This window comes from Prosopis cineraria, unplaced genomic scaffold (assembly GCF_029017545.1).
Source record: "Prosopis cineraria cultivar Desert tree isolate PC_DT_omini unplaced genomic scaffold, ASM2901754v1 PC4, whole genome shotgun sequence".
Classification (NCBI taxonomy): domain Eukaryota; kingdom Viridiplantae; phylum Streptophyta; class Magnoliopsida; order Fabales; family Fabaceae; genus Prosopis; species Prosopis cineraria.
This window is the reverse complement of record NW_026555335.1, coordinates 27,865,317-27,937,405: the sequence shown is the minus strand read 5'-3', so window position 1 is coordinate 27,937,405 and position 72,089 is coordinate 27,865,317. Positions and strand designations below refer to the sequence as shown.

At 30.0% G+C, this 72,089-nt stretch overlaps 2 protein-coding genes and 1 long non-coding RNA gene across 4 annotated transcripts; 2 read left to right on the top strand and 1 right to left on the bottom strand.

Annotated features, from left to right (window-relative positions):
* The first annotated feature begins 37,285 nt into the window (after window positions 1-37,285).
* LOC129308508 (CBL-interacting protein kinase 24) lies at window positions 37,286-48,219 on the top strand. 2 transcript variants are annotated; one of them, XM_054949636.1, is made up of 15 exons: window positions 37,286-37,612; window positions 37,931-38,161; window positions 39,109-39,171; window positions 39,299-39,370; window positions 40,252-40,359; window positions 40,459-40,533; window positions 40,675-40,728; window positions 41,323-41,448; window positions 42,082-42,171; window positions 42,747-42,869; window positions 43,574-43,693; window positions 43,788-43,904; window positions 45,943-45,999; window positions 46,107-46,181; window positions 47,577-48,219. In XM_054949636.1, exons 2-15 carry the CDS (start codon window positions 37,997-37,999, stop codon window positions 47,670-47,672), a joined length of 1,341 nt encoding a protein of 446 aa, XP_054805611.1. In that variant the 5' UTR covers window positions 37,286-37,612; window positions 37,931-37,996; the 3' UTR covers window positions 47,673-48,219. The 2 variants fall into 2 exon arrangements, with proteins under 2 accessions (XP_054805611.1, XP_054805612.1); XM_054949637.1 differs by having other exon boundaries at window positions 37,286-38,161.
* Window positions 48,220-50,544: 2,325 nt separating this feature from the next.
* LOC129308105 (EPIDERMAL PATTERNING FACTOR-like protein 8) lies at window positions 50,545-51,616 on the bottom strand. The gene is made up of 2 exons (XM_054949110.1): window positions 51,484-51,616; window positions 50,545-50,966 (listed from the first exon to the last, which is right to left on the bottom strand). Exons 1-2 carry the CDS (start codon window positions 51,581-51,583, stop codon window positions 50,734-50,736), a joined length of 333 nt encoding a protein of 110 aa, XP_054805085.1. The 5' UTR covers window positions 51,584-51,616; the 3' UTR covers window positions 50,545-50,733.
* A 12,754-nt stretch (window positions 51,617-64,370) lies between these two features.
* LOC129307967 (uncharacterized) lies at window positions 64,371-66,001 on the top strand. Its single transcript, XR_008592519.1, has 3 exons — window positions 64,371-64,415; window positions 65,045-65,113; window positions 65,567-66,001. It is a non-coding gene; the product is annotated as an uncharacterized LOC129307967 (long non-coding RNA).
* The last annotated feature ends 6,088 nt before the right edge of the window (window positions 66,002-72,089 follow it).

Below are 72,089 nucleotides of genomic sequence, written 5' to 3'. Positions count from 1 at the left end.
ATATGAACACAAATGATGATGGCGACGGCAACGATATTTTCTAGGCATTCAATGGTGGGGATAGGCTAGAAAAGGGGATTTGGGATGATTAAGAGTGGTTTCATGGAGAAAGGGAGAGGTTTCATGAGAGAGAAGGGTGTTTTTAGTTTTTCTAAAACAAATGATTTATGAAATCTAAAGGCAGTTGGCAAGTTTTTAAATGAGACTGTTTTGTTGTTCTTTACAAATAACCGCTAAATAGTCTCAAACTATATAATGGTTAATTCTAATGACTACTATACAATCTTTCAATTAAAAAAACTGAGAAATAATTAGACTACTTTGTGGTTACTTAAAGTAACCGCTATATAGTTTATAAAATTACTTAGTAGTTATTTCAAATCATATCATCTATAAGATATAACCTACGCTTCATAATCTTTGCAATTCAAGGATCCAATTGGATGGGAAAGAAATAGCGTGAGATGCAAGATAAGCTGAGAGAAGCGAAGCCAACTTTATAAAATTACAGATGAAAAGAATGAGATATTAGCAGGCAAGAGTGATTTGAGAATTTGAGTTTCACAACTAATTAATTAATTTTTATAATTTAGTCATTATCCAAAGATGATGACGTATTTGTCACCAATAGATAGAATAACTTGGATGCAAATTTATTTAGTAGCTCAATTGCTTGTTTGTTTCGTCTTTGTTTAATTAATTAAACATAATCTTGTCCACATGTTTTATTAAAAACTTACCAATTATATAATTTAAAAACAGATGGTTGATAATTTGTCAACCGAAAGCTAAGGGAAGAAAAAGGCCAAAATCATATTTAAGGGTACATACATAAAACTATATAACATTTCTTTTTTCTTTTTTTTTGGTCCTATCCGCAGGAGAAGTAATTATTTAAAAGTTTAATAAGATTATACATATTTTTCTAACAATATACTATACTAATGAAATATGTGAAAAATATTGAATACATAAAAACAAAATTTCACAAAACATAAAGAAATGTGTGAAAAATATGGGGAAAAAAGATTATACAATGTTTCAAAGGTACTATATACTGTTTTTGATTTATAAATAGTTGAAATTCTTATGCATCTTCTTCCTTAAATAAATGTGATCAATTACACTAACAGCGCAGACCACTTTTAAGGAAAATTTTTAAATTTAGTTTTAATTTTTAATTTTTTTAATTTTTAAATAATTTGAATAAGGTGAACAATGTGGTATCCAATCCTGGCCAATAGTTCAAATAATACAAAGGGCTCTAATAAAAGGCTAATCATTGAGCTCTAATGTGGTGTCAATACCATACCATAGTATTTAAATTTATTAATATATCCACAAAATTCTCCGAACAACTCATCCTAGATCAATGCAGAAAATAATAATATTCCAAAACATGCGCACATATGTCATAAAACAAATCTCATTCTCAACTATTCATTTCAAATAAATCACTTTATACAACCTCACATTCATCGCACTTTATTTTGATTTTCAAGCAACGTAACATAATAGATAATTTTATAACAATTTTCATATCAATATATGTACATTGAGACATGCATAAAATTTACCAAAACAATCTTATAATCTAAAGGCTGGCATACAAAAATAAATCCCCATGGTTACCTCCCGCCTTAGCAAAATTTCAATTGATAGCAAAGCTCTAATAATGTTGAAACCAAATTAAATCTACACAATTGATGAATATATATATATATATGTATGTATGTATGTATGTATGTATGTATGTATTAATGCCAATAATAATACTTGTTCAAATATATATAATTAATTTGAAACTTCCTTCTAAATCCCCAATTCTTCCATACAATTATCATTCTTCAATCCAAAACAACCCACTAGCATCCTCAATTAAAATCTATAACCTCAAAACAATTCAAATTCTCAATTCTCTACACTTAGAGCTTTACCCAAAATATTCACTTTGTAAATTTCAACCTCAAACAACAAACTAAACTGATGAATCTTTAATATAACCTCTAATGAATATAATCAATCCATTAGATTAAAAATAAAGAGCTATCATATTCATAAATCACAATTTTCCCAACTAAAACGTAACTTTAATTCCTCAAATCAACTATTTGAACAAATCTCACTGCTAAAAAAACTATCTATATAGCAATTATTTTCTCTAATATATAACAATTAAAAACTTTTATATATTGAGGTGCTTTATAGTCTTAAAGAAACTATATAGTGGTTATTTAACCACTATATAATTTGGTTTTATATAATAGTTATTTGTTAAAAAAGCCATTATACATTTTGTTCCAGTTTCAAGCCCAACAAATACTATTTCAATCAACTATTTAATAGTTCTCTTAAAATAACTATTAAATAATTGCCCTATATTCAACATTTATTATAACATCCAAAGTTTTCAATTAGGAATTGTTTGAGGGTCACGCTAATGACTGGCATTGGGAGATCGATAAAGGTTAAAAAATTGACTCCTACGTTTATTGGTCCCTTTAAGATTTTAGAGAAGTTAGGACTTGCGGCCTATTGGATTGCCTTGTCATTGAGTTTGTCGGGTGTTCATGATGTGTTTCATGTGAGTCAACTCAAGAAGTATCAACTTGATCCTTCTCATGTTATTGAGTCAAAAGATGTGGAACTTCAAGAAAACTTGACCTATCAAGCTAAAGTCTTTTGAAAAGGTATGACTCTCGGTGATGGGACTTGAGAGACCAAGGCTAAAATGAGGTAGTTATATCCCCAATTATTTCCACAGACATGTGTTTGTGCGATATTCTAAATCTTGAGGGCAAAATCTCTAAGAGGAGGGGAGAATTGGGTAGGTTACATTGGATCGAAATATCGCGTGACAAAAGGAATGTAATACAATTATATGATAAGCTACATCGAATCATTAATCTCCATATGAATTGGGCAATTGTAATGTCTTACTAAAGGTCACTTGTGACTTATGGACTAATAGCATAATTATCCTATTACCAACTTTATATGAGCCTACAAGGTCGTACATAAAAATAGCCTAACTCGAGCTATAATGTCTAAGTTCATTAAATCTAGAATATGTCTAGATTTAATGATAATATAAGGTAAATGAATTATATATATATATATATATTTGAATATTGATTTGATAAATATTTGTATATATATATTTATATGAAATATAAAATTTAAAATATAATTATATATATTTTTAAAATATATATTCATGTTTATATATATATATCTCTCTCTCTCTCTGATGTGTGGTGTGTGCGTGTGTGTGATATGAAATTAAATAAGTATAATATGATATACATATATTTTCAAAACTCTATAAAATTTTCTCCTCTTTATTTACTATTATCTAAATAGTTTTCTATAAAATAAATTTTTCTAAGAAAAATCTTCTATTGTTATCTATAGAATAATAGAATATTTTTATCTCTGATATATTCAATCTTATAATCATAATAAGATATATCTAATTGTTACTTAATTAACATCTTATTACATAATTAGGTTGTTTTTATTCCTTTATACAACTAGTATTTTACTTGAGTGTTATCAGTCCTTATAATGAACTTAGTGTTAACAACAATTAATTCAAACTTTTGTACAGCTTTTACTATTGTTAAAAATTCTTTCCAATTAGAGTGATATCTAGTTTGAGAATCATTAAAATTTTCACTAGCATATCTTATTATTACTTCTTCTTCATTGTCAATGTGATATAAAGCTACTCTCCAATAATTTTCACTAGCATCTGTATATATTATCCATATTACATCATTATTTACTAAAATAGTTAGTTTAGGTAGATTTTGACATAAAGTTTTTATCTGCTTTACTTTTTTTTTATTTTCCTTTGTCCCATATCCATATTATCTTTTCTCCAACTAATTTACTTACTTTGGCTGTTAATTTTGATAAGTTTGGAATATAATTTCTAACCTGATTTACTAATCCTAAAAATGATTGAAGTTTTTTCTCATTTTTTATTTCATCAAATTCTAATATTTTTCTTATTAATATGTTCTTGTAATTCTATTCTATTATTTGTTATATATTGGCCTAAAAATCCTATCATTTCTTTTCTTAATTCAGTTTAATCATTTCTCTTCGATTAAGGTTATAAATTTTTCTAAGTGTTTTTCATGTTCTTCTTTATCTTTCAAGAATATTAAAATATCATCTATATATATTACATCAAAATCTTTTATTGGTAATAATAATTTTGTCACATATTCTTAAAATATACTAGGGCTATTATGAAACCCCATTGGTAATACATTCTATTTACACAATCCTTCAAAAGTACTAAAAACAGTATATTTTTTTCTTTTTTCTTCTAATTTTACTTGAAAGAATCCTAATTTACAATCAAATTGATTGACATTATTTTTTCCCCTTATTAGATTAAATAATAAATCTATTTTAGAAATTGGGTATCTATTTCTGATAGCTAATTCGTTCAACTTTTTATAGTTTATTACTAATCTTAATTTTTCTCTTTTTTCTTCACTATGTTTAACTACAATCATTGTAGATGATCAATATTCAGATCTACTTTTTTTATTAAATCATATTATTTCATTTCATTTATATGCATTACAAATTTTTTTTATCATTTTCTATCCAGGGATAAGGTTTACAATTTATTTCTTTACTATAGTCTCTTAATTTTATTTTTGTTAAAGGTTTATATTTTTTCCAATGTATTAAAGGATTATCACTATAATTTTTTAATAATTTTGGTTCAATTGATTTTATTTCTTTTGCAGTATTTAACATTTTTACTGAATTTATGACTTCATTATTATATAAAAAATTTTTTATTTGGTAAGAATTGTACTTCATACTCTTTTGTTTTCTTTTGAAATTTTTTATTTCTTTACTATAAGGTTTAGTTATTCTTACTCCTCATGCTTGATGGTTACAAGGTGTTGTTAACATTATTGCTTTTTTAAATATATGTAAAGGATAATATTATTCAATAAAATCTATTCCTAATATTAAATCACATGAATTATCATTATATTAATTTAGTTTTTTTATTTTTAACTCATATTCTCCTATTTGTATCATTATATCTCTTGCTTCTAATTCTAAGCAATTAATTTCCTTTCTCACTCCTTGCATTCTTAGTATTTTTTTTCTTTTTCCACAATTCATCTAATAATACATTTGCTTTTGCTGTTGATATATTTGCTCCAGTATCTACTAAAGCATGATATTTTCTTGATCTATACTTTTGATAATTAAACTTTATCAATATGTAATATAATTTTGTCATAATAACTTTATCTTTTGAATAATTATTATTTGATGATTAATATTGATCATAATTCTTTCTTTTTGTATTCTCCATGGTTTTACTTGTTCTAAGAAATCTTTTCCTAAAATTATTTTACATTGGTCATTATTATCATTTATTACCCAAAATTTTACACTTATGACATTTCTATTATTTACCTTTATTGATGAAATTATTCTATTTCCTTCATTGGTTACTTCTAAGTTATTGTTTGTTAAACTTAATTGTATTGTACTTTTTTCTCTTTTTGGGTCTACTAAAGTCATTACATCTATCCAATTTGATTCTTGTTTTACTTTATTAATATATAATTATTATTTTCTCTTGGTGTTTCAGGTCTTAGTGATTCTAAATTTGAAATTATTAATCTTCACTTCTTGATCTTAACAGTAATCTTTCCTCTTCTAATATTCCTCTACTTGTTCTAGGTCTTTGTTCTAAACTTAGACTTCTTCTTGTAGGATGATTTATATTTATATTTAAAGTTAGTGTACTTATCCTTAATGATCTTTGTCCAGTATTGTCATTAGTTATTAATCTTCTTAGATTATTTTTAGTTTCATAATATCCAATAGTATTGTCTAATTCTAACTTTAATTGTTTAGGTATTGTTATTCTAGTTGGATCTAGTTCAATTTCTTATAATACTAGCGTAAAATGTTTATCAATTGTTAATTTTTCTTTATTTCTTTTATAAATTTTATGTTTGTTTGTAAATACTAATCCTATTATAGCTGTTATACTTATTGTTCTTCATCCTGGTAATAATATTATTCCTCCTAATATATTAATAGTGTTTTATTCATATTTTCATTAGCTCTAAATATACAAAAGTTAGTATTTATTGTAAATTTTAATTTTTGATATATTAAATTTTCTGTTAATATTCCTAAAAAAACTGTCTTCAACATTACTTATTATTCTTTCATCAGTTATTAATAATTCTATTGGTAAATTTCTTCCTTCTTGAAAATAAATTTTTACTAATAATTGTACTTCAGCAATATATATTTTTATTACTTCATCTTTAAATGATAATTTATTAATTTCTGCATCTATTAAGGCTTTACTTATTAAAGGTATCCTTAATACTCCTTCTGTTAATGTTGATTCTATAGGGTGTTTCTTTTTTAATACTACACAAGCATTTTTTTTGTTTTTTAGATTTTACAAGTTTTTTTTTACTTTATTCATAAAACTTTCATTTTTAAATTCTACAGGTTTTAAATTTAATTTTGTATCTCTTATCTTCTCATATTATTTTTGATCAAAAGTAATTCTTTTTTGAACTATTCTTTCTACTGCATTTACAACTTCTTTATATTCCTCATATTCATTTTGATTACTACTTTCAGGCTCATCTTCTAATCTATTCATCATATACATATAACTCATTTTTTCTTTAGATTTACTATTTTTAGTTTTAGTTTCAATTTCACTTATTATTTTTAATTTATAAATTTTTTTATCTAAGTTATTTAATTCGTTTTCTATTTCAGATAATTCTTCACTATATCCTATAGGTTTTAAATTTTTTTTATAAGCTTCTTCCATTATTTTTATAATTTTCTTATCTTTTTTACTTGGACAGTTTGGTGATATATATCCTAATTCTCCACAATTACAACATTTACATTTCTTGAGTTTTTTTATTATAATTAATTCTTCTTTTTCATTTTCTTTTAAAAAAATTTCTTGACTTGTATTTTCAATATTTTTTATAATATTTGTCTTTTGGATATTTTCTAAATTTTATTTTTAGTTTTCCTTTCTTTCATATTTTTCTTGTTTACATCCCCATTTTTATTCTATCATTATTTCTTCACATCTTAAAATTGTTTTATTTATTTTATAATATTTCATATTTTTTCATACATTTCTACATTTATTAGCAATGTATTTTCATAAAAATAATTTTTCTTCCTATAGTATCTACTTTATATTTTCAAAAGATAAAGAGGAGCATATGATAAATAGAAAAATTATGATAAATATTTTATTCCTAAATATTCTATTCCTAAAATTATTTTACATTGATTATTATTATCATCTATTACCCAAAATTTTACACTTATGACATATCTATTATTTATTTTTATGATGATATTGTTTATTTCCTTCATTAGTTACTTCTAAGTTATTATTTGTTAAACTTAATTGTATTGTATTGTACTTTTTTCTCTTTCTGGGTCTACTAAAGTCATTACATCTATTCAATTTGGTTCTTGTTTTACTGTTATTAATATATAATTATTTTTTTTGTGTTTTAGGTCTTAATGATTCTAAATTTGAAGCTATTGGTCTTTCACTTCTCAATCTTATCAATAATCTTTCCTCTTCTAATATTCCTCTACTTGTTCTAGGTCTTTATTCTAAACTAAGACTTCTTCTTATAGGATTATTTATATTTATATTTAATATAGGTGTACTAATTCTTAGTGATCTTTATCCTATATTATCATTAGTTATTAATCTTCTTGAATTATTTTCATTTTCACAATATCCTATAGTATTATCTAATTCTAACCTTAATTGTTTAGGTATTATTATTCTAGTTGGGTCTAGTTTTATTTCTTATAATAGAGGCATAAAATGTTTATCTATTGTTAATTTTCCTTTATTTCTTTTATAAATTTTATATTCATTTGTAAATACCAATCCTATCATAACTGTTATACTTATTATTCTTGATCTTGATAATAATTTTATTTCTCTTAATTTATAATATGTTAATAATATTTTATTCATATTTTCGTCTGCTCTAGAAATGCAAAAAGAAGATATTAAGAAAACTATTTAGAAAAATTTACAAACGAACATTGTTGATATCAAGGTTTAGCATATTGGTTTTATCTAATTCCTTTTCTTAAAATAATTCTCTTTTTCCCATAAAATCAGTCATAGTATAAAAGAAAAATGATTTCAAGTAAATATGATGAGAATAGTTGAAGATAATTATATGATTGAAAAAAATAAGAAAACAACATGTGCATGAAAATATAAAACAAACTAGGATAGAAACAAAAATATTAAGAAAAGGACAAGAAATAATGAATAATAATATATGGTTTATACATGCACAAATAGAAAAATTAGAATTAGAAATATTTGATAGAGAAAATGAAACGAATTATGCAAAGAAAAAATAAAAAATAAAATAAAAACTAGAAACACAAATAGAAGGAGAATTAAGAGGAGAAACTGAAATAAATAAAGAAGAATTTGAAGAAGCAAATAGAGCTGCAGAAATAATGTTAGAAAATTATAATTATAAACTCAAAAATAAAATACAACAAAAATCTCAACAAAATATAAAAAAAATATGGCTAAAATAATAGATGAATTAGAAGATGAAATAGAAAAGTCAATTAGAAGAATTAGAAAATGTATTAGAACAATTATTAGAAAATGAAGAACATGGGGAAAGAAAAGAATTGGAAAAAATAAAACAAGAATATAAACATTTGATAAATAATAATTATGATGAAGCTTTTATAAATATACAAAATTTAAAATTAGTAATTCATGAACAACATCCCTATGGAATGCCTCAAGATTTTAGATCACCAAATTTAGATGACCCATCTTATAATAATAGAAATGTAGAGTCAAGTAAAATATCAAAAGAACCAAAAGATGAAAGAATGATGGAACAATATGAGAAAGAAAAAGATTATAAAACTAATTTTATAAAACCAAATAAAATAGATTGTAATAATATATCTTTTTCAGCAACTTTTAATATCCCAAAAAATAATAAATTTGTACCAACACCTTTAGCACAATATGAAAATAAAAAAATATCAAATTCAAAAATATGGCTAGATTTAGATTGTAATTTAGATAATAATAAAATACTAGAAGAATGAGGAAAAGCAACATTAATAACATTAATAAGAAAAAATATAGATATACAAACTACAACTATGTTAATAGAAGCAACATTTTTAGGAAATGTGCAAAATCGATGGAGAAGTAAATCTCAAGAATTTAGAGAAAAATTTAGGAAGCCAGATAAAAATTATAGTAATAGAAGAGAATTATGCTATGATTATAGAAAAATATCAAAAAATTTTATTAAATGAATTTAAAATAATAGCAAAAGACATATATGAAATAAGTAAACAAAAAGATGCAATAAAAATATTACATGAAATATAATTATGTTCATTAAAATCAGAATATTTAAATGCTTTTATATGTGAATATAAAAAAATTACTATAAAGCAAGATTAGGAGACTTAAAAGGAGAAAGATTTTATTTAGATTTATTTTATAGAAAACTAACAAAATTATTATCAGATATAATATTAGAAAATTATTATAATACTTACCAAGATAATATAGGATATTATGAAAATAAAAATAATTCAAGAAGATTAATAACTAATGATAATATAGGACAAAGATCACTAAGAATTAGTACACCCACATTAAATATAAATATAAATAATCTTACAAGAAGAAGTCTAAGTTTAGAACAAAAACCTAGAACAAGTAGAGGAATATTAGAAGAGGAACAATTATTGTTAAGATCGAGAAGTGAAAGACCAATAACTTTAAATTTAGAATCACTAAGACTTGAAACACCAAAAGAAAATAATAATTATATATTAATAGAAACAAAACAAGAATCAAATTGAATAGTTGTAATGACTTTAGTAGACCCAGAAAGAGAAAAAATATAATACAATTAAGTTTAATAAATAATAACTTAGAAGTAACTAATAAAGGAAATAGAACAATATCATCAATAAAAATAAATAATAGAGAAGTCATAGGTGTAAAATTTTGGATAATAGATGATTAGGAATAGACTTTTTAGAACAAGTAAAACCATGGAGAATAAAAAAAAGAAAGAAATTATAATAATATTAATCATCAAATAATAGTTATTTAAAAGATAAGGTTATTATGACAAAATTATATTACATATTGATAAATTTAATTATCAAAAGTATAGATCAAGAAAATATCATGTCTTAGTAGATATAAGAGCAAATATATCAATAATAAAAGTAAATGTATTACCAGATAAACTATGAAAAAAAGAAAAGTAAAATGCTAAGAATGCAAGGAGTAGGAAAAGAGATAAATTGTATAGAATTAGAAGCAAGAGATATTATGGTACAAATAGAAGAATATGAATTGAAAATAAGAAAAATTAAATCAATATAATGATAATTCATGTGATATAATATTAGAAATAGATTTTATAGAACAATATTATCCTTTACATATATTTGAAAAAACAATAATTTTAACAACACCTTGTAATCACCAAGCATAGGGAATAAGAGTAACTAAGCCTTATAATAGAAGAGATGAAAAATTTCAAAAGAAAATAAAAGAGTATGAAGTACAATTTCTGCTAAATAAAAAACCTTTATATAATAATGAAGTCATAAATTCAGTAAAAAAGTTAAACACTGCAAAATAAATAAAATCAATTGAACAAAGATGATTAGAAAATTATAGTGATAATTATTTAATACATTGGGAAGAATTTAAACCTCTAGCAAAAATAGAATTAAGAGACTATAGTAACGAAATAAACTATAAACCTTATCTATAGACTGAAAATGATAAAAAAGAATTTGTAATGCATATTAATGAAATGAAACAATATGATCTAATAAGAGAAAGTAGATTTGAATATTCATCACCTATAGTAATTGAAGTAAAATACAATAAAAAAAAAGAGAAAAATCAAGATTAGTCGTAAACTATAAAAAGTTGAATGAATTAGTAATAAGAAATAGGTACCCAATCCCAAAAATAGATTTACTATTTAATTTAATAAGAAAAGAAAATATATTCAGTAAATTTGATTGTAAATTAGGATTCTTTCAAATAAAATTAGAAGAAGAAAGTAAAAAATTATATTGCCTTTAGTACTTTTGAAGGATTTTATGAAGGGAGTGTATTACAAATAAGATTTCATAATAGCCCTAGTATGTTTCAAGAATACATGACAATTATTATTATCAATAAAAGATTTTGCTGTCATATATATAGATGATATCTTAATATTTTTAAAAGATAAAGAGGAGCATGAAGAACACTTAGAAAAATTTATAACCTTGATATAAGAGAAAGAATTAAATATATCACCAAAGAAAGCTGAATTAAGAAAAGAAAGGATAGGATTTTTAGGCCAATATATAACAAATAATAAAATAGAATTACAAGAACATATTAGTAAGAAAATATTAGAATTTGATGAAATAAAAAATAAAAAAAAACTTCAATCATTTCTAGGATTAGTAAATCAAGCTAGAAATTATATCCCAAACTTATCAAAACTAATAGCAAAAGTAAGTAAATTAGCTAGAGAAAAGACAATATGGATATAGGATAAGAATAAAGAAAAAATAGTAAATAAAATAAAAATTTTATGTCAAAATCTACCCAAATTAACTATTTTAGTAAATAATGATGTAATATAAATAATACATATAGATGTTAGTAAAAATTATTGGGAAGCAACTTTATATCACATCAATAATAAAGAAGAAGAAATAATAACAAGATATGCTAGTGAAAAATTTAATGATTCTCAAACTAGATATCATTTTAATTGGAAAGAATTTTTACCAATAGTAAAAGTTATACAAAAGTTTAAATTATTTATTATTAACACTAGGTTCATTATAAGGACTAATAACACTCAAGTAAAACACTGGTTGAATAAAGGAATAAAAATAACTCAATTATGTAATAAGATGTTAATTAAGTGGCAATCAGATATGTCTTATTATAATTATGAGATTAAATATATCAGAGGTAAAAATAATTTTGTTGCTGACTATTTGTCCAGATGGAGCCAAATATAAAGGAGACAAGTATGATGATAAGTAGTGGTGGTGGTGGTTCACCAAAATGACCAATAATGACCCCACTAGACCAAGTAATTATGAAGGTAAATATTCTAGAAATGAATATGAGCCTGATGGCTGGACAATTAAATACAAGTATTTAATCATTATTTGAAACAGTAGCTCATCTTAGAAATTAAGTGAATATTTTGACAAGTAGAGGCCTTAAAAAAATCTAAGGGATCATTATCTCAATCCATTTAAAGACAAGTAATACAAGTAACTAAGTCATCTACTTAGACAGTTGATTTTCTATTTCAGCCTCATAGTCCAAATAGATCTAGTCTAATAATTTCATTTACCAAAATAGTAAAAGAAGCCTATAAATCAAAAGCCCAAATAGTAACTAAAACACCTCAGAATAGTCCATCTACTTCTACCTCTTCTAGGAGAAGAAGTCCAAGCCCAATAATCTCACCTTCCTTTAGAACCCTAGAACAATATAATTACTTCAAACTCCTCATTAATAAGACCAACTATTTTCTCCTTCCAAACACCAATAACATTAAATATATTTTTCATTATTCCTTCAATAAGGTCATTGTTTATCCAAACACTAATCCTGAACTTGTAAAAATCCTTTTTAGTTATGGCCTTATCCATTCAATATATCTATCTAATGACGTGTCAGAAATATCCAGACTTCCAGATTCCATCAAAGATGTTGCCAAACATTATTTTAGAATAGTAACCCAATATAGAGTCTTTATCCGGTGTTACTCAATAATAACTGAAATAACTCTAGACAAATTTTATCCTCCAACTAATCTAATTAAATTTGGGATAACAAGAAGACCTTTTGAGTATGACTAAGATGAAAAAGAAGATATTATGAGTAATGAAGACCTCAGATATAAGATCTCTACTATAAGAGCATAGGAAATGAACATTATTTTCCAAGAGCTAAATAGGACAACAACTACAGATGAAGCTTAGTAGACATATTTCACTGGACCAACAACATGTATTTTCTTAGTAAGAAGAAATAGCATAAATTAAAGAAGTTTTAATGATTGGTATGAAAGACTAAGGAATAATCAAATGGAAAATGATAAAGGGACAAAAAAGAAAATATGCCAAGTATTATCAGAACATGCAATTCACAAATGTAAGTATTGTAAAGAAAGAAGACAAGCTGATAAAGACTATAAGGAACCTTTCTATCAACATGAATATTTTGGATTAACACTACCAGTATATAAAGATAAGAAGCTGGAAAAAAAGTAGATGACAAGACAAAAGTAGTTGCCAACTCTTGAAGAAAAATAAGGTGGTAGACAAAGGAAAAGATAAAGTTAACAAGCAGCCGAAAAGCATTTTGTCTCTTGTAATCATTGTAATTTTTTGTTTACTTTTACATTTAGTCAAAAAGTAGGTTTATTTTCCTGTATCATTAGGGTTAATTTTTATTAAGAATTAACCATGGTCATGTAACTAAGATTGGTATGCCAACTCTATATAAAGCCTTGTAATCTCAGAGGCACTCATAAGCTCAACTTCTGCTCTTTGCCTCTCTCTCTTGTAATCTTGAGTTCAGACCTCTTTGATTACTTTTCTATCAATAAAAGTATTTATTTCAATTATTTCAACTTTGCAAGTATTTAAGAGTAATAGATATGGCTGAGTAATTTCTTTTTGGGATTAAGGGGGTTTGTTCTCTAATCCTTAACAAATTTTTAATTTTTGCAATGATCTTATAAGGGGGATTACTAGTTATGTGTTGCTATAGATACGCTTCCAGTAGGAAATGAAAGAAGGCTATGCTGGGCTGGTTAAAAGGAAGTGGTTCTATAAAAGGTTTATAGCTAGGATTAAGAGACTTCCGGCTTGTTAATTTCAGTATGAAAGAGGACTAAGAACCTTTCATGTTTTGTTATGACCCAAATCAATTTCGATCAAACCCTATAGCAATACATAGCCAGCTATTCTAGTACTTTTAGCTTCATCTTCTAATCTATTAATCATATACATATAACTCATTTCTTCTTTAGATTCACTATTTTTAGTTTTAGTTTCACTTATTATTTTTAATTTATAAATTACTGTATCTGATTTATTTAATTCATTTTCTATTTTAGATAATTTTTTATCATATCTTATAAGTTCTAAACTTTCTTTATAAGCTTCTTCCATTATTTTTATAATTTTTTTATCTTTTTTACTTCGACAGTTTGGTGATATATATCTTAGTTCTCCATAATTATAACATTTACATTTTTTAGATTTTTTATTATAATTAATTCTTCTTTTTCCTTTTCTTTTAAATAATTTTGTGTTGTTTGTATTTTCTATATTTTTTATAATATTTGTATTTTGGATATATTTTGAAATTATATATATATTTTTGAAATATATATTCATGTTTATATATATGTATATATATTTGTATGTATGTATGTATATGATATATGAAATTAAATAAGTATAATATGATATACATATATTTTCAAAATATATGTATATATATATATATTCATGTATATATATAATATAATATGTATCTATGATATATATTATATTATATTATATTATATTGTGTCAGTTTTAAATTTAATTTTATGTACTATATTAAATTTAATAACTAACATGATATGAAAGAATATCATATCAGTTATATAATTTAAATTTATGAGATAAATTTGAATTAAATATGATATCATAGATTAAAATTATGAGATAAATTTAATTAAAATTTCATGGGCTCTTCAAGTGGAAGGTGAAAACTCTAATCTATATACTATATATAGATATGGACGTGCTTCATAAAAGGAGTGAGACAGTTAAAAAAGTTTGATGGCCAAACACTTTAAGAGTCATGAAATACCCTAGAGAAAGAAAAACTAACATTCAAAGAAAAACGAACATTGGGAGCATTAGCATGCTATTCGAATTAGAGAGTTGTTTGTATAGATACCGGTAGAGGGAGCAAATCTATGTTGTTAGCTCCTAAGATTCAAACTTTTGAAGAGAACACATGTGAGAATTTGAAATTAAAAATGTAACATTTCTATCCACCTTGACTTAAATGACTTCGTTTAGTTCACATCGAGATAGGGATTTAAAATTTTAATCTTCCACTGCACCTGCCTATCCAACACAAGATATATAGTTGATCAATAAATGCACCTCATAAAATGATAGTAAAGGCTCATGGTTGCCTTCCTATGGGTGACAACATCTTTCACAATCTATTTATTGATGTTTTCCTAAGTATTGATAGTGTCATAAACCATTAGCTCAAAAGTAATCGCCATGCCCTCGATGTTAGCCGCATAAGTCTCAACATCTCTCTGTTCTTGTTAGGGGGTGCTTGAGATTTAGAGGGGCTATAAGGGTAACCTTTGACTTAAGCTTTAGAGCAAAAGTTAGTGTTGTCTTTGGGAAGGGTACAGGGGCCTTAAGGGCAGGTGCAGGGGTATTCTTTAAGGGAGAGGGGGTATATGTTGCGTGACATAATCCTTAGTCCCTTTAAAAGCCTTCATCTTCTTATCATTTCCCTTATTATCCCTAAAGGGCTTTTTTAGAGGAAGCTTCTCAACAAGCTTCAATTACATTATGCCAGTAATCAATCTAAATACAAGAGAAAGTATGATGTTAAGAAAAGTTTAATTGATATACCTTTGGCTTCAGCTTCAGTTGTGGAACCTGTATTAGATGATCAGGCTAAGTAAAAAAGCTACCCAGTGCTACTTCAACAATTTTATCATCTGGTACAGACATAGGCAGGTGGTAGTTGGGCTCATCTACAATTAACAGTTGAACCTTTAATGGTCAGCAAGGAGGGGCGTGTTGTGAATCACATTACTCCCTACAATGTTGAGCATGTGTCCAATTGTGACAACACGCTGGTGTTGGATGTTAGCCAGGAATTCAACCTTAACCTCACCTTAAACAAAAGGAGAAAAACATTATATCATGTGAGAAGAGTAAGAAATAAATAAAACATTATAATAAGGTATTTAGCAACATTATCTCGAGCAGTTTTGGAGAAGGGATGCCCATGCATCTTTCTTTTGCACTTAGGCTAAGCTCTCCTATGAGATCTCCCCACAAATGCCCCTTGATCAACATATCAATATATTTATTTTGTTGATCCATAATTGCTTGGGTCTTGTGCAATCTTACCTATAGAAAATTCACCTCTTCACAATTATTATTATTTCTAGGCTTCTTTAGAAAAGTCATGAAGTACTCCTTCTTAATAAATTTTAATCCTACATCCCAAGCATGAACAAGGTGGTCTACATTTCCTAAAGCCTTCTCCATACCTCCTCATCGAGAGGAATAATGCTTGAATCAACCTAAGGTGGGCAGCTTGTGAATTACACAATAAAGGAAAGAAAGTAAAGAAAATATTATTTTCATCACATTAATACAATTATAATTAATACTCATAAGTTTATCAACAACCTCCTTCATTTAGGGGTCCTACATATTTCCTTGATCATATTACGCTAGAATCACCTATATTTAATAGTTATATTACTTTATATTTAATGACTATTGACCATCATACATAAGTCTATCATTTATTAGGGGACTTATATTTGACAGTTATTTAACATTCATATATTGTTGAATATACTTGATGGTTATTGACAATTATCAAGTATAATGTGCCAAAAGTTATGGTTTATAGATTGAGTACTAGCATATTTGATGATTATACTCAATAGTTACCAAATATGCTATGTCATATTTGACAATTAATTGCATAACCATCAAATATAAAAATATGTTGTTTATATATATTTGAAAGTTATGCAAGTAACCATAAAGCATGGTTAGGCAATCCCTGCATATAAACAAAAATATATATACCAGCTACTAGAAACAACAATATAAGTGACAATTGCTCATTTCAAAGTTCCATTATACCATTTATTTTGCTATAACAACAAAGTTTCATTTCAAAAGTATGACAACAATACAACAAAGTTCAATGATTCTTATGTAAATTGTAACAGCCTATTTTCTTGTACAAAATTTAAGTGCAAAATCATTACAACTTCAAATGTGAATTAATACTACTCCTTCATAACAATATTGATTTGAGCAGCCTCGTATTCTTCACAATATGAGTTTATGTAGTATTGTAATATAACACAATAGAGTTAGTTGAGTAAAATTCAGTATCATATATATGATCGGTCAATATATCAAAAAGGCAAATAAATATACTTAAAAGTAAAGGAATATAAGGAATTCTATAGAGAGCAAACATTATTCCCTAAAAACTGAGTGATGAGAGTAAACACAATATTCAGTGAAAGGAATCATTATGGCATTGTACTCTTATTAAGCTTTTTATCATGGCACTAGTCAACATAGGGTGGAGACATGATTTGGACAACAATGCATGGATTGATTTGTTATCCTCTATACTAGTGACATAAGCTTGGTCTCCTATTACTATCTTCTTTAAGATTTATGATTATCTCCTCTGATATATCATCATTTTGCATTTCTATTAGAGCCAATCTTTGTGATTCCTTAGCCTCATGCCTTCTTAGGTTTCTCTTGATTTATGCCTTTGAATCTGGGACAATTTCCTATTTCAATCCTTTGCTACTTGTAATATAAGATGGAGACCTTTTTCAATCCTATCATTTCACATCCAACTCATTGCATCTAACTCTATCCACCACTAAAGAAGTGGGACGCAAAATGGTTCGAGCATTTTACATTTCTATTACCCCATATCACTTCTTTAGGTAATTTTCTTATTCAGCTTAACTAGGATTCAACTAATGCATGAACATCAATGTTGATAAAAGAAGAAAAAATGAATCTTCACTTATACAAACATGGAAGATGAAAACTTAAAAAAAAATCAAATTCCTAAGTTAGGAAATTATTGGGGCAAGTAAACTCCTTTTTAAAAAAAACCTAAAGTAAGCCCAAAAAAGAATTTTGAATATTCAAAATAAGATAATTTCTCAAAAGCTCATTCTTATATTTGAAGTGCATATTATTTGAAAAAAATTTTCTCCAATTTTAAGTATCAATAGGAATTTGTCTCATGGTTCAAGTAGCACGCATCAACATGCTACATCATGGAGAGATGCATTGCAAACTTATCATGCATCAAACATTGTCATTGTAAAGTCCCCCAATTAATTTAGACTTTACCAATCCTTACATACACTAACACACAATAAAAATACAATATCAGAGTAGTAGCCCTTTTATTTTTTTCAAATGCAGGATCCTAACTTCGTAAAAAGTTTTTTTAAATAAGAGGGCTAATAGGAGTGCCAACATAATTTCATGACTTCAAGAAACACTATTTTTTTGAGAAAGGGCCAACCGTACCACTGCTCGGGCCAAGTAATCTTTTTCATGTATGGGTGGTCTCATAGGTCTGTCATGACTAAGTCAATCTCTACACTCTGGATCATCAGAATTCTTTTCCTAAGTCCGTCCTGATAACATCAAGCTCTGTGCTCTGGATCATCAGGACTTCTTAGCCTTATACAAAGTAGGACCACAATCCCCTATCTTAGTCTTGGGTAACCTCGTGGATCATTCAATATCTCAAGTCCATCATAGCAGAGTCAAGCTCTATGCTCTAGATCATCAAGATTCTTCTCCTAGGTCCGTCCTGGTAGAGTCAAGCTTTACACTCTCAATCTAGTGTTAATCATGTACAAAGAAAATGTGACCAATGACTCAATGCCAATTAGGACAATTAAAGTAAAAAAGCATCAATGCTTGAGTCACATGCTGTCACATATTATCCCTTTCTAATACATTAAACATGATTTTAATCATGTCTCATTGCACTTGACAAATTTTTGGTAACGAAACAACTTAAAATCATCATATCCTAAGTCTTGTGCCATCTCTTTATATTATTTTAAAAAAAAAATACTTCAAACCTATGTAGAACCAATAATTTAAAAGAAAATTGGCAACATAACGGCATAAAATGAATTTTTCCAAGAATAATAATGCCCTATTTTCCACAACAAAAACATAGCAATAACATAGCACCATTTTCAAAGAAGAAAGTCAAAGACAACAATCCAATATCATCATAATTTGAGACAAATAGAAAAAACATCATCATAATTCAAAAACCAAGAGCTAATAACTTAAAGAACAACCCAATATAAAAAAAAAAGAAATTAAAAAACTCCATAGAGCATAGCATTATGTTCTATCAGGTACACTAACACTATCTGAGCATATACATTGTGATATTAGGATGTTAGGTTATATTAGTTCATTCTATCAATAAATTAAACACATAGATAAACAAAATTTAATAAAAATAAGGTTCAACTTAATAAATATATAATTTTTATATATAAAACAGAAAAACAGAGGAGCAGCACAATAGAGAAAGACGATGCATATATAACATATATATTTAAAGAATGAAACAAAACAGAGTAAAAATAATAATGGAGGAAGATTAGGGATAAAAATCACCAACCTAAGACTCAAAGATTGAAGAAGAAGAAGAAGAAGACAAACACCTAAAAACCATCAACAATGAAAATACAAGAAAATTGGCGAAAAATCAAATTTCAAAAGCAATGGGAGTGGTTTCATAGGAAATGGGAGAGTTTCTCGGGAGGAAGATAAAGTTTGATATTTTCTAAAATCTATTGTCTGTGAATATTTTGAAATCTGAAAGGATTTTAAATAATACTATTTAGCTATTATTTAGAAATAACTATTAAATAGTCTCTAGGTTAAAAAAATACTATATAATGGTTACTAGATGTAACTACTATATAGTTTCAATAACTATTTAGTGGTTATTTCAAAATAACTACCAAATAGTTTATTGGGGGAAAATTAAAAAAGATAGAGACTATATATTAAGTTTTCATGTTAACTGCTATACAGACCTAGAGATTATATAGTAGTTATCATATATAATCATTGTATAGCCCATGGAACCAAATTCTATCTCCTCTATATAACGGTTATTGAAATAACCACTATATAGAAGGCACCATATATAGTCCTTTTTCTTCGTAGTGTCTAAATCATATAAACTTTTATTTCAATATCATTAGCTCTTTTAAAAGCTAAATAGTCAATATAAATACCTAAAAATTCAAAATCCATCAAACTCAAATGTTTTCTTTGTCAAGAATTCAAAAACCAAATAGAAGAAGATAATTAAAAAAATGTTTAGGACACATGCCTAATCTTAAAAATTTGTCAAATCACTTATAAAATATCTTATTATAAAATCCAACCTTCAAAGTTCCCCTCCCTCTTAGTCGCTCCACTAGCGCACTATGTTTCACTTGTTATTTTACATGGCAAGTGGAAGCCAAAAGGATGGAAAAGAGTTTCAAATGGAAGGAGGGAACGGGATATCATTATTCATTGTCATATGGTGGGTAGTAGTACTTCCCATAAATCCACCATTCATTTTCATTTTTTTTAATTTTTTAATCATTGCTAATAGTTGATTTGATTTATATTTCCTTCATATAATTTCCTCCACTTCTATAATATAGTATTTTGGCCTTACAAATTCATAAATACTCTTTCATAATTCTTTCTACAATTTTATTTTTAAATATAACTCAAGTCTTTAAAATTTAAGTCCTTTTGAGTAAAATATATGTACTCAAGAAATTTCATGATAATTTTCAATTATCATAAAATAATATCATTAAATTCAAATCAATGCTAATAAGTTTTTTTACTACCTTCAATTTTTTTACTTCATCTTCATAAAAATAATAAATGATGCTTTAAGAATATAATTAGAGTCAATTTGTTTTGAGTAGGATTTTTCCTGATTCCATATTCTATTTCATTAAATCACAATCCTATATGCATTTTCAAACAACATGATTCAATTACCCTAAACCTTAATTTACTTAATAAGTCATATCCTAATATTACTTTAATTATAATCATAAAAATTGGGATGTTAAAGCCACAACATAAGTTGTAACAAAAACTTCACTGAGAAAAAAAATAGATTTCAAAAAATGATAATAAAACCTCATAAAATCTTTATGTTCATATATCAAACTCGTAATAAAGTTCATTACTCAAAAAAATTTGGCCTTCATATTTTCCAATTATCCTAAAGAAGGTCATTTGATAGGTTCTACCAATAAATCTATACATTCTTTAATTGTTGTCATACCTTGTTAGCCGCTAAAAAGTTTCCATATAAAGGTTCTTCCTCTTGTATCAACAATATTGATAAATCATTCACTTGCTACCTCATTTAATCATATCTATCAAATTTCATCATCAATGTATATCTAGCCACTTTCAAATTCTTTTGCGAAAATTCACTATGAAATTATATTCATAATCACAACTTGCATTCCATGGTTTCTTACAATATTTCTATCCTATCCCCAATCATTATTCTTAGACTTTGATATCAATACCTATCATTATTGTTCCAAAAATCTAAAAAATATTTATCAACTTGCTTTCCATAACTTGAGCAAAGCATTTGGAAAATTTTTTCCCCAAAGTTCAATTAAAGTTCTAAATAAAAAGGTGTATAATAAAACTTATATTAAAAAACTTTCAAAACCATTTACGCATTCTGTTTCATATTGATCACTTTCCACTATCTTTAAAAAAAAAAGATAAATGTTTGTTGTAGTTAGTAAGTTTCTTGATGCATTTCCAGTAGAGATATATGGGTTATTGCTTAAGAGGGAAGTGGAATTTTTGATTGACTTGGTACTAACAGCTAAACCTATCTCTAAGGCTCCGTACTTGATGTCACCATTTGAGTTGACATAGCTCAAGAACTAAATTGAGGATTTGCTTGCAAAGGACTTTATTTACTTTGAGTGTTTCACATTGGGATTCATCGGTGTTGTTTATGAAGAAGAAAGACAACAGTTTGAGGTTGTGCATTAACTACCAATAACTTAATAAGTTAACTATAATGAACAAGTATCCCTTTCCTAGAATTGATGACATGTTAGACCAGTTAGTAGAGCTTTAGTGTTCTTGAAGATTGATTTAAGATCAAAGTACCATCAGTTAAGACTTGATAGTGAAATTAGAAGATGCCTCAAACACTGCATTTTGTACACTATAATGTTTCCAATTAATCTATTTACTTAACCAAATTAAACACGTTACCATGTTAGTTAAGCATTGTTTGGAAATATTATTCACATGACTTGGGTTTGAAAATATTGCTAGGGATATCTTGTTTAGTTTATTTGAACACTATGTGGCATGCCCTCATTGAACCCAATGAGTGGCCTGTAACTTGAACTATCTTACCTTTGGTTGAGTGAGCTAGGTATCAAGCTTAGACTTTGTTCTTAGAGTAAGGAGGTTATAATGTGTAGTCATACATTTTTGTTTAGATTGATCAAATATCAATTGTTTGGAAACATATTTTGTATGCCCACTTAGCAATCATATTATTAGTTGTATCACATGCATCATTACATGTTAGTCTTGGTTACTAGGATCTTTATATCTCATTCTCCATCATTAACAATTTTTTAGGGAAGAGTCTAGCCAAAGAAGCCCAAGAGGCCTAGAATTGGTGTACCGACACCAACTTATAGTGTTGTTTTGGTTATGTATATTTTTCCAACCATAGGGCATGTTTTATGTAAATGAGTATCTGACTCCCTATGTTTGATCAAACTTGTATATGTTAGCTATAAGACTTGTTTTTGACTCTCATGGGCTTATTTAACATGATTTGTTTATGGTTTGAGCATGAACATGCTTTATGACAACTTATGTGAGATATTTGATTTTTAAATGGGTTGGGTAGCTATAACTCAACTATAGAAGTTTTAAATTGTATGAATAGAGGCATGGATCTTAAATGTTGTTTGAAATTAACTAAATGGGTTTTTGGCTTTTAGTTGTAGTCTGAGAAATTAAATTATTTAAAAAGTGTGGTTTGGACCCATTACAAGTTTTAATAGATAAAATCCTCATATAGAGGAATATCTATACCAAACCATAGCCATTAGCTATATTATTTGGATACTTGTTCTAAAAGTTGTACTCATTAGAAGTTATTCATTTTGGTATTTTTGCTGATACTGTCATGTACACTATGAGGCACGTACCATTAGCCATAGTGGATGGTCTCTTCCAAAAAATGGAGTCTCTATGTTATTCGTCATAGCTCATATAACATTAGCCATGGCGGATGGCTCGAATTTCTTAAAAATGCCCCTATTTTGTGAATTATTTTCATAATGGTCTTTTTGGATACTTTCACCCTTCTGAACTTATTTTAAGACAATTTAACCTCAAGAACCATGATTCACTATTAATTATGATTTATAACATTACCTTGAATTTTAAATACTTGTTTTGATAATATACCATTTGGTACGCATTTAATTAACATAGTTTCTTCCTAAATTACTATGTTAGGTCTTAATTATTATGTTTAGTATTTTTTACTATGGTGGTTGACTTTGAAAACATATTTTTATTTATGAAAAACATTTTTCTACCATTGTAAATCTTTATAAAGTTGTTTTAATTATTACCTATCATTATAAACTTTTTTCTATCATGGTAGAGTTTTAAAATTATAATTCTTGTTCTTTGTACCATAATAAACTTTTTATTATCATGATAAGGTTTTGAGAAAAGTACTTTAATTCATTCTACCATTGTAGACATGATTCTATGATACTATTTAAAAAAGTTAAATTTCTCAAATAAATGACTTCTTTGATGAAATAAATGGGTTTAAAACTTAAGGGTGCTCATTACTACAAAAAAGGAATAAATAATGGTTCTTTTAAACTATAAATGATAGTTAATACGCGTCATTTATATGGCTGACATTTAAAGTCCACCAATAAATGACGGTTATAAAACCATCATTTAAAATAAAATTTTTATAGAAGCACAAGCGATATGAGAATATAAATGATAGGTAAATAAGTTACCTGTCATTTAAATCCAGAATAAATGACAGGTAAAATACTTACCTATTATTTAAAGTATACTTTAAATGATCGGTAAGTAAGTTACCCATCATTTATTATATAGTTTTTTTTAATATGGGAGCTATTTTTATATCAGCCCCCCTGCAAAAAGAAATTAAAATAGTAACAGCCAACCATTCCAGATTTGAATATCAATGAAATTTATTGTATTCAATTTCAAATTTAATCAATAAACAAATGTAATTATATAAAGTAAACTATTGCTAAAAATAAATTACCTATTAAAAATATAAACTTCCTAGCTACTTCAAGATAGTTCTATTGATCTTTTTTGTATGAGGTCTACGCTTAAAAAATGTATTAACACCATTCTTCAATTACCTCATTTATTTCTGCATCCCTAAATTCTTCAACATAAGAATTGTCATAATACTGCAATATATAAATGATCCACCATATATTAATTTTAATGCATTAAATATTTTTGTAATTTAAAAGTTAATATTGTTGACATATCATCTCAAGAATTATGCTCTCATTATGGATAATGATGTCTTTCATGAACCTCATGATGCAATAGCCACAATCCAAGCTATTTTTCTTTTGTCTTGGACACTAAAAATTAAAAAATCGATGAATATGTATTAATGCACTAAATTTCAATTTAATAAATAATTTCAATTACCTTAATTATATTTCAAGTATAAGCCGCATTAAAATTTGTAAAAGACTTTAGAATTAATTGTTTTGTGTTAGTGCAGTATAAGACAATCGCCCTAATGAAATAGTAAAAAATCTGTTAGTATGTAATTTAAATAATTAAATAAATATGTGAAATACCTTATGCACTTACTTATTAATCAACTCCAATAAAATTTGTCTCCTTCCTAGTTTCCCTCTAAAAGAATCGAGATAATATATCTTTGGAGTGTTGCCGAATGGTTTGACGGCGATCAACATCCAATGATCCCTAATAGTATTAACAAGTGTTGTAAAATTATAATTAATCCATTAAATTAAAAATAAAAATATTATTAAGATAAGTGAGAATTACGTTACTCTTAACAGTATGGTATTATGTATAATGTTCCTTTTCGAGCCCTTGCTTTGAAATTTTCATTTAATGCCTTTACTTATTCTAAAATTTTGTCGCTTTTAATTAAGGCATGTGCACCCACTTCATAAGGACTAACGAAGACGAACTTCATTTGTAAATCAAAAAGGACAACAAATTTGTCATACAAGCACCTATTATAAATACAAGAAATGGATTAGTTTATATTTAAAATATTAACTATTCAAATATGAAAAAAAAACTACCATATGTACATATCATGTTGAAGCACTTCATCAACAACATCAAGTGAAAGCATATCATATCAGTCTTCGTCATATATACTAGCCTCGAACAGAATTTGCAGGATTGGAGGATTAGACCTATGAATCGTTGCATATGCTTGGAGTAAATTTTTGTGTTGGCTTGGCAATTGAGGCTCTTATTCAGGCATAGCTTTATGGGAGATTGCCTTTTTAGAGGAGAGCCTAAATTAGGATATCATCTTTTTTTATTGTGCATCTTTGCTAGTTTTTTTTGGACTTGGCATCTTAACTTGACTAGCTTTCAATCCAACAAAACTATCCATTGCCTCTCCAACAATCCTTACATCCTCGGTGGGAATAGGTAACGGGTAGTTGAAATCCTTCAGCACATCAATAGCAACACATACGTAAGATACAGGGAGTGGCATATTATGTAGCATGTCTCCTAGCAAATTAAACACCCGACCGATAGCAACCACATGGCTATTTTCCAATAATTCACATAGGCTCTTACCCTAAAGTAAATAATATGCTATATTAAAGTTATGAAAAATAGAAATAGTGAAACATAAGTGAAATAAATTAATAATATTTTACTTCAGGGAGATTTTTAACAGGCTACATGACACTGTAACTACCTTTCCTGCTAGGACTAATATGAAACTCTACCTCCTGCTTCTCCTTATCCTTTAGCAAAGCTTCAATCATATTCCGTTGCCTAGATAGCTCCTCTTTTAGGGTGGCAATCTTAGCCCTTGCACCCACATCCTTTGTTGACCTTGCCTTCTTCTGTGACCCAAATATTTGTTTTTTTCAAAACACTGAAGCCATATCCCCTAACTCGACCAGGGTTTTTAGGATTACCCAATGCCTTGCCTAAGACATCATCATTAGGCATGCCACTTTTATCATTCTCGACTTGTGTAATAAATAGTAAGAAAGTTAAATTAGTTGATTGAGTATAAAAAAATGTTAAGTTAATTTACTTACACACTTGTAAGTAAGCTAATAGAACACATTTGTTACCCACTTTTATTTATCAATTAGGACCCTTTTGTTAATGATTTATTACCTTCAAGTACACACATTGCATTAGATTTAGAATTTTGCTTAAGTTTCTAGGTTCAATGCATTAGGAGTATTTTGGTCTAAAAATTAAACTTTTGAGAAAATATACACGAAAAATTGACAAAGTCCATTTTATGTCAAGTTGATGAGTGGTGAAATTATATTTTTAAAATTATTTTTAGTTTGGGAATAACTAAATAAAAAGTCAACACTTTCTTAAGTGTCTTAGTTTGACCTAGTTTTCGGTTCGCCTTTATGTGAAAATTTTTATATAATTTTGTGCAGCCTGAAACTTAGTTAATTTAATAAATTATCCCTTTTAATTATGAATTTAATTCTGAACATTAATTATATTTTATTATATCACATGCCATTTAATTTAATTATGTGATTTATGTGACATAGGTGGCATGTGACTTGTGCATCAATTAGGCAATTAAAGTCAACACTCCTTGAGGTCAATGGCTGAGCATTTGCACATGATTTATACTATTTTTGGGATATTAAATCAGTTTAAATGATGTGGATGACACATGAGAAATTACACACACATTGGAATCATCTACAAACTAATAGGAGGTTGCCACCTTGCAAGTGTGACAAGGCTCCCATTTCTATTTTAATTTATTTTCTTATTTTTTTAATTAAGCCTTCAACTGATGGGAAATAAGGAGGAGCATGCCATTTTACCCCCTCAAATTAGATCAAACACTCATCTCATTCATCTTCTACATTTTCTTTCTCTTGTTCTTGGTGTTCTTCATTTTCTCCTCCTTCTCTCTACAATACAGCATGTCCAGCCACCATTTCTCCCTCTTTTCACCATCAAATCTACCCAATTCTTCCACCATTCTTCTCCTCTCTCAAGGCCAAACGAACCCCAAGCAACTAGAAGGAGATTTAAAGCTTAATCCATCAAGAAGTATGAAGCATGTGCCACTGCCTAGTTGTGTTCATGGAAGAAGCAAAGTGCTCTTGATGTTTTCTAGCTAGAGTCTCCATGGAATCCTAGGTGAAAGTTGATGGAAGTAGAGTTTTAAAGTCTTTACTTGGCTAAGCTCAACTATTTCTTCATCTTGTTTCCTTTAGTTACATGGTCGGTTGTGATTTGTAATGTTGAAATAAGATTGTTGAATTGAATTTCATGACCTATGTGCTGCTAGAATTTCGTCTACTCTATGAATTTGCATGATAATATGTGATTTCAATGGGTGAATGTCTTGTATTAGCCTAGCATGTAATTGTGTGGTGAATACTTGATGAGTTACTTAAGTTTTCATAGTTTTGAACTTAGGTACAGCTTTGGGCAGTGACATTTAGGAACGAATTTTAACTAGACACTTGGTTAATTTTAAAGCTAAATTAGTAAGGTTACTTAGGGGGCTTGTAATAGCACTTAGGAAATTGAATTAGTGAAACTAGGATACTTAAGATGGTTGTTTTAAGTAAATGCATTTTTTAGCCAGGGAAGAGAAGTTGAGTGAGCTACCATAATTAATTAGAAGTTAGGATTCTTCCATTAGCAACACCCTAGGGTTCTTACTTAAATTGAGAAGCCACTTCTTTCAAAATTAGGATTAATTTTCTAGCTTAATTCACTAGATAATTAGGTTAGCAATTAGTTAATCAACTTCAAATTTTAGGTAATTTATTTTACTAGATAACTTTTAAATTAGACTTAAAATTATTCTTTGGGAGATGACTTAGGGTTGACCCAATATTGCATTAAGGTTAATTTTAATTTAATTTTGAGGATAAGCGACTAATTCCTTTATCATAAGCTCCTGAACACGTTCATCAACAATGTTTCCTTTTTTATTGGTTCAGCTTTCTATGAAGAGTATGTGATGTGAAAATGAGCTTGCCCTTAAACCCTCTCACTTTATCTATGAATTTAAGTAAATTTGAATGTGAGTATAATACATATATCCATGAAATAAGGTAAAATAATATAGTATAAATATTATCTTACCATTTGTTGCTCAATTCTTACATATCCTATGCACCCCTTATTGTAAGGGTATGGATCTTTCTCATACAACTCTTTCTTTTTGTGACTCAACTGTTGTGCAAAACACATAGAATCATATCAATAAAATTAAATATATCGACAATAATAACAAATTAATTCATCTCATTGTTTTTACTTGAAATTATCCCTCGAGATGTTGAACAACAAATTCATCCTATTGTTCTTGTGAAACTAATAGCCTTATCAAGTCAGGGACCTCAGTACTAATGTTTCCTCCTAATTTTTTAATGTATTTCATTCCCATGAAATATTGAAATGTCTGTATTACCTTTCTAGCTTGTTAGATGACAAATTTCATTCGACTAGCATCAATTGCAAACGCTAACTGTAAATCAAGACATTTAATTAGATTTTCGGTCAAGTAATTTCAATTAACTATAATGATGTGAGTAAAGTATTTTACCTCTACTTGCTCCTAAATATAATTTTCGTAGCTGGTCTAACATCGTTCCGCTGCCTAATTGTAATCGGCACATTTGCTTTTGCCACAACCCTTATGTAGCTGATGAATTTATTTCTGTTGGTCTTGATAGGTTGACCTTTGAAATTTCATTCAACTTTATATTTCTGTCTAACAACCCTTCTTCTTCTATTCACCTCAATCATCAATGTCAATCCTCTTGTTATTTTGATTTGCTTCTTGCTGAATTTGCTGGTCATTCATCCTAATGCTAGGATCAGCACTGCTAGGTCCACTAAGACTAGCACTCCTTTGAGAAGCCATTTACCTATAAAAGTAGAAAAACAAAATAAATAATAAATAACAATATACAAAATAAAGCACATAATAAATAATTTACAGGTTTAATGTAACATTATAAAACAAATATAGCACATAATACATAATAATAAATTTTTTAAATCACATAAAACAAGTAACCTATAAGTTTATATTGTTTTTTTCCTTTTTCTTGTACGTTCCTTATTTTTGCTCGAATGCTTCTACCTCTTTTCTTTGAAATCCAAATATCTTTATTGTGATCATTTCTCATATAAAAGGCTTCATCCTCAATGAAGTAACTTTCAAATCATATCCCCATAAATGGATCATCTTCAACTGTAGAATCATTCATATCTTCGTTTATTTTACAACTCAATAAAATGATAGACCAATTTACTTTAGCCAGATCAGGAACAAAGAACACTTGTTGAGCTTGTGAAGTCAAAATAAAAGGCTAATCTTTATAGCCTTCTCTATTAAGATCCACCATTAAGAACCCCAAGTCATCAACTTTAAGATTATTTTTACGATCAACCCACTTACAACCAAAAATTGAAACTTGAAATTTGATGTAATATAACTCCCAAATGTGCTCAATTACCCCAAAGTATGACATTTTTGCATACAAGGGATTTTTCTCTTTAGTTCTAGATATATGCATTGCTTGGGCTATAAGAGTTATACCACTATTTTGCATTGTGTTCCAATCATCTTGCTCTTTAGTATAAAATGTGTATCCATTAATGAGATAGCCAGTGAAGAAAAGAACTTGTTTATTTGGACCTCTTGCCAACCATTTTAATTTTTCAAAAACTGAATAAAGATCGACAGTCAACTTCTCAAGAATATGCTGTTTCAACCAAACTATAAAACTCTTATTATGCTTGTTTGCATACCAAATTTTCAATCTATTAGGGTTATCCAGCTTAAGCTCGGCCATGTGCATCTCTACATACTCCTCAACCTCTACAGAGTTGTGTAGTATATATAAATATGCTTGTTCCCATTGTAAGTTAGAGATTGTAACTACTTTATTGCCCATAATTCCTTCTCCATCAGTTCTATCATCATGCTGAGAAGTCGAAAGACCAATATGGTTGACATTTGATAAGTTTGATAAGTACTCAGTACAAAATTCAACTGCCTCCTCACAAATGTATCGTTCAACTATACAACCTTCAAGTCGACTTTAATTTTTCACATATCCTTTTAGTATCTTCATGTAATGCTCAAATGGATACATCCATATCAAGAAAACTAGGCCACACATTTGTATCTCTCTAACTAAATGAATAGTGAGGTGTATTATTATATCGAAGAATGCAAGCAAAAAATACATTTCAAGTTCACACATCATTAACACAATTTGGCTTTGCAATCTTGGCAATTTTGTTAGGTCAATCACTTTACTACATATAGACCTGAAGAAGAAACACAATTTTGTGATTGTGGCTTGAACCGTATCAAGTAAAATAGAATGTTTAGCCATTGGAATAAAATTTTCCATCAACACATGACAATCATGCAATTTTAACACCCTTCAACTTCAAATCCTTCAATGACACAAGGCCCTTAATATTTGAAGAGTACCTCTCTCAAACTTTAACAGTAGTAAGCAACTCACAAAAAGTCTTCTTTTCTTTTCTAGATAGTGTATGGGCCGCTACACGAAAAAATGTGCGACTTTCCTTCTCTTGCAGAGCCAACTCTTCCCTTATCCCCCTAGAAATCATATCAAGTCTTGCCTTGATGCCATCTTTAGTCTTTCCTGGAATATGAAGTAACGTATCAATCAAACTATTGCACACATTTTTCTCAATGTACATGACATCAAGAAAATGTCTCACATATAAGGATTGCCAATATGGTAGGTTAAAAAAATACTTTTTCTTCCACCCACATGTCCCAAGATACTTTGCAAAAGGTTTGCCAAACTTGATATTCAAATTCTTCACCTTATCAAAATGTTGCTTAGCTATTAATGGCAAAGGTTCTTTACTTTCTTCTGCATTCATATTGAAAGCTTTTTTTAGGCATCGATAATAATGATCAGGATATAACTATCTACGATATTCAAGATAGACATTCTTCATCCCATATTCTAATCTCACTGAATGTGTGCCCTGTTCACAAATAGGATATCTGAGTTTTTCTTTGATACTATACCTTGACAAATTACCATATGTTGGAAAATCATTGATTGTGCCAAACAACAGTGCTCTTAAATTGAACTTTTCCTCTCTATGTCCATCATATACCTCAACACTGTGCTCCCACGACAATTTTAAATCTTCAATTAAAAGAGCCAAATATATGTCTATGTCATTTTCTAGCTGTTTTGGCCTCAAAATTAGAATGAATAGCATCATATATTTTCGCTTCATACATAACCATGGAGGTAAGTTGTAAATTACCAAAATAACTGGCCATGTATTGTGACTGCTACTTTAAAGCCCGTGTGGATTCATTCCATTAGTAGATAATACGAGGTGAAGGTTTCTATCTTTTGCTTCAAAGTCAAGGTAATCGAAATTAATTTTTTCCATTATGAAGAGTCAGCTAGATGTCAAAGCTTCCCATCTTTGATTTGTTCATCTGTATGCCATGTCAAATTTTTTACATCCTCTATACTACTGTACAGCCATCTAAATCTAGGTACAATGGGAAAGTACCATAATGCCTTCTTTGGACTTTTCCTGTTCTCTTTGTAGCGCAAGGCATTACATTTTAGACAATGCATTAATGATGTGTACTCATGCAATCATTAGGAAAGGCTTGTATTTTCTCATAAGTCATGCCAATTGAGCGTAGCATTTGTTTTACCTTATACATAGTCTTTGGAAGCTCGTTGTTCACAGGTAAAAGTTGTTTTATAAGTGTAATATTTTTGTAAAGCTCTTATCACTCCATCCATTGCTCACTTTCAAGTTGTACAATTTCAACACCATTGACAACTTTGTGAATGCGGTGCAACTAGCATATAAAGGCTTCTCTGCATCACTTTTCAACATCTCTAACATTTTAGGACAATCCCAAAGTTCCCTTTCAATTCCATTGGCCATCTCTTCAAGACAATCACCCTTATAAGTATCTGTGTTATAATCATCTAATTCAAAGCTTCCTTTATACTCCAAATTACTAGTATACTCATCCTCTCTAGTCTCTCCATGTTTATGCCAACACTTGTAATTTTCATCAATTCCATAGCACACTAAATGGTCTTCCAACTTAGATGCACCAATTTGCTTCAAAAGACCACATCTTACATAAAGGTATACTATTCTTCTAAGTAGAGCTAAGAAAACGGGCTAGCTCGGCCCTGTAAGGTAGGCCCTTGAAGGGCTCGGACCTAAAAGGGCCAGCCCTTTTAAGCTTGAGTTCCTTTTAAGACCCTGATATATAAAGCCCGACCCTCGACATAACGAGCTCAGGGCCAGCCCTGTGGGCTTCAAGCCCTTTTAACTATTTTTATTTTTTTTTCAAATTTGTTAATCAAACAAAAAATTACTTCATTCCAATATAATACTTAATCCAGAAAGGTATAAAAAAACTAACTAAATAACATTTAAATGAACTAAAAATACAAATGAAATGATAGTAAGGCAATAAGCAATGGATCGACTAAGCCAACAAACACCTAATCAAACTTGGATGAGATTGAGCCTTGAAGGACTGAGATATAGGACTAGGAGATCAAGGAAAACAAAGAGCATGGACACAATATGTGCATCAAATAGATCTTAGCTCATGAGTCACGAATGCACAAGCATGATAAGTGATAGGAGGACTTGGGAGATCAATGATAACGAGCGTCAACTAGTTAAGCATTGTTGAGATTTGGTTCTTGAGAGGGAGAATTATCGGAGTGAGCAACATAGACGAATAAAGAGTGAGCAAAAATAGGAGCAAGGATGACTTGTGAGTTACAATGACAGGGACGGGGACGGCGATGCGATGACATGCTGAAGAGCAAGGACAACTTGTATTGGCAAAAAAAAGAGAAGCATATTGAAGAAAGAAGAGTAAATGTTGAATTGAATGAATCATTATCATGAATCTAGATGAATTAGGGGACTTAAGGTTGTATTTTTTATTTAGAAAATAGCAATCAAGGATTTCTATATGAAATTTATATCAATTAAGAATCAGTTATTGTCAAAACCTACATGAAAAACAAGCTACAATGAACTGTTATTAATTTAAAATAAGTTGTTATTAAAACCTAAATGAATACTTATTGATAAACGCTAACCCGAATCTACAAGTATCCACTCAAATTTTAACAACAAATAATCCTTGACTGATATAATTTTTGATCAATAATTCTTCATTGCTATTTTCCTTTTTTTGGCCTTCCATCCTTAATAGATATGGGCTGACATGCGATGTGAAGTAAAATTTAATTTAATTTATTTTTAAATATAAAAAGAGTGAAAGTTATGAGGATTAATTAAAAAAAATGCACATGCGGGTTTGAACGGGCTGGCCATCGGCCTTACAGGGCTAGCCCGTTTAAGCCTTAAATTACACAGGCTTAAACGGGCTCACCCGTGTAAGCCCGATTTATCATTTTGGAGTTATATTGACAAGCTCGGCCTTATTGTTATAAGGGCTTAAACGGGCTAACCCGACGGGCTCGGCCCGTTTTCCTGGCTTTACTTCTAAGGTCTTTTATATGCTTAAGAGCAAACCTCATAAACTCTTTCACACCATTCAAATATTCTTTTCTTAATCAGTTGGCATACATCCATTCTTTATCCATAACTTTTTAATCTAAAAGACAATTCATTTAAGGAAATGTGATCAGTGACTCATGAATATGGAGAGGAAAGGAATGATAAAAAGATTATTAATAAAAAAGTTGACTACTCTATATATAATATAGAGTAATTAATAAATCATGAGTCACAATGCATGAGCATTCACATATTCCTTCAATCGCAAAAAAAAAATCCAACAGTATAACAACATAAAGAAAGTATTTCTCGAGCTAAAACCCTCTTTTCAGTCATGGCATCTCACTCAACAAACTAATTTTAACCATATACAATCACAACACCAACAAAATTTTCACACAATAGCATTTTCAAATTAGCTCTAATCATTATAAAAATATATCTAAAATTCGTTCAAAAATCATAGAAAAAAGAAAAACACTATAAACATCATTTTGAATCAATGTTTTCTATCTCATTGATCATTGTAAAGTTACACATATCCTATATTAGCAATCCTAAGCTAAAAACAAATCATTCTTTACCAAATATAAAAATATCAATAAAATAGCAATAATTTTTAGAAAAACCGCATGTCAGTTTCGGTCACTAAAATGAACTCCAATTGTAATAAAAATTGGTACGCTCGTACATTTCAATATATAGTTTTGAACGATAAAACTACTCTGATCAAATAAGGCACAGAATTTAAATTAAAAATTATTGAAATAAATTAGTCAAAATTCATAGAAAAATACAATCATCATAAATATCCCATTTTGATCACTAATTTTCATCTTCATAATCATCCTAAGGCTAAGTATATCATCTACTACTATTCTTAAGTTAATAAAACATCAAACATCAACAATTTTCGACATCCCACAATATCAAAATGGGTAACAAATGAGGAGAAATTTAAACAACAAAAATTAACTAATAAAACAATTCATAACATTAAATAAATCAATCTCATAATCTAGAAATCTAAAGATATTAGAAGAAAATGAAGAAATATCATAGAAATCACACCCACATACCTTGGAGAAGAGATGATGAAACACAAAAAGGAAGCAAATGAGAAGGGCAATGGACGGCATAGGTGGTAGCACTTTCATGTCAAAGAGGACTAAGGTGGTTGATGGCAACAATGGAAGAAGATTGAGAGATTTCTACCGATTTCGTGTGCAAGTGGAGAAGAGAGAATACACGAAAAGATGAATGGGTGAGAATGAAAAATGAGACTGAAAACTAAATAAAAAAGGGAATAAATGATGAGTATTTTAATATCTGTCATTTATTCATATATATATATATATATATGATGGATGTTTTAAACACCCGTCATATATCTCGAGCACTTTAAATAATGGGTGCTTGAAACACTCGTCATTTAAAGTTTATTTTTTTTTCATTTAAAAAATGAAACATTGGGCCGAAATAAATGATGAGGTTTTTAAAAAACTGTCATTTAAAGTCTGACATTTATTTTCTGACCATCATCCACCTCTTTTATATATGATGTATTTTTATTTAATTATTATTTTTTGTGACGTCTTGTATTTATATTTTTGTAATAGTGGTTACAGGCCCAGCAACTGCCATTCCCGTGCCCCCACTGATCATCAACAATCAACAAACAGCCTCAACATTCCATTATATTACAGTAACAAAATTGTAATAGCCTCATCAAATATACCCAATATATTAAATACTGCACCCACCTTAAAAAATCATTCTCATTACAAGAATAATTGTCGGATGAATTAAATCCACCATCCATATATATTCACCAAATAATCCTACATTCACGACATCACTGATCAGGACATCTCGATATAACTGAATCACAAAAAGGACGCCACTTGAAAGCGAGATATTAACAAACAAAATGGGATGAAAACACTGGTGTGGCTACTTCACCTAGCCAACCGAGCAAACCGAAAGATAACAAAAACTAGAGCTATCCACAGAAGTCGACTAACTTCAGCACAAAAAAATGGAATCCTGTAAATTGACGACAAAGAGTGAAAACAATTGAAGACACCAAATGCAATTCTAGAGGGTTCCAAAGATGAAGGTGCAAATTAAGAATTCATTTCCGAAATTAAAAATCTACTCCGGCACCAGCTAACGTCCGCAAGAAAGACTAGAAGAACCTAACAAGACATGCAGAAACAATGGGCCGAAGAAGTAAAAAGTAGCCCAATACAGAACACACCTTGATGAAAACCAAAGCCCATAGGAAATTTACAATGACTTACGCACCCATACAGTCCAATGAAAAAGTGACAAGTAAGTAATGGGACTCACTTCAAAAGACCTCATGTCAAGGGAGATTAATTTGGTGAACAGTATAATAGCAAAAAGTTGATGGAATTTAAGTCATTTAACTCCGGTTTGAATTTCAATTGAATATAGTTGATTATAAATTAATTAATATAATTAATTTTAATTATAATTAATTATATTATAATATAATATATTTATATATTAAAATTGATTTCAATTGTGCAAGCTATCATAAAAAATATTTCTTTTCAAAATTAAATTATTGATAATATTAATAAATTTATTAAACTTTATTTAACACAATTATAAATTATTGATAAATTATTTATTATTATCATGGTAAAATGAGAACCACAAGCAGGTATGAATAGATTAACCCAAAAAAAAATCAATTTTAACATATTTAATCATGTCATTATTATGCTGTTTGGCTAATTTGTTTTAAAGATCGATTAAACACCAAAAAAAGTCGATTCTAGACGCAAACCGAACAGGCGCCAAGATATTTTTTCCAGACTAAAGCTTTGTTGCTTTCCTTTCTGGACTAGGACATATTCTTTACCTTTTTCTCTCTTTTTGCCTTTTACTTTGTGATCTTTTATGTTTGTAATTACCTTTATATAAAAAAAAGAAAAAAGAAAAAAAAGATGATCCCGCCTGTGGTGGAGTAATCTGAAACGCAGACGGACAATGGGTTATAGGATCCGCCGTTAAATGTGCCGACTTTCTAGCAGGTGACGCTCACTCCACTGACTTCAGTTTGGAGTTGGCGAGGCACGTGCCAATAGGTTGTGAACAAATATGTTGGGATCATATAGGCAATCTACGCCTAATGTTTAGCTGTTTTCGGCTTTAGTTTCTGGTCTTTTCTCCTTTTGCGTTTTACCTCAGAGTTTTCTTTCTTTTGTGTTTTACCCCAAACTGTTGCTTGCCTTTGTATAGGGGAAAAAAAAAAAAAAATAGTGTTTTAAAACACAATGAAACCTGTAATCCGCACGTGTTCTTTCTTCGTCAATTGAGGCTGTAAGTCTATTCATTATTCATGACTACGTCTGGAGCGGCTAACTCGTGACGTACAATTACAAATAAGCAGCCACGGACGAGAAAACAAAAGTCTTCTTTTCTTCGTCTCTCTATCTCTCGCCGATCACACCGTCTCGTCGGGACGACGCTACTTATTTTCCTCAATTTCCCTCGCCGGAGCTCCGGAAAACTGGAGCTTGCTTTTTCTTCCTGTCTCCCATTACTATCGGTTTTGATTGTTTCTAGAATATTCTCTTTCGCTTCCGCCCCACCTTTTTTTTTGTCTTCATACTCCCATTTTGCTATTCAATATTATCTCGACTCAACTTCCGTTTGTTAGTTCGGAGTTTGACAACTCAAGGTATCGGTCAACTCTTCCCTCAAGGCGTGTAACTCTTGTTTTCTACTTTCTTTTGGTTGCGCGGCCATTCGTTTGATGGGTGTTTAGGGTATCGTGTTTCTTGATTCCGAGGAAGAGGTTACTGAATTTTTAATATAATTCGTGATCGACTGCTTTTCCCGGACGATCATTCTGTTCATATGATCTTCAATACGTGGAAATGACTGCTCCTCGTTCTCTACATTTATCAGGAATTAAACAGAATTCGTTTTCAGTTTATGGGTTCTAAAGTTCAGTTCTTGCGCGTGGGGTATTTAACGGCCCAATTGGTGCTTTCAGGCCATCTCTGAATAAGAAGTTTGACAAGAAGTCTGGTTTTTCTCGATAAATGAGCTCTGGAAAACCATGAAGAAGGTGAGGAGAAAGGTTGGCAAGTATGAAGTGGGTCGTACCATCGGCGAAGGTACCTTTGCCAAAGTTAAATTTGCAAGAAACACAGAGACAGGGGAGAGTGCGGCTATTAAAGTGATGTCTAAGAGCACCATTCTTGAGCACAGAATGGTTGAACAGGTGTTATTTTCTTTTTCGTTTTCTTTAATTCTCTTCTCTGGCAGCATCTCATGTTTCAGCTTCCAAGCATATCATGTATAACTGTTGAGTTTTAAATCTGTAGTTCTCTTCGTAAAAAGAAATCTTTGATGTGCATTTTTTTTATCTAATATTCTTTTTCCTCTTTATGAATCATGTGTGTGTGAACAGAACACTTGAAACTTTCTTAGAATAGGTATATTCAGCTTTCACATAATCATGGTCTGTGTTGTTGTTTATGCAAATTTATAGGTTGTTATTGTTATATGTTGAATAGTTGGCTAAGTCACATGCATGATGTCAAAGCTTTTGTAAACTTGCTGAATTTGGTTCATAACACTATTTTTTGCCACCAAGGTGAAAACTGGAGAAACGAATTAGTAATTTGTTACAGAACCATTTGATGGTGGATTGGCTAAGCTAAGTGACAAGGGATAGAATGTCCTTTAGGTTTAATGTGAGGCCTCATCTAAAACAGAAACATTTCTCACCCTAATATGGAGGTTCTTTTTTAACTGAATCCAATAGTTTATCTTACAAAATCTTGATTCTTTAGTGTATTCTAGAGTACTATTACAAACATGAAGTTATTAGTTAACAAAGGTATGGTTGCATGTTTACAATTCCATGTTGCATATGGAGAACTCTAATGACATCTAAACTAAAGGTGCTTTTGTATGCACTGTGATCCTAATCTCCCTTCCTGGCATATGACTATGCTACAATAACTATGCCTGCTTTCCTCCTGTCAGCTCAGAAAAGTTCTTTCCCTATGATAATGTTGTTTTAATGTATTTCATGTGATATCAGCAATCAAAGGCTTGCTTTATGTGCAGAACAACACATGTACTACAGAACATTGATGCATGTTGGTGTTGAATTTGAGTCTACTTTTCATATTAACTATTGTAACTTGGATGCTGTTACAGATTAAAAGAGAGATATCCATTATGAAAATTGTTAGGCATCCCAATATAGTCAGGTTGCATGAGGTATGTGTTGGCACATCGTGATATATGCATCAGTTATTTTTTCCCAATTTTCTTTTTTTCTTAATTTTATTCTTTTTTTGGATGAAATTAAATTTATTCATTCACTAACATTGTTTTTGAATTTCAGGTTTTAGCTAGCCAGACTAAGATATACATAATTCTTGAGTTTGTCATGGGAGGAGAACTATATGATAAAATTGTAAGACCAGTTTTTTTGTTTCTTTTTTTTTCATTTCTTGTACCATAGATTATTTAAGGTTGATTCTTCTTTGATTTTATTAGCGTTGTTAAAGGTGCTTGCCTTTGCGCCTTAGGTGCTGAGGCAAGGTGCAGAACAGCCTCATTGTTGAGGCGATGGTTTCATTTAGGCTCTTTACTTTTCTCAAGAAAAGGTGAGCGCCTTTTGGCGCATAGTTGCAGTTTCATATTAAAGTAGAGAAGATGCCATTTTCTAGCTTTGGAGATTGATGTTAACAGAGGATTTAGTCGATGAAGCTTCTGTCAACATGTCAATGTGTGAATTTGTCCAAATGGACTTTGGGTATTGAAGAAGACGATTGATTTTCTTGATATGAAAAAGGAAAGATTTAAATTTAAAATAAGAAAGGAAAATTAGATAATAGGAAAGATTTAAATTTAAAACAAATAGTATTGATCATTTGGGCAATTTACAATTTTTTGTAATAGCTTATGATTTAGATGACTGCTACTTTTATCTATGTGTTCTTCATGCGACACAATTTTTCTGACTATTTTGTATAAAGGTTAGGTAAATTTACATTCAATCATTTTATTTATTATTTGTTGTCTATACATTTCGTATTTTCACATGGTAGTGCCTTGCTTCACTCAGGTATGTGCCTTTTTAGAACCTTGTGCCTAAGGTGTTTTACAAGCCTTTCACCTTGAGTGTGCCTTTACCTTTAACAATGCTCATTATACTCAAGTCTGACCATTTTAAGTTTGTAGCATGAAGTGATGACTTTCTAATTGTGATGAGATTAAGTTTATTCATGAAGATATATATATATATATATATATATCATTTTTCATGTTTCTATATCTTTTCTGGCTGATTAGGTTCAGCAGGGGAAACTTTCAGAAAATGAATCTAGGCGCTACTTTCAACAGCTCATAGATGCTGTCGCTCATTGTCATAGTAAGGGTGTATACCATAGAGACTTAAAGGTAAAATAAATGTATGGTATTAATTTTCATTTTCATTTAGTTTTTGTTTAGCATACCATGTTTTAATCCTGATTAAGTCTGTAATCTGTCCTGTTATAGCCTGAAAATCTACTTCTTGATGCTTTTGGGAATCTGAAGGTTTCTGATTTTGGACTAAGTGCCTTGACTAAGCAGGTAAGAACATTCCTATTGATATAGAGGAGGAGAAAAATAAAATGTTTGTATTTTAGTGGGCTTTAATTTACAAGAAAAATTCACTTTCATCATCCTACACTCCCTAATATTGCCCTTTCTCCCTTTTGTGTTCTCTTTCAGGTCCCTGGCCTTCTCCATACTACATGTGGAACCCCAAATTATGTCGCCCCAGAGGTAAAATGATCACACGATTATGAATCATAATACCTTAGTAATTGCTGCATTAATATTTTCCTTGTATAGTGGTTGAGCCAGTTGCTGGATTTGATTAACGAGTCTCATTGTCAACTTCAGTTTTTAATAACTGACAACACTTATGATGTGATAATTCATGTTATTTCATTGAATTGCTGGTGATGACATGGATCAAGATATGATGAAAAAAATCCTGATATACTTTGTTGAACCTTTATCCAAAGAGAAGAGTCATGATGGGTGTTGGACAAACTGGTGGAAAAGGATTGAATTTGAAGGCAAAGCTTCTGAGGAAGTTGAGCATATGTCTTCACCTTGGTTTTCTGCTATGTGAAATTGGGCCCGTTTCATTATTTAGATGTATAATGTTTCACATGGTAATTCATGTGCATATGCTGTGATGGCATTTATGTATTTATGAGCTGCACTGTAATGGGTCGAATTTGGTAGCACTTTTGTCTGTGACAGGTTGTGTGTGTATTTTTGGATGTTTGATTCTCTTGTCAATCAGAATCATAATCATATAAGCCTATCTTGCGTGACACATTGTCTGACCAAAATTTTGTCCTGTAGGTTCTTAGCAATCTAGGTTATGATGGTGCAGCAGCTGATGTCTGGTCATGTGGAGTCATCCTCTTTGTCCTTATGGCTGGATATCTTCCTTTTGAGGAGCCAAATCTACCAGCTTTGTTCGAAAGGGTATTTTACTTTTCCAAATTCTAATCTAGAGATAAATAGATAACAGATCTAGGAAGAAGATAGCAGAAGTGAGCAGACTACTCGATATTGCAATTGGTTGTCAATTCAAGGCATCAAGCTATGAATAACTGAGTTTAACTATCATGTGGCCTATTATTAATTTTTCCATTCTGAACTGGATCCTATTATAATATTATAGTAATAATATGAAAATCAATATATATAAATAAGAAATAAAAATAATAAAATGTTACCATATAATTTAATGGGTAAATGAAAGAAAATTTGAATGGTAAAAAAGAAGAGGGGAAAAAAAAAGCTAAGTCTACACAAAGTTCATGCAGAAAAAAACAAATTGCCCAAACTGATGAAGCAAGCTTCGGAAATGGTAATCATTCTGATCATGTCAATTGTTACTTGTCATTTACATAATGTGATATTAAGATGCATGGTTCTTAATTTCTTGCTTATCTTCTAATGACATGGATCTCATCTTCTTGTGCTTATAGGCCAAGAGGTTCTTTTGTTTAAAGACCATGTAGGCCTAATGTTTATTTATGGTAAAAATATTACTGCCGCAGATTCATAGTTCATTATCAACTTTTTTTTTTTTATTTTCCTTTAACGGTGCAGATCAATGCCGCAGCATTTAAATGCCCATTCTGGTTTTCCGCTGGGGCAGAGACATTATTACATAAAATACTGGATCCAAATCCTAAAACAGTAAGTAGTCCAATTCACCTTATGATTGACGGGTGTATACATAATAAACACTCAAATGTGCATGCATCATAGTATGCTGTTAATAATGATGACAATACTTTCTTTAGTTTTTTGCAAAAAAGTGAGTGAGACCCTAATTATCTAGATAATAGTGACCATGCATTCATATTGCTGTCAGTTGTTGCTGCCTATGTTGTTCATAGGTAAAACCTAATGATTGAAGATAATTTCCTCCTTTTTTCCTTTTTTCCACTTTTGTTTTTGGGTGGGGTGGGGTTAACGTTGCAAATAGTCAAATAAGCAGGAAAATTTCATCTCTTGAGCCCATTGGTCCAGATGCTTGACTGTACTTTGCCCATGCTGGTTGCGTATTTATAAAAATGAGTTTTGCATAGAGTGGAATAATTACTATGTTCTGCTTGTATCTATTTATTCTGTCTTTAAAAAAAAAAAAATGTGACTCTAATTTCCAATTGTAATTATCAATTCTTTATTGCTTATTTATTCCTGATAGTTGTTACAGGCTTAGCAATTCAATCTGTTTTTTCTCTGAGCTGTTTTTGGCATAAATGCAGCGCATTCGAATTGAAGAAATAAGAAGAGATCCATGGTTCGTTAGAAGTTATGTTCCTGTTAAACTCGGGAGAGATGAGGAAGTGAATTTGGATGATGTTCAGGCTGTTTTTGATGACATTAAGGTTTATGATTTCTCTTTGGATGTTGAATTGTTGATTTGTGTAAATAAGAAGTAACAATGCATCTTTACAATGTAATTATTTTATCATGAATGTATTGCATCTAGATGAAGCAATCTTCTACAAAATACCAAAAAAATGACTACAGATATGTAATGTGTCAGTTATCCTAAGGTGGATATGTGGAGATATTCTAACTGTTGTAAATATTTTCTACTTATTTGGCTTTTGTTAGTCATTATTATTTTTCCCATCTTGATGCATAAATACCCAGTTGTACTACAATATTCAGTTTGACTGAGAAATTTATTTTTCTCTCAAATATTCCCACAGGATATGATATTGAAACTGTGTATTTGAATTATCTAATTCCATGTTACATTTACAGTAGTCTTCTGTCTTATTTAAATGAGTAAATGAGTAATTATGTGTGTAAATAAGAAATTGAGAAAATAAGAACGTGAAAGATATGCGTCTGAATTACTGAATTAGTCTTCTGTCTTATTTAAATGAGTAATTATGCATGTCAAGCTGAATAAAACATGTATTACTGTAGATTCAGGAAATAGGCATAGATGAATGCTTATTGAACTTTCAATTGTAATATTAAGCAAGAAAAATAGTGCATGAATGATATAACTAGATGCAGACTTTATATACAATGGTCTTAGATTGCTTGGCTATTTTGTTCATTCATTTTTTGACAGGACAAGTATGTAGCTGAAAATTCGGAAACTACTGAGGGAGGTCCTTTGACAATGAATGCATTTGAGATGATAACCTTATCACAAGGATTGAATCTATCGGCCCTATTTGATAGGCGTCAGGTTAAGCAGTGTATTATTAGTTTTCATAGTGTCTCTGTTTTTCAAGGTTTTTTGTTTCCCTAATACAGAAGATATTCTTTTGCTTTCCCAACAGGACTATGTAAAGCGGCAAACTCGTTTTGTATCTCGTCAACCTGCCAAAGTTATAATTGCGTCAGTTGGAGCTCTTGCAGAATCAATGGGCCTCAAGGTCCACTGTCGCAGTTACAAGGTACCTTTCTGCATGCCTTTCTTTCTGTCAGATTTAGTTGGATGATGCGAGTGCTTGAGGAGATTAAAGCTGATAGGAAGGTGTAGAGAAACAAAGAAAACTCATTGGGGTTTCTAGTTTACTTGGCAAGACACTCTGTGTCTGTTCATTATTCTAAATGCATTTGTAGCACAAGCCCAAGATCAGTAATTATTATTAATACGCTTAAATTTAAGCCAGCCATCATATTAATTATGCTAATTACTTCGCCTCAAGCTGAAAGCTGTTCAAACTCAATTTGTTTCCGCCAAAACCCAATTGTAATCAAATATGAGCATGCTCAACTTTGTAGCCTTAAAACATAGACAGAACACCGCAACTCATGATTGACCAAAGATTGGTGCTTGGGGTGCTACTCGAAGGGTTCACAAGAAAGTTTTGTGGTAATTGGAAATAGGTCAAAAGTAGGAATTAGGAGGAAAGTGGATGCTGAGGCTGAAAAGGGAAGTAAAGAAGAGAAAACGGAGGGGTGGGGAAGGAGGGCTAGAGTGGAGCTCCTACCAGATTAGCTGGACTTCTGACCATGAATGCGGAAACTATAGAACTCCTTTTGAGGTTCTAATATCATGTCCAGAAGCAGATAGAACTCTATGGGAGTCACTGACTTACTTAGCCTGGAACTTGACGCATAATTATAGTTGTAAGTTAGGTTACGTACAAGGGGTAGTTTTTCACCAAAAAAAGGCCTAGAGGGTGGTTCATATGGTGCAAGCCCAACATCAAGAAGCATTATCCCACTAAGTGAGGTTGACTATATAGATTGCACAATGCTATTGTATTCTATCATCAACCAAGCTTTTGAGAATATTGTTAACTAAGAGGTCTTGTTCAACAACTTTCATAAGTGTTTTCTTTAATCTTTCTCTACCTTTTGTTACATAGCTCAAGATTATCCACTCACTCTCCTCACTAATGTTTCCCACAGCCTGCACTATATATGTGCAAACCATCTCAAATGATTTTTTACCATTTTCTCCTTGATAAATGTCAAGCCCACTTTTTTTCATATATGTTCATTTTATATTTTATTTTTTCGTGTATACTCATACATCCATCTCAACTTTCTTATCTCTACTACTCTAACTTTATGCTCCTACTGTCCTTTTAAAGCCCAACACTCACTACTATATAATATTCACTAATCCTAAAAGTTCTTGATACATAGCCATTACACTCATCTGACTGATGCTGTGATTTCCGTCTCTAGTTCCACTTAAAAATCTATGTTACCATCTTTGTAACTTCAAATGTTTACTTTTACCTAATCACTCATGGATGGAGAGAAAAATAAATATACGGATAATTTCTCTCTTTGTTCTTTTGGTGAAGTGCCTGAATAGGAAGTAGTAATTGACTCATAGATGGATGGAGATTTAACGTATTGGGAAAGAAATTTTAGGGAATATCTAGCCAATGTAGGACATAGATTGAAAAGGTGGAGGAAACAAGAGGGAAATCATAAAGACAGTGTTCAGGAAGAGGTTTTGAGAACATGCAAGCAATTAAATTCAAAAACTACCTGTAGAAATATAATACCATTTGCCTGTATACATTATCACAAAATATAAGAAAACAGAAAATAAATAAATGGTAAAAATACAATTAAAAAGTTGTAAAAATAAAAGAAAAGTAATTTGAAATAATATTTTTTAGTCCTAGTCCAAATAAAATATTACTTGTTCCTTAATGTATCTTTAACTCATAATTCGAGGCCTCAATTGTATCAATAGGATCTAGTACCCTGTCAGTATCTAGAGTATAACTATGATTGTTGCTTCATCTTAGTTACATCGGAATCTCAAGTAAGGTATATATAGTTAAGTGGATTACTCAAACTGAACAATAGAAGACTTATGGGGTGGGGCTTAGGCCTGCTACACTTGTTCACACTTAATACTCAAACGAGTAATTTACGAATAGTATCTTTCCTAATCCCTTCTCATTCTTTATCTTTGTTGGATGATTTTCTGTAGATTCCCTAATGATATTTTTCTCACAGATGAGACTTGAAGGAGCATCTGCAAATAAGGCTGGACAATTTGCTGTTGTTTTGGAGGTACCTTGATTCTACATTTGATGGTCTTGCAGTATTATCATCTTCTGTATGAAGGTTGATTTGTGTAATAGTCATATTGTAAATCATCTGTATATTTTGCGAGGCAGGTCTTTGAAGTTGCACCCTCACTTTTCATGGTTGACGTTCGAAAGGCTGCTGGAGATACTCTTGAATATCACAAGGTTAACTTTCGCATCTTATATTTGCATTTCAATGGCCCAAAAATTATTCCAGATCTGCGTTGAGAATTAGTCAAGGGAAATGGAAATTTTCCAAAATGGAAATGTATCATGCACTCGCTAGCTTTCTGTGTTGTCAATCTACTATATTAGTTATAGGATTAAATTACACAAAACTCCCCTAAACTTTTAAGTCTGTGCAGGTAACCATCAACCATTAATTATCTGCCTCCTTAAACTTTATTTTTATGTACATACAACCCCTCAAAAGTTGAGTTATTTGCAACTAACCACCCAAACTTTAAGCAATGTGCAAATGAGTAATGAACAAAACTAATTGTAGGGGAATCATTTGCATAAATATAAGTTTATGGGGGTTCATTGTCAAGTTTCTAAGGTTAGAAAGGTTACTTGTATGTAACAAAGTTTAGGGGGGGTTATGTATGGTTTAGCCTATTTATAGTGCAGCTTGGCTTAGTAGCTTAAATCTCTCGGATGAATCAGACTTTAGCATCGTATCAAATCCTCCATGACCATGTGGTCAGAAATTCAATTGCAATATTCCCCCGATATAAAGGTCCTATGGTTTTCTGAACTTGAGTATAAATGGTTTTCATGTTTGGGGCATGTTATTGATATTAATAAAAGTCAAACCTATCATTGTGGGTTCGCTCCCTAACATGAGATTTTGCCCTAGTGTTTTTCAGTTTTGACACCAGCAAAACAATAAATTAGGAATGTGTCTAGATCTATTGAGTCGAACCCTCCATTTCTCTGCCTGAGCTAATCCAGCAGGATCATTGGACATAAAATATTTGGCATAGCATCTATTAAAGAGAAAATAGTAGAAAATCGTTTAGGATGGTTTAAATAGGTACAAAGAAAGCTGTTGGAGGTGCCAGTGAAGAGAGTGAAACAGATTTAATAAAATGTAAGATCTGCGGGGGCAGGGCAAAATAAAAGGAACTCCATGTTTTGCTTATCATACGTTCTAATCTTATCCCTGATCTGACTCGCATGATTCATATTTCAGCTGTAAAATGACTAAATATATGTGACTCGCATGATTCATATTTCAGCTGTAAAATGACTATATATATATGTGCTTTAACTGGCATGCAATATTATGTACAAATTATGTTATCTCACCCATTAGTAAGCTACTGCATAAAGATGTGCAAGCATTGTCTCCAACATTAAGATTCCATGTATGTATTTATATATATTATTATTTCTAAATTCATTTGGCACACATCCATACTTATTTTTATGTATCGTGCTTGTATATCGGATAGTAACAAAAACAACAAGAACAAGCATCTCATTAAGTGGGATCAGCCACATGAATTGTATGATGTCATTTGTGTTTGATAGTAACGTTTGTTTGTATTCCTACAGTTTTACAAGAATCTTTGTGAAAAACTATCAGACATTATTTGGAAACCAGCCGTGTCGGTGCCAAATTCTGGTTTGCTTAGACAAATGACTTGCTAATCCAGCTTTGTGGGTGTTGATTAAATCGTACATACAAGGGCACTAAAAGCTGCATGATAGGGGCATGTTTTCCAGCCATCACAATGCAGTGTAAATTGTGTATATGAAATCCGGATTGCGTGGATTGGCCTCGTTGTCAGGTTGCAGTTTGCTTATAGATTGCCCATTGTGTGGGAATATGCCTGCAAGTAGATGTATGTAGAATGAATAGCTCAAATTATAGTAATATAATAGTAATAATAATAATCTCTTTTGATGTGAGCCTGCAGAGAATATCTGCGGTTGAGACCTCGACTCCTGTTGACTAGTTGTATCCTCTTGAAAACTAATAACACGGAGCTTTCCAGTTTTATATCCTGGAGTGTTTTCAAGAGTTCAGTGAGTCCACATATGATTGGAAGCCCATATATTTTTAGGAAAGATCTAATTTGGGGTTCTCGATCTGTCTAGTCTTGCGTGGGTAGGATAAATCAACTTGATTTTTTTCTAGTTTGGCTTCAAGACTTGGGACATCGTAAGTTCAATGTTCAATGTCTCATTTTGAATATCTCCCATATTTTTATAATGCAAATATATTAAACTATCAATAGCATATGATTCAAATGTAAGATCATTGATATTTGTTTACACACTAAAATGCTGAGATGTATGTAACCTATCAAGTCAATATATATATATATATTTTTATTGGAGCGAAGCCTCTCGTTCATATATGGCGGCGAACTCTATTGCTTTCTTTGTTTGAATCATATGAACTTGGCGATTTGGGGGCTGCGTTATATGCTGTTTTCCTTTCCTTTCTTTTTTGGCTTTTAGTTTATCTCTAGTAGTTGACCATATCTAGTTCATAGTTCATTCTTTCCATATTTCTTATTTGCTAGAGGTAGACGAAAGGTATTGCGTGCATCAAAACCTCAAGGTAATTATCATAATTTATGTGAGTATTATTTTATTTCACAAATTGACCAAAAAAACTCAAGAAAGGATAAAACTCATCGTCCTCTGTGTTCTTTTTCATCAGTACATTCATCAGTCTCTAGGCTGCTTCAACAATATCGTGGATAAGTTGAAGAGAGACAATTCTATTAAGCTCTAGAGGTTCATCAGTTCGTTTGGGATGAGGGCTACGAGTGAGATTGCTTGCTTTGAGTGAAAAAGAGATCCACAATAAACGGGGAATCCAGAATGATCAATTTCACACACAATCCTCCCCTTCACAAATCCTCAATTTACATGGGGTTGGATCTGGCAGAAGGAGTTATTGCCTCAGTGTAATGAATTAAAGTTTAATCCCCATTGAGATGTGTGTTTAACATTTAGTATTCGACCATACTTAAAATAGAATTTTCTCCAATAAAGATTTATCAGCAATCAAAAAATTCTCAATTTGGACAAGAGGGAAAACACCTCCCAGCTAGAATTGTGGATGTCCATATATAGCTTCTTGATGCGAAGTAGAGATAAATGAGAGCGTAAAACAGTGATTCCTACTTTTTTTTTTGTAGTACTAAACTGCCTAGTATCTTGAGACATTTTGGGTTCATTGTCGGGTCCAAACTAATTTGGACTCCTGCATTGGAGACCTTACAATGGTTACAGATAACAATGGGGTGGCTTTCTTGAAGCTGTTTTAATTATTGCGTCTGTCACTTTTTAAGGTTCAAATTCTTACTTTAAAAAATGCCAGTCATAGCGCTTTCCACTGAGCACTTATTGATAGTGATTCCTACTTTTGTAGAGTCCACGTGTCTGCAAGCTCATGAGATATCCACTGTTCTATATTTGGTTTCCCCTACTTTATTATGATGAAACGCCTCAGAGGATTCAAATTCGTCATTTTGAAGAAGAGCATGTGATACAATGCAAGATTAATATATTTCATAATATATAATTGAAGCCATCCGTTTTAATTGAAGTGGGAAGAGAGGGCCAGGAGAAAAAGAACCACTGCTTCCTCCTTTGATTTTATTTAGGGAAAATTAATCTTGTGGCTTTTATAGTTGACTCAATTATAATTCAATTATTTAATTTTAACTTATTATAACTCAATCCTTGAAGTATTGACTCAGTTATAAATTAATTTTTAAACTTTACTTTTTACAATTTAATCCCCGAAATTTTAATCTTTTAAATATTAGTTATTATATTTTAAAAAATAAAATAATAAAAATTAAAAATATTTTAAAATTTATTCCTAATATTCTTATATTATTAACCCTTTTAATCTTTATAAATATTACAAATATTAAAAGTTTAAAATATTTTTAATATTTATAATTTTATTTTTTAAAATATAGGAACCAAACAAACTTTATTAATTTGGTTTAAAAATTTAATAAGTTTACAATGTTACCGTTATTAAATATATGTTTACTTTAAAAATAAAATATTTTAATATTTAATAATCTTCTCAATATTTACTAAGAACAAATGATACAGATGAACACAATAATCATTGAAATGCTTTATAAATAATATCAAAACAAATATTCTTTATACCCTATAAATAATATTAGAAAAGTATATTTACGTCAGTGTTCTCAAATCTTTTTTTCAATCAATAATCACTTGAGATTAATATTCAACTCAAAGAATTTAATTAAGATGCGGTTTCAACTCATATTTTTTCGTTGCTAAGCACAGCTCGTGACTCTGGAAAATATATCTCACCTTGTTGTTACACATCGATTACCTCCATGAACGTTTCCGAGCAATCCCAATATTGAATTTAAACTCTCTATACAGGTCAAGGGCTCCGCAGATTCTCTTAAGAATAAATTTGGTAATAAACAAATAAAACAGAGAAAACGGCCCATGAAAATGGAGACCCCAAAAGAAGAGAACATGAAAGTAAACTGGGATGGATTGACATCAGATAAACTTAGCGATCTTACTCATGTTTACTACAAGTTACTTCGATACCTACTACGTAACACATCATCACTTAAACTAATTTCTCACGCATAATGATTACAATATATAATATATGGGCACTACATATACATAAATTAATTAAAAAACCAAACCTATCAGTGAGTATTATTTGATTAATTATTGGGTTTCATGGTTGGAAGAACTTATTACCACATTTGCATTTCCAAGAGAGAAGATAGTATCCTTCATCACCTCCCTGACCACCTGAATCCTTATTGCTATGAACATCATTTCTTCTGTGTGGATAAATGATAACCAAAGCGGCCTTACAAGGCTTGCAGGTAAAGCATTTGTTGAAGCAACTTGGAGGCTTTGAACCCATTACCATCTTCTTCTGCTTCCTCTGATCTTTTAATGCAACTGATGATGATGATGACCATCATTAATTTTCACAAGTATACGTATAAAAGAGAGACGCTACAAGGTTAATCTAAGACTTCCCATTTTGCTAATAATTAATAATGCTACAGACAAATATCTGGGCACACTAACAGTTTGTATAGTTTTACGGTTTTACCCACTGTTTTACAAACTGAACCAGGGAAAGAAGCACTGGTTTATATAAGCTTCATTATAGTTTGACTGTTTTCAGTTTCAAATGAGACATAATGATTCAATAAATATATTTTTAATTTTATATGTAAACAATTTATATAAAGAAGAAAAAGGCTAACTGATGTTTATCAATTTTGATTGGTTTTTACTGATTTTTAACTGATTTTCATGCATGGTTGGAATCATTTAATTTCCATCTACTTTAATTTGTACTATTTGAACCCAAATCTAATTCATCAGTGCACTATATATAATACTGATAGAACTACTAGCTATCTAGTTTAATTAGATATTATTAATTCTGAGAACAATATGCTTTTACCTGAATTACATGGAAAGAATGCGAGACTGAGAGAAATGACGAGAATGAGCGTGACTGAAGTTCTTAGTAGCTCGATGGAATATGCTTTTGGCGAACCCATGAACCTACAATAGAAGAAGAAACATGAATTGAAAGCTTGGCCCATCGAAGAGACTGATGAGATATATATATATGTATGTATGTATGGGAATTGTCAATGAGTTGATACATGCGGATGCGGGGGTTGTGTGTGTGTGTGTGTGTGTGTCATCAAAATTCAAGGGAAAGATATGGGTTTTGAAGTTTGTGGGAGATGAGTTTTCATGTGAATGACAAAAGTCACAGTTTCTTTTTCATTATCTTTTGCTGGTTGAAATGACTACCCTTAGATGGCTTTTGAAATAATTGAAGTACTATGCCACTTCTGATTTTTTGTCACCATTCAAGGAGTGGTTAAAATCTTTTTGTTCGTTTGCCTTTGTCTCTGCTTCACAATAGTATGCTTCTAAATTTTCAAGCCAGCATAAGAAATCAAAACCTATGATAGTCAACTCATCAATGAACGGGAAGCATAATGTATAATTATGAAAGGAAAATAAAGCTGTACTTAATTAGTGTGAGTCCGTTTGGTGATAGAATATATAAAAAATGAGTAGCACGTTTCATGGCTTACTTATGAACAGTACACTTTATTTTTACTTTTATTTTTTACAAATGTGTAGATTCTTAAAACTGTCATAAGTACTTTATAAGATGAGAACTGAGAAGTATTCAAAAATACAATTATACTATTCGGAGTAGTATAAGTAATAACAGAATTAATAAATTACAAGTCTTGACAGTTTTATTGGTAATTAATTCACCCAACACTCAGTGCGTGATTATTAATTACTTTTGCTTTTGAATGTCATGGGCATTTTTATATTTTCACTCATTTTCTTAGATCCTTTGATATTTAAAATATGTTTTGAAAATTAAAAGCCATTTATAAAACTAATAATAAATCATTTTAACACATGTTTAATTCACTCATATTAGTTAAACAAAACATATAACATTTAATTTTTTGTTATATATGTTATGTACTTATGGTATATCGAGTTCGTTTTCATGATCACACTATCATGGCGGAGTCCTTTATTTAAATTTTAATTTCAAAGAAAGGATTAAGGTGAGTCTCAAATTAATATCATCATCTTACTTGATAATTAAAAGAAAGATGATCAGTTACTTATCTATGATCATGTGTTTCAAAAGAAGTTCCTTGTAGTTTAGTGGCATTGGCGCCCTCTTCTCATGAGGAAGTTGTGGGCTTGATCCTTAGGTGTGAAAAAATGTGATAAGTGTGTAATCTTAACCACAGGGTAAGAGTGTAAATATGGGTGGGTAGGTGTGGATATTATAAGTAATTGTCCAAAAATAATAATAATAATAACACTCATTGAATGAAAAGAAACGAAAATACACACATGCCGTGCAATGGCGGAGCACATTGTAGTAAAGACAAATGTACTACCTCACTTTAAGAAATATTATAAATAATATAAATAAATTTTGTAATTTTATACCCCTTACTCTTAATATTTTATACCTTTCAGACTAAATAAAAATATTTAAATTTAAAAAATTATTAGATATAAAATAATTTAATGATTTACATAAAATATGAAGAGTATGTTTATATAAAAGATCATATTAGCCTATTCAAAACAAGTTTCGAAACAAAAATGATAACCAATATATTAATTATGTTATTATAAATTTAATTTAGTCATCATATAGTGTAATTATTATTATTTTTATTAAATTATCTCACATTCCCTGACTGTGTCCTGACCGTCATTGCCTGCGTGAATTGATTTAGCGTAGCATACCCATCATGATTTGGATGCTGAATTTGGTGTATGTTTGCATGTTTGTCCATTTAGAGGCTCCCAAATATGTTCACTAGGAAACAACAATACTTTGCTTCTCACAAATGAAGCTTTTTTGGGATTTATCGTGTCAAAGTATTGTATCCAATCAGAAAAGAAAAGACATGCTGGATCTTAGCTTAGATCTTTGATCTGTGCATGACTTTTTGTGATGGCATGTTTATTCAAAGAAACCAAAAAAAAAAAAAAAAAGCAATGGTGGCTGATCGCCGCTCGGCGATTGTGAATCTGAAATGATGACGGCTATGTGGTGGTAGGGAGACCAACTTTACAAATAGTCAAAAATAGCTGTGGGGGCAACAACAAATGAATAAGGCGGCCAGAGTTGTCAAGACTTTGGAGACTTTACAAAGAAAATATGAGAGTGAGATGCTACATCAAAATTTTAGTTAACGGGAAAATGACAAGAGTTGAATGGCAAAAATATAATAATCAGCAACTTTTTTTTTTAAGACTATTCAATATTCTTAAATGAATAAAGATATAGCAATATTTATAATTTTTTTTAATTTTTAATATCTTTAAGTTACAATAAGTAGAAAGGTATCCATTAAATTATATAGTTAAGTTTAGTTCTAACAATTTAAGCCTATTCGTACTAGTCCAAATTTCATGAATTGTTAAATATTATTTTTTTATTTTTTTCTTTTTAGTCAATTTAATTTTTATCTAATTTTAATTTAGTTATATTAATATAAAAAATTGAGTTTTCAAATTAAGCCCATTCTAGTTTAAGCTTGACTCAAATTTATTTAGGCTAACTCTATCGACCTTAATCCAAATTATTAACTTTAACCTTTTGCAATTTCTTAAAATAACTCAACGTTAATCATAAAGTTTTAAAAAAAGAATTTGAATAAAAAAATGTTGATCTATAATATAAAATGAATTAGTATACATGCATAATTGTTAACTTTAAAATACTAAGAGTTTCTATAGAAAAAGTTGATGGGTATCACTTTATGTTTGGTTCTTTTTTTTTTTTTAACACTTAATTTTAACAGGCGTTAGTCAAATATATTTAAGAAAATAATATTAGTGATAACATTCATTAATGATGAGTTTATGGGTATCCCTTTATATATATTATTAGTGGTAATCATGTTTTCTGAAGGGAAAAGGAATAACAAGAGATGTAAATTATTAACTGCTATTTGGTTGGAGGGGGAGAGTTTGGAAAATGTTTAAAAAATTAATTAGTGTGATTATAAAATTTTAATATAAGAAAAATCTTTTAGGCTCATTTCTATATATATTTTTGGGTTAAAAAGTAAAAATATTCAAAAAAAATTTTCAGGAATACCCAGTATCTTAAATTGAACAAAGGTACAAGAATATATATAAATTTGTTACAATGAGTACAACAATCTCTATTATATTAAATTTGGCTAACATTATTAAAAAAAACAAAAAGAAGCAAACATAAAGTGTACAAATGCTCATGAACTTTTTCTTCATGAGTTTGTGATATTTTAAAATTAACAATTGTGCATGAGTATTTATTAATTTTGTAAAATAGGCTTATCATTCCTAATTTATTAAGTTCCATTATTAGAACTTTACAATATTAGAATTGATAATTTATGTCAAGCCTAATAAACTAATTAAAATAGGCTCAAAAAATTTTAGGATTGGATTTAAAAGTTTAGAAAATTTCATTTACTTTAGTCTAATTCAAGCAGCTTGAATAAGCTCAAAGAAATCTTAAGTTAAGTCTAACCTTAAATGGACTTAGCTTAAATACTTGAATTCTTTTTATTAATAAAATAAAATTAAAATTAGATAAAAATTAAAAATCATAATTTTAATTTTAAGATTAAAATTGAAATTGACTAAAAAAGAAAATATAAAATAAAATAATATTTAACAATTTTGACATTCAGGCAACCCATATAAGTACAAAAGCCTGAGTTGTTAGGATTTAGTTTGATTATATGACCTTTTTTATAAAGTTAATAGGTATTTATATATCATTATCGATTTAAGAGTAGAAGAAGCTTCTAAAAAATTTTGAATATATTTTTACACCTTATGTTTGTTTTCTTTTTTTAATCATTTAACATTGATGAATATTAGTTAAATTTAATAGAATGGAGATTATTACACTTAATATAACAATTTTATACATATTCTTATACTTCTATTCACTTAAAATTATTGGGTGTTTTTGAAAAAAAAATTGTTTGGTATCTTCATGTTTTAACTATATATATATATATATAATTGATTTAGAATCTCTCATCCGCTGCTCTCTATTACTCTCCAACCAAACGCCGAACAGCCTTGAGGCGTTACTGAGGAAGATAGAGATAATTAGACTAGAGATGATGAGGAGGAGTGGGTGAATAAATATGGAGATTGAAAGATGACTGAGAGAGAAGTGAAAAGTCAAAAGTTGCAGCGAGAGAAGGGGTTGATAGTTGGCGACTTTAAAGAGTGGAGACAAACAAGTCACTCAAATGGAAAAGACCAATGAGCAGAATTAAGCTGCACCCTCATACTTACATGTTTGCCTTTTCTCGTCCGGACATATTTTCTCACCTCACAAAAGTCTTTCGGTCGTATCCCCTCTTTGGATTAGATCCCACGTGAATCCAATCCCTTCCACCACATACGCGTTTTCTTTTATATGGGAAAACTCAAATAATAATAACACATCTCTCCCTGCATTGGCTCAAATAATAATAACACATCTCTCCCTGCATTGGATCATTACCCAAAAGATTTAAATCTCTTCTCCTATGTAGTCATCATGACGAGTAGACAGATAATAGTATAGTTTTCTTCCCGAAAAACATGACTATTTCTCCCCCATTCTTAAATTATAAAAATTTTAATTAAAATTATTATACATATAAATAAAAATCATCAAATACATTTTACAACTTTTTAAGTTATAAAAATATAAATTTTTAAAAATATACGTTATTTAATATTCTATTTATAAAAAATATTAAAGAAAGAAAATGTAATGGGAAGAAAAATATTGGAAAAGTATAATTAACAAAACCTTAATTTTATCAAAGTAACTTATATTTTAAAATTTTGAATCTCTCATAAAGGTAATGTCCCGTTTGATTACTAAAAATAAATAGAATGAAATAGATTAAAAAAATTAATATAAAAATAAACTAAATCACCATTCTCTTTCATAGTAAGTATGATAAAATTTATTAATATATGCTACAAATGTAAGAATGATTACACATTCAAACAATCTCATGAATCATAATTATTAACTCTATGAACTAAATCAACCCTCTCACTTATGAATGTAGTTCACCATCTCTTTTGATCATCTCATTTTTATCTTAAAAGTCAAACTTTTCTTTTTTTTTAAGGTATTTCCGTGGCTCTCATTATGTTTTACTATCAAGACTCTTTTTCACTCTATAAAAGCATGTCCACTCTCTATATTATACATAGATTATGGTTTTTGTCTTCCTTTTAAATTTTCAAAAATAATCATAATTATTTTGAAAATCATATATTGAGCTAGGAAAAATAAAATTTAATTTATGTCATAAATTAAATTTATAATATCATATCTTATTTGAATTGATCTTATAAATTTAAATTATAGAACTAATATGATATCTTATAAATTAAATTTCATATCATATTAGTTATTAAATTTAATCTATCATATCAAACTAAATTTAAAACTAACACAATATAATATAATATATATATTTATCATATAAATATCCAAATACATATGTATATATATATATTTATAATTAATATTCAAATACATACATACATACATATATATATATATATATATATATTTATAATTAAGTCACCCTAAATAAAGCATTACATTCATTAAATCTAGACACATTTTCTAATTCAATGAACTTAGACATTATAGCTTGAGTTAGGCTGTTCTTGTGTGCGATCCTATAGGCCCATATGAAGTTGACAGTAGACTAATAACACTACTTGCCCACAAGTCATAAGTGGTCTCTAACAAGACATCGTGACTACATAATTCACATAGGAATTAATGATTCGGTGTAACCTATCATATAATCATATCACATCCCTTTTGTCACATGATATTTCAATCAAGTATGAGACATAGAATTGTCATTCTTCTTTACCTAACTATTACTTTCTCGATCTTTGAGTGGCCTGACTATTGCAATGAAAAAACCCTTTCCATTGTAGTATGGCCATATATTTTCTAAATTTTACTCATCGAGGGGTCCAATAATATCTCTTAATTAATGTGAGAAACAAATTCTATCTTGACCACTCATATTCCTCTGTATAAATATCACTAAACTTAATCATAATTTTTATAATCACCCTGTTAAAGGTAATTCTTGACTAGGTCAAAGTTCAGTGGTCAACATTTAGGAATCCATAATGATTTCAGGTTAAAGAGCTTAGTGACATGGTTATATATGAGATAAGCTTATAACTTATACCATATAGTTTTCTTATAGCGGGTCAGTCCAAGTGTTAGATAGGGAGGCGCAGTGGAAGATTAAAATTTTAAAGTCCCTATCCTTATATGGACCGAACGAACTCATTTAAGTCAAGGTAGATAGAAGAGTTACCTTTTTAATTTTTTAAAGTTGGCACATGTTTGAATCTCAGGAGCTGACAATGTAGATCTGCTCCCTCTACTGATATCCACATAAACAGCTCTCTAACAGAAATAGCGTGCTAGCGCTCTCAGCATCTATTCTTCTTTGAACATTAATTTTTCTTTCTATAGGGTGTTTCGTGGCTCTCAGAGTGTTTTTGCCATTAGAACTTTTCTAACTCTCTCTCTCTTCATAAAGACGTCCCTATCTGTATATAGAATATAGATAAGAGTTTTTATCTTCCACTTAAAAGCTCACGAAAATTTAATTAAAATTATCTCATATATTTAATTCATAATATCATATCTAATTTGAACTTATCTTATAAATTTAAATTATAAAACTGACATGATATTCTCTCTTATCATGTTAGTTATTAAATTTAATCTATCATATAAAATTAAATTTAAAACTAACATAATATAATATAATATAATATAATATATATCACATATATATTATATTATATATATACAAATATATATATACATATATATTTCAAAAATATATATATATATATTATATTATCTATATTTAATTTTATATATCATATATATATCATATATACACACACACACACATAATTATATTTTGAATTTTACATTTCATATAAATATATATAAATATTTATCAAATAAATATTTATATATATATATAATTCATTCACTCTATATTACATTCATTGAATCTAGATATATTTCAGATTCAACAACTTGGACATTATAACTCGAGTTGGGTCGTTCTTGTGTGCGACTCTGTAGGCCCATATGAAATTGGTGGTGGGCTAATTACACTATTAGCCCACAAGTTACAAATGGCCTCTAGCAAGACATTACAACTATCCAATTCACATGGGGATCGATGATCCAATGTAACCTATCATGCAACCATATTACATTCCTTTTGTCATGCGATATTTCAGTCAAGTATGAGACATGAATTTGTCATTCTCCTTTACCTGAAAATTACTTTCTCAATCTTTGAGTAGACTGACAGTAGCAATGGAAAAACCCTTTCTATTGTAGTATGGCCATACATTTTCTCAGTCGTACTTATCAAGGGGCCTAATAATATCTCTCACTTAATGTGAGGAACAAGTTCCATCTTAACCTCACATATTCTTCTGCATGAATATCACTAAACTCAATCATAGCCTTTATGATCACCCGGTCAAAGTTCAGTGGTCATCATGTAGGAATCCATGATGATCTCAGGTCAAAGGGCTTAGTGATATAGTTACATATGAGATAAGCTTGTGACTTATAGCATGCAGCTTTCTCATAGCGGGTCAATCCAGCACCTTGTACTTTTTCAAGTGCCTATGACTTTAATTTGTATTTCTATAATTAATCAAAGTCATACCAGTCTTGTTTCATCTATGATCCCTCAAAGATAATTGACCAAGAATATTTAGGACAATCACTATAGTTTGTCTAGGGATACAATTATCATATTGAACATGCAATTGTTATAATAACAAAAGAGAAATTCATTAAATAATAATGTGCATAGTACAATGATTGGCCCTAAGGCACAATTTCTAACATACTCCCACTTGCCCTAGGTACACTCATTAATTTGTCTAATTCCCATTGTCCTGACATGACATTCATGCTTCACCTATGCAAGAGGCTTTGGAAGAGGATTAGTAATATTGTCTTCTCATGCTACTTTGCATATTTTTATATTACCTCTATCATTGATCTCTCTGATAAGGTGAAAATGCCTGAATATATGCTTGATCTTTTGGTATGACCTTAGCTCCTTGCTCTATGCAATTGCACCACTATTATCACAGAATAAGTTTATTAGATCTGAGATGCTAGGCACCATTCCTAGTTCAGCAATAAACTTCCTAATCCAAACAGCTTCCTTAACTACATTTGATGCTGTTATATACTCAGCTTCTGTTGTAGAATCAGCTGCTGTGCTCTGTGTTGAGCTCTTCCAACTCACTGCCCCACCATTTAAGGTGAACACGTATCCTGATTGTGATTTAAGGTCATCCTGGTCAGTTTGGAAGCTTACATCTGTGTAACCTATTACAACTAGCTTGTCATCCAATCCGCCATATACCAAGAATAAATCCTTAGTCCTTCTTAAGTACTTTAGGATATTCTTGATAGTAGTCCAATGATCCTCTCCTAGATCTGCTTGGTATATGCTGGTTATACTTAAGGCAAATGAAACATCCAGTCGAGTGCATAACATGGCATACATGATAGATTCAATTGTCGAGGCATATATAAACCTTATTCATGCAATCTCGTTGATTTTGTGTACTAGGATACTAGCCTTTGCTGAGATGAATGCCATAAGACATAGGGATGAAACCCCTTTTTGAATCCTATATACTAAACCTATGCAATATCTTGTCTATGTATGTGCTTTGACTTAGGCCTATCAGCATTTTGAATCTATCTCTATAGATCTTAATCCCAAGGATGTAAGTGGCTTCACCTAAATCCTTTATAGAGAAAGATTTTCCTAACCAAGACTTGACATTCTGCAAGGTAGGAATGTCATTCCCAATGAGTAGGATATCATCTATATATAGCACTAGAAATATAACTATGCTGCTATTAATCCTTTTATAAACACAAGGTTCATCAATATTTTGAATGAATCCAAACTCTTTGATTACTTCATCAAAATGTTGATTTTAGCTCTGAAATGCTTGCTTCAATCCATAAATGGATCTTTGAAGCTTGCACACCTTTCCAGAGTCCTCTGGACACATAAAACCTTCAGGTTGTGTCATGTACACTTCCTCAAGTAGACATCCATTAAGAAATGGTGTTTTAACATCCATCTGCCATATTTTATAGTCATAATATACTGCAATGGTAAGGAAGATTCTAATTGATTTGGCCATTGTGATGGGTGAAAAGGTTTCATCATAGTCTACACCATGAGTTTGGGTAAATTCTTTTGCAACCAATCGTGCCTTGAAGACATTTACTTTTCCATCCATGTTAGTTTTCTCCTTAAAAACCCACTTGCACCCAATGGTTTTTATTCCTTTAGGTGGATCGATTAAGGTCTATACATGGATTGCATTTCAGACTTCATGGCATTTAGCCATTTCTTAGAATTTGGTCCCACTATGGCTTCTTGAAAGGTGGTTGGTTCATTGTGTTCAATGAGCAACACATCACAACATTCATTAATCAGAAATCCATATCTCTGAGGATGATACTGTGTCCTATCAGACCTTCGTGGGCCTTATGTTATTTGAGTAGGCTCATTTACTTCTTGTGAGTCTTCTCGATTTTCCATTTGTGACTCTGTGCTATTTTAGTTCTTAAATTTCCTTAAAATGTATCTTGCTCCCACTGGTTCTTTTAGAGATAAATTCTCTTTCTAGAAAGATACCATTTCAAATTACAAACACTTTGTTATCGGTGGGATTGTAGACACAGTATCCCTTTATTTCTTTAGGATACCCCACAAAAAGGCACTTTATGAATTTGGGTGCTAACTTGTCTGAGGCTTGTTTCTTAACATAAACCTCACTTTCCTAAATCTTGAGAAAAGACAAACTAGGTTTCTTCCCAATCTATATCTGATATGTTGTTTTCTTAGTTGCCTTAGATGGAACACGGTTTTGTGTGAACGCAGCTGTTTCTAATGCATAGCCCCAAAAGGATGGTGGAAGATCTACTTGACTCATCATGGATCGAACCATATCTAATAGTGTCTGATTTCTCCGCTCAGAAACACCATTCCATTGTGGTGTTGTTAGAGGAGTTAATTGTGAGACTATCCCACAACTCCTTAGATGATCAATGGATTCTTGGCTCAAATATTCACCTCCTCGATCAGATCAAAGAGTTTTAATAGTCTTGCCAAGTTGATTTTGTACTTCATTTTGGAATACTTTGAACATTTCAAAAGATTCAGATTTGTATTTCATTAGGTAGATGTATCCATATCTACTATAGTCATCAATAAAGGTTAATAAAGTACAGATAACCCTCTTTGGCAGTTGTACTCATTGGTCCACATACATCTGTGTGTATAAGTCCCAATAAGTCATTAGACCTCTCACTATGCCCAGTAAAAGTTGCTTTTGTCATCTTTCCTAATAAACAAGATTCACAAGTGTCATAAGATTCAAAATCAAATGAGTTGAGAAGTTCATCTTGATAGAGCTTAAAAATGCGTTTCTCATTTATATGGCCGAGATAATAATGCCATAGGTAGGTTGGATTCAAATCGTTCGATTTGATCCTTTTGGTAATTACGTTATAGATGTCTTCATTACTAGGATGTTCCAGATTTAAAAGATAATAACTAAAATGCAAATCACCATTAGCATAAAAAATGTCATTTTGATAAATAGAACATTTACCATTCCCAGTAATGGAAGTAAAACTTTCCTTATCCAAATAAGAAAGAGAAACAATGTCGCTACTCAAAGCAGGAATATAATAGTAATTGTTCAAAACTAACAAAAGCCTACTGGGAAAAAGTAATTCATAAGTGCCTACAGCTAAAGCAACAACTCTTGCTCTATTTTTAACTTGTAGGTCCACTCCGTCCTTCATCAACTTTCTACTGTTTCTAAGACGTTACACATTTGTACAAATATGAGAACCATATATAGTATCTAATACCCATGCAGCAGAAGTAAAAAGGTGAATGTCTATAACATAAATACCTAAAGGAGTAGCCCCACTATCCTTCTTCTTTTTTAGATCTTCCAAGTAGAGCTTGTAGTTCCTCTTCTAATGACCCAGTTCATTGTAAAAGAAGCAAACTCCTTCCTTTGAAGGCTTTGCCTTCTTGGATGGAGGCTTAGTTTCAAGCTTTTTTGACTCTTTGGTCTTACCATCTGAGCCTTTACCCTGTCCTTTTCCCTTACCTTTGCCTTTCTTTTTCATATCCTTTCCTTTCTGAACTATTAAAACAATGCTAGGCTTTTTCTTAATATTTTGCTCAGCAGTTTTAAGCATCCTATACAGTTCAGAAATGGATTTCTCCATGTCATTCATGTTATAGTTCATAACAAACTGGTCATAACTTTTCGGGAGTGAGTTCAAGATCAAATCTGTAGCCAACTCCTAGCTTAAGGGAAATCCAAGCCTCTCAAGGTGATCAATATAGCTCTTCATCTTTAAAACATGAGTGCTAACTGATACACCCTCAGCCATCTTGTAGGAGTATAAGGCCTTTGTGGTCTCATACCTCTCTTGCCTTGCCTGTTGCTGGAACATTTCCTTGAGATGTACAATCATCTCATAAGCCTCTATGTGTTCCAAATCTCTTTGAAGTTCTGGAACCATGGTATCTAGCATTAGGCATCCTACATCCACTGAGTCATTGGTGTACTTTGTGTAAGCATCCTTTTGAGCTCTTGGAGCATTGGCCACAGGCTCCTTAGAAATGGGTTCATCCAGGACATAAGCCTTTCTTTCCTACTTGAGAATAATTCTCAAGTTTCTGAACCAGTCAAAAAAGTTCGTCCCATTGAATTTGTCCTTCTCAAGGACTAATCGCAATGATAGTGTAGCAGTGTTACTAGTCGACATGATTCTACAATAAAATACACAAAGTTAATTTTATATCTCCCACTAAAACTAATAACCCTCAAAATTAATTAGTGAGCTAAGACCCATATTTCACTTAAATTTAAGTCCGCTTTGGCAGGACGCTTAAAGTTAAGTTATTTAGGTAGGTAACTCATTTACCAATTACATCACATGTAACTCTTATATCTTTATGGGATTCAATCATCATATGATCCGGTATGTTCAAACCCATCTAATGAATTAAGATCCAAAACTATTTTGAAAATCTCAATTAAGTCAAACAATAATGAATCTTTATAAGTAGCACCATTACTCACGCTTGTCTCACAAAAAAACCCAAATGTATCTACTTTTGTGGATCCTACATTTGAGTGATCTATATTTTGACAAGTATTCATGTAACATCCCAATTTAAATTTTAATAGTTAATTTAGGTTAATAGAAATTTTTTTTTAAAAAAAATAATAATATTTAGAGGTAAGAAAATTAGTAGAAAATGATTATTAAATCTAATTTAGGATATAATTCTAAATTTTAAAAAAAAATTAAAAAATAAATAAATAAATTTATTAAAAAAAATTAATTAAAAAAATTAATTATTAAATTATTATTATAATAAAAAAAAGGGAAAAAGGTATGCCAAAACAAAAAAAAAAAGGAAGAAGAAGAGAAAACGAATTTGCTTTCGGCGCCGCATGAATAGTAAGTATAAAATAATAATAAAAAAAAGGGGGGAAGAGAGAGAAGAAGAAATAATAATAAAAAAAATGTGTGGGACCCACTGAATTTTTATAAAAACTCACCTTCCTTCATTTCCTCATTCATTCTGCGCGCGAGCTGAGGCGGAGAGAAGCGAGTTGCCGGTGCGAAATATCTAAATTTTTAAGGTAAGAGTTTTTAATAGGATATTTAGGGTGTGATTTTAAGCTTTTCAAGACTAAGTAAGTGTTCTAAAAATTTTTCTTAGTCATCCTTCTTATTTAGTTTCTGAGTTTGTAGTGGTAGAAAATTTAAGATCTGGAAGAGGGATGAATTTATGTTGAATAAATATGATTTTTGAGGTTGTCAGTAGTATAATAAATGTTCTAGAGTATAAATTTATTGATGATCTTTGAATCTGTGGCTTATGGATCAAATTCTAAACTAGATCTGAAAATATATGTTGATTTATTGAGGTTTAGATGATTATTTGGGATGAGAAATGAATTATTATGGTTATAGGATTATGATTCTAAGCTAGAGACTCAATTTTTAATTTTTGGGTATTTTAGGTACGAATTTATAAAATAAAAAAAATTTTTGATAATAGAAATTAGTTTAAAATTTGATTTTTTAGATTATTAATGTTTATTGATAATTAAAAGAGGAGTTAAAAATTTTACTTAATAGTATTAACTATAGATTTGTATTAAGATTGAGATTAGGAATTATGTTATATTTTTAATTCTATTATTAGAATTATTTTATTAGTTTCAAAAATTAAAACTAATATTTATAAATAATATGTTATTTGTAGATTGTATTACTGGTGAAGATTGTGGAGAGAGAGAAATTTTAAGGAATAATTTATTGAAAAAGCCACAAGGTAACCATGCTTTTAATTTATGATTAGTGTTACTTCTTGTTAATTGGGTGATTATTGAGAAAATTATGAATTTTGTAATATTGTATAATTGTGCAATATTATTATGAATTTGTTTAATTATTGTGGGAGGTGTTGGGAGACTTGCTATTATTGTTGTATTTATGTGCCACGTGGTACGCCCCTATTGTAGCTCAATAGGTGGCTTGTAAGGGCTCGGGCTAATCTACCTTTGGCCGGGTAATTTAGCACCGAGTGAGGGCTACGGCTCGAGGTTAATGGAGGGATATAAGGATAGTTGTTTGTGTTTATTATAATATTTCTTATATTTGTTGGAATTATATTATTTTTAATTCTCACTTAGTAAGCACACACTTAACTGTTTGTATACACTATCATAAATTGGCTTTGGTTACTGGGACTTTTGAGTCTCATTATGTGGTTAACAATTTTCAGGAGAAGAGCCACGAGTGACACGTAGAGGAGTCCCAGAGGCTTAGTGGTATAGATCCACTGTCTCTTTTGGGTATTTAATTTATGATTTATAATGTGTTATATTACCAATATTAGGACTTTTTTATGTTTATTGTCAATTATATGAATATATAAATGTAATCATGCCTTTCAAACTATTTCTATTTTTGGTACAATTTGGATGACTGTAATTTTAATATTTGGTTTACTTTGGATTGGTTAAAATGGCATGATTATAAGGTCAAATAACTGGCTTGTGTTGAAAATTGATTAAATTGCTTATTTTACTTGTTGGGAGTATAAGGATGGACAAATGTGATTTAGTTTACTTGTTGGGAGTATAAGGATGGACAAATGTGATTTAGCCTAATGGCATGTGGGAGGTAAAAATTTATCTGAAATGTTATAGTGTGTGAGTTGAAGCCAATTATAAAATATTTTATATCGAAATTATTGATATAAAAATGTGTTGGGTGGCTGTAACCCAACTATGGTTGAGTTAAATTATTTAAAAAAAAAATTTGGTGTGTTACAATTCATTTATTGACGGCATTATGACTTAAAATTTTGATTAGAGGGTTTGATTTATTAATTTAATAAATATGTAAAGTGAAAGTGGTTGTATCTCATACAAAATCATACATATTATGATCTAATCAAATGCATAATTTAAACGTGACACAATATGGCTCACTTAACCTATGTCCATCCCAAGCCAATGAGAGGACATCTCTAAGAAGATAAATTACATCAAGAAACCTCATTTATTTATATGAGGGGATTGAGATGAGAAGAAAATGTACATTCAGAGTTTATAGAGAGAGACACAACACGCAGGCCATATTTAAAATTTACAACCCTTGTAAAACTAGACCCATATATGTCACCATATCCAAACAACTTCAAGGCAAAGAAAACACAACAAATAAATAATTTATATATAATGAAAGGCTACAAATTGTGAATTAGATTGTGCTACGCAGCGCCCCCCAGAGTTTTCAAAAAGCTAATTCTCTTTGAATGAGTTGCTACCTCAGACCCTTTGGATTCATCAATTATATTGACAGTCTAGCCTAAACCATATGAGAACGCAAACGAACAATAATGACATTGAGAGCACACATCATATGGACGAACATTAGTCATATTGAGAACACACATCGTATAGCTAAATATTAATCATATTAGTTTATTTAAATTCATATAAATTTGAATATATATAAAACGAGTTTATAGATATATATGTTTCGAAAACATCACATGAAAAACATATATATAGATTTCAAAAATATCACATATAAATTTCAAAAATCTTAAAGTAACGTTCATTCAAAGAAGTTCATCACATGAAGATTTAAGAATGTAATCAACTAAAATCCAACTTAAATGAAAATTTAACCTGGCTTTGGTACCATTGTTAGATAGGGAGGTGCAGCAGAAGATTAAAATTTTAAAATCTCTATCCTGATATGGACCGAACGAACTTGTTTAAGTCAAGGTGGATAGAAGAGTTACCTTTTAATTCTTTGAAGTTGGCACACGTTTGGATCTCAAGAATTAACAACGTAGATTTGCTTCCTCTACCGATATCCACATGAATAGCTCTTTAACTTGAATAGCGTGCTAGCGTTCTCAGCATCCGTTCTTCCTTGAACGTTAATTTTCCTTTCTATAAGGTGTTTCGTGGCTCTTAGAGTGTTTTTGCCATCAGAACTTTTCTAACTCTCTCTCTCTCTCTTCCTTTATAAGAATGTCCCTATCTATATATAATATATAGATAAGGATTTTTGTCTTCCACTTAAAAGCTCACAAAAATTTAATTAAATGTATCTCATAAATTTAATCTATAATATCATATCTAATTCAAATTTATCTTATAAAATTCAAATTATAAAACTGACATGATAATTCTCTCTTATCATGTTAGTTATTAAATTTAATCTATCATATAAAATTAAATTTAAAACTAACATAAGATAATATAATATAATACAATATACTATAATATATATATATATATATCATATATACATATTATATTATATATATATATACATATATATTTCAATATATATATATATATATTATATTATCTATATTTAATTTTATATATCATATACATATATCATATATATATCTGATATATATACATATATGGATATATATATTTTGAATATATATATATATAATTATATTTTGAATTTTACATTTCATATAAATATTTATCAAATAAATATTCAAATATATATATATATATATAATTCATTCATCATATATTATATTCATTGAATTTAGACATATTTCAAATTCAACAAACTTGGATATTATAGCTCGAGTTGGGCCATTCTTGTGTGCGACCCTGTAGGCCTATATGAAAGTGGCAGTGGGCTAATTAAGCTATTAGCTCACAAGTTACAAGTGGCCTCTAGCAAGACATTGCAACTACCTAATTCACATGGGGATTAATGATCCAATGTAACCTATCATGCAACTATATCACATCCCTTTTGTTACGCGATATTTCAGTCAAGTATGAGATATGGAATTATCATTCTCCTCTACCTGACCATTACTTTCTCAATCTCTGAGTAGACTGACAGTAACAATGGAAAAACTCTTTCCATTATAGTATGGCAATACATTTTCTCAGTCTTACTCATCGAGCAGCCCAGTAATATTTCTTACTTAATGTGAGGGACAAATTTCATCTTGACCACTCATATTCCTCTCATGAATATCATTAAACTCAATTATAGCCTTTATGATCACCCGATCAAAGGTGACTTTTTACTAGGTCAAAGTTCAGTGGTCATCATGTAAGAATCCATGATGATCTTAGATCAAAGGGCTTAGTGATATAGTTACATATGAGATAAGCTTGTGACTTGTACCATGTAGCTTTCTCATAGCGGATCAGTCCAGAACTTTGTACTCTTTCAAGTGCCTATGACTTTAATTTGTATCTCTATAATTAATCAAAGTCATACCAATCTTGTTTCCATTTATAATCTCTTAAAGATAACCGACTAGGAATATTTAAGACAATCACTATAGTTTGTCCAGAGATACAGTTATCATATTGAACATACAATTGTTATGATAACAAAAGAGAAATTCATTAAATAACAATGTGCATAGTGCAATGATTGACCCTAGGGCACAATTTCCAACAGCTTTACCCCTAACTTTTTGTATGTTTGTACTATAGTTTCTACAAAATTACTAACCAACCCACTGCTCTATCATGTGGGACTTGATTAGCCCTCCTTGGAAGAGAATTAAGAGAGAAAGTGAATTCTTTTAACAAATAATGATGGTGAATTTTAAGGACAATTCCTATAAGAGGGGAAAGTTGTAACATCATAAAATTTAAAAATAGGATTAATTAAAATTAATTAAATGACTAATTAATTTAATTAATCTAGGTCTTAATTAGAGTAATTAGATAGCCATTGGATCTAATGGACCTATACGAGGCTTAAAAAGGGACTAGAGGAATCCTTAGTCACCTTGAGTCTAAATTAATAGGCTTAAGTTAGGATTCTTGAATTGTGCCATCTGCCACAGTGATCACGTTAGATTTTAAAATTAAAGACACATGATCTAAAATAGAAGTTGAAGAAAAAATTAGAGAGTGGGCAAGAGAAGAAGGAGGAGGCTCTATTAGAATTTTGTGTGGGCATCCATTTAGAGTGTTTTGAGACTTCCAAATCACTAAGTAAGCTTCCTCTTTACTTCTCATACCTCTCTTATGCATTTTGCTTGGATTTTTGCATATGGGGAATAGATGTCTGAATTTCAAGCAAGGTTGTACCCAATCTTATGGCTTCAATGAAGTCTTAGGGTATTGTTCTACACTTCCAATCATTAGTTTATGCTAATAGCAATGTTTAATGAGTGTTAATGATGGGTTTAGGGTCAACTCTAATGTTAAGTAAACTTGATTAAGTTAATGAAGTGGTTTGATATTTTTATTTAAGAAAATGGAAGGTTAAATAAGATAATGGAAGTCAAAATGAGATTGTTTATTATTAACATCGCTAATTAAGGTCTTAGGCCTTAATCATGATCAACAGCTAATAAGTGACAATTAGTTATTAATGATGTTAGATGATGGTAATTTGTAGATTGATTATCTTTAGATCTCTGTGTGCATTTGAAAGCTCCCTCAAAATCTAAATTTGTACTCTTGGGTGGTAAAACCAAGAGTTAAGGTAATTGGAAGTTAAATTCTAATAGATAATTGTTGTTTGCATTTATGAGTTTGAATGTTGGTTTCTTGAGATGAGTTTGATGATATGAACATGCAAGCATGTTGATATTGAAGATTGAGAATTATGTGATGCATGGTTATAAGCTTAGGGTATGATTAACTGAGTTTGTATAAGCAGGATGCAATATATGAATAAGTGAATAAATGGCATGATGATAAGTATTGAGCATGAATACATGGTTAGATAACATGCAATAGACTATGTGATAAGTTGTGAACACCATATTTTGTCTGGGCATTTTTTAAAATTTGATAATAAATAATCAAAAAAATATAAAAATGTAAAAATAAAATTTAATCCTTTTGAGGATTATATTTTAACAAAACCAAATTTTTTTTAAATCTTTGAAAATCTCTCCAAAATTATCTGCTCCATTCAAAATATTAGGAGCTAACTTTTAAGAATCAACTCTTTTTGAATTTCTTCCTTTAAATTTTGTTACATTCCAAAAAAAAGTTATATCTGCTTAATTCAAATTCAGATTTGTTTTCTAATTTTAAAATTAATAAACATGATTTAAAAAAATTAAATTAAATTTTAAAAAAAAATAAAAAAACATATATATATATATATATAAAACAAATAATAACCGATGGGTTAAACCTAACCCATCAGTTTTTCACTCACTCAGTCAGAAAGGCACACAGACATGGTAGAACAGCAGAACAGAGATGACTGGTTACACATGCAGAAGGAAAGCAGATGGAGCAAAATGAAAAAGCAAGAGAAGGAAGGAAACCAGGGCACACGCACGAGGAGAAGGCACAGAGAGCAGAAGGAAGACTTGGTCACACAAAGAAGAAAAGAAAAAGAAAACAAAAGTTTTGGCTGATTCAGAGGAACCCAGAGATGAAGAGTGCACACAAAAGAACAAAAACGACGACTCAGCAGAAGAAAAGGAAAAAGCAAGAGATAGAGACGGTGATCTGAAACTAAAGCGTGTAGCGGTGAGTAATCTCTCTTCTCTTCCTACTCTCTATATAAAGTCTTCTCTATAGTCTGCTCCAACCGAAACAAGGGGAAGGGGAATGAAAAGAATCAAAAAAAACATAGAGAGAAGAAAGCGATCAGAAGATTGTTGAAGAAGGAACCGAGGATTTGAGATTTTGCTTCTGCTTGAGGAGAGAAGACGAGAAGGATCGAGGAAGAAGAGAATTTTTGAAGGATTGAGGACTGATAGGTTTGAGAATTCTTTCATTTTTTTGTGATTTAAATTCTCGTTCTGCCTTCTGATTCCACTTCAGGTTCTACTCCATGAAATCTGATTTGTGGGGTGTTTGTCTCATTCAAAGTTGTATGGATTGAAAGGCTAAAACCATTTTTCGAACATTTGCTAAGTTTGCTTGTAATAAGCCTGATGATCCTATTCTGTTAGCTGGGTTTATGTGAATCATGTATGTTCGTGCGTTGTGTTTAAGATGCTAACAGAAATGTGACACAAGAAAGTATGCACATCTGAAATTAATAGATGTAAGATGCTGAAATCTGATTCCATATCATGAGGTTGAATATTCAAAATCATTAGTATAGTTGTTTCATGGTTTGGCTGCCTTGGAGATTTTTAAGAAGTTATAAATAGTACTGCTTTTTTTCAACAATCAAAATGTTACATGGAAATATTTAGGTAATAAAACTTGAAGCTCATGGTTTTAACTTAGATGTGCTCGGCTTTAAGGCGTGGTTTGAACTCATTCTCCCAAAAGGTCAAAGTATATACTTGCCTTACAACATTATAGGTTTTTCTTTTTTAGAATTAACCATTATGACTAATTTCAAAAGTTTCACTTTATGTTGTTTGAACTGTCCTAGCTGCAGTTGCTCATGTCTTAAATAGCTTAAGGAGAATGTTTTTTTTTTAAATTGCACCTGGTTGTTCCTTGAGTCATAATTATAAAGATTGCTAGGTTGCTTAACAATTAAAATTCAAATCTGCATAAATGTGACCATATGTGATTAATAGACATAGTTTCAAATGTTCAAATAAATTGGTTGAGTCTCCATAAATAAAATGATTTCATACCGTATAAATCAACAAGGTCTTACGGGCGTGAGGATCAATCTGGTATGTATTTATATAAATTCCAAAGGCTCATCATTAGAATTTACTATCTTTTATAATCTAAATAATTTATTTAAGTTCCATGTGAGATTTCCAAAATCTTCATAAGGACTTAAATTAATCACATTATCGTGTGGGATAATAAGTCCTCGCAGATATAGTGATTCTCAAT

Bases quoted from the DNA above. Each gene is read 5' to 3' on its own strand.
- LOC129308105 (XM_054949110.1), bottom strand. From the start codon at position 51,583: ATGGGTTCGCCAAAAGCATATTCCATCGAGCTACTAAGAACTTCAGTC. The intron at 50,967-51,483 runs GTAAAAGCATAT...CATCATCATCAG, and splicing joins ATTCTTTCCATGTAATTCAG to TTGCATTAAAAGATCAGAGG.
- LOC129308508 (XM_054949636.1), top strand. From the start codon at position 37,997: ATGAAGAAGGTGAGGAGAAAGGTTGGCAAGTATGAAGTGGGTCGTACC. The intron at 39,172-39,298 runs GTATGTGTTGGC...TTTGAATTTCAG, and splicing joins ATATAGTCAGGTTGCATGAG to GTTTTAGCTAGCCAGACTAA. The intron at 40,360-40,458 runs GTAAAATAAATG...GTCCTGTTATAG, and splicing joins TATACCATAGAGACTTAAAG to CCTGAAAATCTACTTCTTGA.